This window comes from Pinus tabuliformis, chromosome J (assembly GCF_031772625.1).
Source record: "Pinus tabuliformis cultivar Carrire ecotype Pingquan chromosome J, CPIR1, whole genome shotgun sequence".
Lineage (NCBI taxonomy): Eukaryota > Viridiplantae > Streptophyta > Pinopsida > Pinales > Pinaceae > Pinus > Pinus tabuliformis.
Window position 1 is genome coordinate 1228361738 of NC_142295.1, and position 72089 is coordinate 1228433826.

The window sequence follows — 72089 nt, forward strand, 5'->3', positions numbered from 1 at the left end:
CAAGAGATGCGAACACTTGACTCTGTTCGGGACTAGGCCGGGTGGCCAGTCCATCGCTAGTCTCTGACTAGAGTGGTGTAACACTCAGACTCAGGAGAAGGGGATAGAGATCAAAACTATATCTCGACCTGAACTTAAGGTGATTTCCTTTACAGTTACCAGACTTTGCGGGGCTGCCGCTTTACACATTGCTACTGGATCCGAGATGCGGATGGCTATTGATTGCTATCGAGGTACCATTTTCAACTGGTGTGATGCTGTGTTGGCCAATATAAAAGGCCAACTAACTAGAGCCAAAAACGGACAGCTAAATACTTTTGGTTATGGGCCTTTAGTTGTGAGTTTTGGCTTAGAGAGGGCTCCGATGCTGATCCCACAGCAGCTCACTGTTGGGGCTGGGCTTCCTCGAGAACCCAAATTGATACGATGGGTTGCGGTTATGGCCCGTCATCCTGATGAGGGAACGGAGGTTGTCCGATTTACTCCAGAGTACTTTCACTGGTTAGAAGACCAGGTCTTTTCTATACAGGATTTTCCTTATGCCGGAGTTGATTTTCGTGGAGATCCGGACATGGTTCTTCCACCGAGAGAACAATGGGATGATACAGGTGACTTCATTTTCCACAAAGTTTTTTAAACTATCTATTTTTTTTTGTTTGTTTTTATATCGTCTCAAAACTGATAGTAATGATTTTCAAAATGCAGATGTAGGCCCACGACGTCCAGCCAATCTCCGGCCTTACGAGAGGAGACTACCAGTCGCAGTGGCACCGGCCCCACAGGACGAGGCCACAGAGACTTTAGCTGAGTTGGAAAGTGACCTAGAGCGTCTTACAATAGATGTACCAGAGACTACCATAGATGATATTCCTATCAGGCTTCAGCGCTATGTAGTCGGGGTCCCAGGACCTTTTAGGAGGTTCTTGTGTAGGGTGGCCCGTGCAGTGGTGTCATATAGATATCATCACCAGTGATTGGATGGTCGTTTTTGTAGACACATGTGACATTTTGGTTTTTTTTACTTATCATTTTTGCCGATCATAAGGTGTTTTTCAACCTATGATCGAAGACGATGTATTTTTTGACACACTCCTATCTATATATATCATTATTACCGGCTTATCTTGTAAATCATGTTATGGAATGGTTTTAAATTTACATGTATGATTATTGCAAATGTCTATTTAACATTCGAGAAGCAATTGCATATGCTAATGTATTTAAATACCTTGGAATATGTTGATATTCAATGTAATCAAACTCACGTTCCAAGAGACGCACTCTCCAAAATAACCTTAATAACACTGGATTTCTAATGGCATATACTCTATTGAGTTGTAATACAACGAGTTCAGAATCTAACCTCACTATCAAACTCCGAATCCCAAATGAAATAGATTCAGACAATAACTCAATCACTGCACTGTATTCGACAATGTTGTTTGTTGTTTGACCGAGGCTTACCCCATGCATAGAAACTAACTCGTCAGAGGGCGAATAGATAACCCAAGCTGTAGAAGAAATATTCCGTGTACTACGACAAGCACCATCAGCAAAACCAATGTATGTTTGGAGAGGCATCGACATCTGCATCATCAAGAGTAAAACCAAGATAAGCCAGAATAATGACTAAAAAAACACACTCTCTAGGCTAAGCACACTGTCTAAACTAAAAAACACACCAGCTAGAAAGAACAACTATCATAACTAAAAAATCTCCATACCCATTTTTTAAGCATAATACCTCTTTAGGTAAAGTCCATTTCTGGGTTTACCCAAAGAGTCCCCGTCAAAGTCTACCAGCTCATAGGCCCCTTTTGCTAACTTTCGCTTGACAATATAGGGCCCATGCCACATAGGAACGAATTTTCTAGCCCCTAATTTATCATTAGCTTGATCATATAATAACACTAGGTATCCTTCCAAAAACTTTTGAGGGGTCACATTTCGATCATACTGAGCTTTCATACATTTTGTGTGAGTCTCGATCGCCAATGCAGCATCACGTCGATTCTCATCTAATTGAGCTAAGTATAATAAATGCTTCTCCTCTTCGAAAGTAGCTGGAAGTAACTCGATGGCCATTTGCAGTGACGAGATTTCGCATTCAATGGGTAGCACAGCTTCCAAACCATAAACTAGTTGGAAAGGAGTGAACCCTGTTGATGTTTTCACTGAGGTTCGGTACGCCCAAAGCGCTGAAAATAACATGTTGTGCAAATTTGACCGATGAATACCAATGATTCGTCGGATCATGATGACTAAAAATTTGTTGATAGACTCAACCAGACCATTTTCTTGTGGATAATAAGGAGTTGAACTATCGTGACGCAAACCAAGCTAGCCTGTAAGTTCTGTCATCATAACGTTTCGAAAATGGCGCCCATGGTCAGTGATTATCGCTTGTGGGACACCAAACCTAGAAATTATATGATTGAATACGAAAATTGCAGCTGTCTTGCCGTCTGCCTCGAATGTAGGCATCGCCTCGGCCCACTTAGTAAAATAATCTACCGCAAGGATGATGTATGCATGCCCCCCGGCCGAGTGAGGGTTACATGTAATAAAATCGATACCCCATTTGGCAAAAGGACCAACGGAAATTATAGGGTGGAGAGGAGTAGGTGGAGCGTGCATCTTTCGATCAAACACTTGACAGTTATGGCATTTTCGGACCGCAGTAATACAATATTTAAACAAGGACGGCCAGAAGTAGCCAGCGCGCAATATCTTTTGGGCTGTGGCATACCCAGACATATGACCGCCACACACTCCAGAGTGACAGTCATTTAGAACCCTTTCAGCCTCATCGTGAGTTAAACAACGTCGAAAGATAGAGTCCGCCCCATGTCGATAAAGAGTATCTCCAATAATTTTGTATTGTTGGGACTGGAATCGAATTTTCTGATGTTCCGACTTTGAAACTTCGGGCCGAAAGGATTGGGTCTGGAGATAGACGATGATATCCCCATACCACGGATCTAAAGTGCTGATTATAAACAAAGATTCGTCCGCAATGGGCTCGTCTGCCACAGTTTCCGTGTCAGCACGCGGGAAGTCACACATTAACTCTGCAAAAACTAAAGATTCCTTAGACTTAGATTTCTCAAACTCTAAGTCGAACTCCTGCAGGATAACAATCCATTTAGAGTACTTGCCCCCTAGCAATTATTTGGTTAAAATGTAGATCATAGGGTTGCAATCCGAAATGACTGCAGTTTTATGGAGTAAAACGTAGTGACGAAAACGTTGGACAGCTTGAACGACTGCCAATGCCAATTTCTCCACATGTGAGTATTTTAGCTCGGTTTGATTTAACGTCCTACTAAGGTAATATATCACATGTTCCGTTCCAAATTCATCTTCATGAACTAAGACCATTCCAATGGTGGAATGGGTGGTAGCGAGGTACAAAAAGTAATCCTGGTTGTAGTTTGGAGGATGCAACAATGGTGCATGGGTCAATGCATGTTTGAGTGCATCAAAATATTTCTGAGCTATCTCATCCCAAGAGAATTGAGCGTTCTGTTTCAACAACCTTGTAAAACCCTTTGTAACCTCGGCGTAGTTAGGAATGAATCATCATAAAAAGTTTGCTTTCCCCTGCAAACTTTGGAGTTGGCGAAGACTCAAAGGAGGAGGCAATTTGATGATAGCTTCTACCTTCGAGGGATCGACGCGAATGCTAGCTTTCGAAACTACAAATCCCAGTAATCGACCCATTTCTATACAGAAGACACATTTGTGTGGGTTCAACCGAATACGATAATGCCTACACCTCATGAAGATTGCTCGTAAATGGACAAGGTGATCAGCTCGATGTAATGAATGAGCAGGCAAATCATCGAGATACGGTTGCACAATGTGTTTGATGTCATGAAATGCATAAGACATCGCCCTTTGAAAAGTTGCTCCGGCATTCTTTAGCCCAAAAGGCAATTTGCATAAGAAAATGTCCCCCATGGATAAATGAAAGCTGTTTTTGGTTGATCGGCAGGTAGAATATTGATTTGATTGTAACCGGAAAAACCATCCATAAAGGAAAATATTTCGCTGCCGGCACAATCATCAATGATTTTATTGATATAGGGTGTTGGGTAGTTGTCCTTTGGACAAGCTCGATTAATGTCCCTATAATCGATGCATATTCTTATTGTTCCCTGTTTTTTGTTAACCGGAACAATATTTGATACCCAATCCGTTAACGGGATCAGATAAATGAAACCTGCTTTCAACAGTTTTTCAACTTCAGCTTTAACTGCAGCAGCTTTTCGTGGGTGAATCTGACGCAAACGTTGCCGGACGAGTTTAGCATCCGGGTAAGTCTTGATCTCATGAACAATAATCGCGGGATCAATTCCTGGCATTTCCTCATAGGACCAGGCAAACACGTCGCAGAATTCTTGAAATAGGGCCTTGTATGTCTGAATTTCATCATCTGTACACGAGGCACCTATATGAATGTTCTCAACAATTCCAAGCTCAACTGAAATGTCAATGGGAATAGTTTGAGAGATATTTCCCAAATTCAGCTCTGAATCAGGATGTTTCATGGGATTCTGAGCTTCTTTGACATATTCAGCTGTAAAAATTGATGAGAAATCATTCTCAAAACGATCATCCTCGGGTAAAAACGAAGATCTATGATGGAGATCCTCCCATGGTAAATCATCGATACACAGGACTTCACGAAGTTGCTCGTCAGATGACACAACTTCGGGAAACGCTATTATCTCCGAGGTTGATGTGAAAAGTGATTCCTCACGGACCCCATTCATTTGGTCAATTTTGGTTGAATACGGGTCGGTAAAAGACTGCATGGCTTCATAGGCAATTTCATATGGACTCAGAGGCATGAAATTACCAAATGAGTCTATTTCAGATTCAGAAGGAACGATCCAAGGATCGTCATAATAAATAGTGTCTGATGTAATCATATGAATGGTTGCAAATGAAGATGATGCGTTGAGTGGAGGAAAAGGGAAAGTGCCCAGTAAACCAGCATCTTTAACTAATCCTACGCCAACATCCTTATATGGGATAGTCATTTTATCAACATGTTGAATACTCACTGAAAAGGTTGGGTCGGATGAAAAGTAAGCCAGCTGGTCTATTGTTACGATCTTTCCATTATGTGGGAACTTTATTACTCGGAAGACCGACGAAACGACCACTGTCATAGGATAAGTCCAACTTCGACCCAAGAGAAGGTTGTAGTCTAGAGGGGCATCAACCACCTCCACATCTAGACTAACAGTTTTTCCTTCAACCCCTATAGGAAAATCCTGTAGAATTCCAAAAGGATGAAACCCACGGCCATCAAAGGCCTTAAGAATTGTCGGGGATTGATTTAGTGAAGGAGAACCAAGCGATCTCCAACACTGTATCGCCATAATACACGTTGAATCTCCCTCATCAATTACAGTCTGATGAATAGGCCAGTTTTTTACTATCACTGGGATCTGGAAAGCCATTTGATGAGGCAAACACGGTGTACTATTTTCTAGATCAAAGATTATTAGGTTCGGGTCCTGAACATAAACTGCTCCTATAGCCGACAAAAGTAATTTTCATTGTGCTGGGCATGATTGCAACACTTCCAAAGCCGACATTGCTGAGGGTGAAACAACTAAATCCTCAACAATGTTGTAATTCTGGGCCGCTCTCGCATGTGGATTGAAAGCAGACCTTCGAAGTACACCCTTGGTGGGCGGCTTGATTACTAAATTTGGATTAGGTTTCTCGATCTGTAGTGGATCGAAACCGGGAGCTGAGGTTGATGGATGAGAATGAAAAGATTCTGCTTCTTTGCCATCAACAGGACTTTTACTACGATAATCTTGCGATCGAGTCGCAATCCTTACATGGGACATCATCAAAATGGGTTCTTCATTGGCACTCGAGGAAGAACCTATCATTTTGCTATCTTTCGGAAATGGATCCTTCAAGACAGCAGGAATTTGGGAACCTTTGACGATTTTCGCAACCTCTACTCGATGAGGGCAGTCTCTTGTAAAATGTTCCTCTTCACAAATGAGACATGGATAATGAGGTTTTCACTTTTCATCATTGGATTCTGCCTTTTCAGTTTTCTCCTTTGGAGTTTTGTCGGCTTTATTCTTCTTCCCTTTCTTCTTCCCACCAGATTTTGATTTAGCTGTAGATGACTCTACAGCGTGAATATCGGCGGAAACCTTAGCGGAAGAATCTCCTGTCGAGGAGTCTGGTAAGGTTATAATAGGAGAAGAATTCTTAGAAGACTTCTTCTTGCTTTTAGTGTTCACCGTACCAATCATGCCATCAGCGGCATGAGATCCTGAAGTAGCTGCAACGATTTGATTTGACTTAGGAAGATCTGGGATCTTTTCGTGTAACGCACCTGACTGAGTATAAACTAAGTCAAGGTACTGTGCTTGAGCAATCACTTGCTCCTCAGTAACTACTCCGGCCTTAGCCATGTCTTCAGTAATCTTCAGTAACAATGATTTAACAAACCATTCAGCTAAGATCTAGTCCGGGATAAAAAATTTCACTAACCACCTTCGACGTCTCCATTCATGAATATGATCAGAAATATAAGTGGACGTCGATTGCTTTAATGAAGTTAGTAACTCCGTGCCATTATCATATCTGACCGACAACTGAAAATGAGTTAAAAACGAGGTAGCTAACTGGCTAAAATTATAAAAAGAGGCCCGTGGTAACTCAATGTACCACTTGGTCGCAAGACCAATGAGAGTGCGCTGGAAAAGACGTAAGCGGATCAAATCATCCGAGATGGAATTAGAGGCACACCAGAGGTGGTAAGTCACCACATGATTCGACGGGTCCTCTCCAGACTTACCCTCGAACTTGGGAATGTCACTGGGAAACTTATTCGGCATTGGCGGCCAAAACGGAAGATAATTAATTGGATCGTTCATTAGGAGCGACAAGTCTGGTAAATCCAAAGTTGCGATAAATGGAAGCTGTCGATTAGGATCCCTAAAACTCTGGGTCACTATACCAGCCCCAGGAGGAGGATATCCAGGATAACTAGGAATAGGAATCACGTTCGGGATATTGTATCCTCCTGGAAAACCAGGATTAACCAGACCGTACTGGGGTTGTTGTGGTTGTTGATAAGTGTACCCAGGATACGGTTGATACTGGTAAACTGGCTGCTGGACAACAGGACCGAATTGGTACTGTCCCTGGTACGGTTGATAAGTGAACTGTGTTTGACTCGTGACAACCGTACTTAAACCAGGTTGTCCTACAAGCATCTGAACCGTAGTTTGAATCGTAGATCCAGATAATGGTAAAGATGTATGAGGAGTAGATACAGGAACAGTAGAAACCGGAGTTGTCGATACTCCAAAAGTAAGTGGGGTAGATGAAACAGATGTTGCGGCAGTTGCAGCAGTCGTTTGAGATGGAGTACGAGGCGAAATAGGCCCAGATTGAGAAACTAACGACGGTACAGAAGTTTGAATATTAGACTGGACTGGTTGCTGGGGTGAACCAGAAACTAAGGGTTGTCCAGTTTGAGATGACAGCTGTACATTTTGCTGCAACACCCGTTGAACTTGAGATGGATCCCACACTATGTTCATTCCGGGGTACTGACCCATAATAGGTTGAGGATATTGAGATCTGTAACCGGGTTGAGGGTAGGATTGATAATTGAAAGGTACATTTCCCATACCTTGAACATAAGATTGACCTTGGGGTGGTTGGAAACCTTGACTCGAGTACTGACCTTGAGGTAGATACCCTTGAGGCATGTACTGATACTGGGGTTGACCTTGAGGTATAAATTGATATTGGGGTTGACCTTGGGGTACATATTGAGTCTGGGGTTGACCTTGAGGAATGTAATGTACCATAGGCACGTACTGTCCTTGAGGTTGCCCCCCAGATGCAAATTGTGTACCTTGAGGTTGCCCCCCAGGCGTTAATTGAGGCTGCCCCCCAGGCGGTAACTGGCCACCTTGAGGTTGAGAAGCGGGAATAGAACTTGACATCATAAGAATGTCTTCTACGCTCAACGGCTTTGCACCATTTCTTCCAGTGAATATCCTTTGTTCAATGGGTTGAGAAGATGCTCCCGAAAAAGTACCAGAAAGTGACTGATACCCAGCGGGAATAGAAGGACCGCCGTACAAAAAAGATTCAGGCGATTTGAGTAAACATGGACGACTGACCTGACATATTTACGGGAGTATAAATACCCCTAGGTGGATAAGAAACACGAGGTGGTGAAAAACTTAACACTGAGTTGTCCAAATAATTAGTGAGAGAAAGATACCAAGTAGTACTTCTAGGTGGACTGTAAAAAATCGATTCACGCTCCCTTAGATCAATAGTAGGTTGATTTTCAGGGATAGGGATGCCGACTTCTTCCTCCGGAGCAAGTTCTTCAATATCTATCAAACCAGAAGGAATATTTTCGGTGATTACTCTTTCTACCCTAGGTGAATTAGGAGCACTAGAAGTTGGAGAGACCAACCCCGATGTTGGAGTAACAAGTTCAGATATCTCAGGTTCTTCGCCTATATCACTAGTAGATGAAAATCTACCAGCAAGTTTGGAAACCGAAATAGCTTCAGGATTATAACCTATTTCTAGAGTTTGGTAATAAGGATGAACAACCAACGAAGACTCTCCTTCTTCAGGTGACCCTACTTTACTGCTACTAGGAGTTACGAGGACTTTCAAACCTTCGTAATGGCCTGGGACTTATTTAGGAGGTTGGCCCCGAAGTCTACGGGACTTCCTCAACAAATAAACCACGGTTACAACGTCAGGAGACTGGCCCCGAAGTCTACGGGACTGTCTTGGTAATTCAGCCACAGCTAAAAACTTTTAACTACTGCACACGCAAACAAAGTAAAATCTCAAAGCAAACTGCCGAAAGTCTCTAAAGAACCAAACAAATTCGAATCACACGCCTAAAGAATCTAGGGCGTCAAACCACACACAAACAGTAACCTTCCAGACCGAAAACACTAGTTGGTGATGAAATCCAACATCGCAGAATTCAATACAGAAGTGGCGGGTGGAACAGTTACCCCGACAACCTGCTTAATGAATAGACTGGACCAAGTTCCTCCACTTTAACCGTCTCAAGTGAAGTGAACCCCCCAGAAAATCCAAGTGAGTCTAGCCGACGTCTGCTCCAGGTACAGTGGGATCTTCCCTCCACCATCATCTTAGGAAGAATCCTAAAGATAATAGTCACTAAGGTCACCAACAACAACAAATATACCTGGGGGAACAATCTATGATCCGATAGCACGCAAGGGCAGAGTAACAAGCTCAATCCCCTTGCCGACTCCTTGACAATAATCCAAGGTTTACCGACAAGTGACCCCAGGCTCCTCGACAATGGTTAATTCGAGGTTTACCGTTTGTAGTACATGCATATCTGGCGTCGTTCCCAATGAAGGAGGATTGATTCCCTCACTGGTTCGGACACGATATCGTGCTTCTCCTTTAAGAGGAGCTTTCCCAGAGCATAAATGTAACAATTGGATTTATCCTACCGTAAGATGAGCTACTTGTTTGTTTTTACTGTCTTGGAGAGTTAATTACTCTCCTACTCCAAGACACTAGCCTGATCTATGTTGGTGTATCAGAGCCCTAGTAAATAAAAAATTACTAAGTTAATTTTACTTTAAGCGTTAATTTTTATGGCTTTTCTTTAGGACAAAAGGTAGCGGAGATGAAACTGATGATGTGTAGACTCGACTCAAATCCACTAAAAAGACGCACCTAGTATGAAACAAAACAATCTTTCCTTTTCAATGAATTCCCTAGCTAAGAGAGTTGGAGAATGCAAAATTTATAAAGACAACTTTCTTCGCAATGAAAATCAAAGAAACAATCTCTTTATCTTTTCCAAAGCACACAACACATGACCACTAATTATTTCACGAAAAATTCCTTTCTCTTTTCAAAGACTTCAAATACTACTAAAACAAACTTTCTTCAAAAGAGATTTTGTATTTTTTCCTATTTTAACAAAGCATGTAAAACTACTTAACAAAAATCAATTTTAAGATCTATGAAAATCTAAGAGAAATTTACCTAAAAGCAAATCTAAGAGAAATTTACCTAAAAGAAAATCTAATGAGGGAAAAGCCTACAAAATATAATTCCAGGTTGTTTTACTCAGTTACAATTCAACCAAGGACTAATTCATGCAGAATCATAAATCAGTCAAAAAATAAAATAAAAAACTCTTGTTCTTTTTCTTAAGAATGAAATTCATAGCTTAACAAACAAGCCTTCTCGAAATTCCGCAAAGAGACAACACAACAGTAGGCTTCTCACAAAGGTGGATTTTACGAATGGTCTAACTCCTAAGAAGACTGAAAAGACCAGGGATATCCAAGGTTTTTACAACTTCTAAAGCCAAAGTCACTACAAGACTAATACAAAAATCAAACCTAGGGCTAGAATTTCTATGAACTTCACTAAAACCCTTGATGCTAATGAAACAAGCTTAGATGAAAACTTTTGACAGGTAACCAGTGGATCTGGGCAGCAATAAAGAAACTATAAACAAAATCTACAAGGTAAAAAGGAAAAAGTGGAAATTTTCTAAACTTTTGACAGGGTACGCAGGCAGCCTGTTTGCACAGGTGCGGCCACGCTCTGTGTACAAAGCAGAAGTGCATACAGGTACGCACTGTGCTTAACGCAGAGGGTGCGTACTGCTCTAAAAAACAAGAAAAATAAAAACTAACTCAACCCTAAGCTATTCCACCCAAATTCACAGCCAATCAGTCAAAAACCAGAAAGAAATCAACTTTTCTCAAATCAAAGTATCAATCAAAAGAGAAATCAATCAAATCCATGGATTCCCCAGCGGAGTCGCCATTTTGTCATGCGGAAAGAGTCAATTTTGTAGACAAAATCGACCTCCCTAGAAAACAAGGCTTTTCTAGTGACAAACAAAACAATCAAGCACTATCTTTCCCTAAATATGCATTTAAAATAAAAGCAACCAGGTGTTTAAGGCTTACCTTTAGTCCAACGCTTGTTCGTAGCAGCCAAGCCTCTTCGATCCAGATGAGCTCCTTCTCCTTGAAGCCTGCATTCACTAACAAGCAAACGATTACATAGCACTTGAATAACTCATATATTAAAACATATTCATCATAAAGACCAAGGAGTTTATGAAACAAATTATATATAACAACTTGTTGAGAAAAATGAACTTAATTGTATTAATTGGAAACAAAAGAAACCATTACAACCAGTGCCTTGGTGTTGTGCAGGTCCCTCCCAGGGTCCAGCAAGAGTTCTCCTCTACTTTGATCAGCTCACCCACTTCCAAATGAAGCTAAGAAAGGATTGGAATCTCTCCTCTCAAGCTCTATAAGGGAGTCCTAATTTCAGCAGCATCTACCCTTAGGAATGTTCAGCTTTCAACCTCCCCTCCCTCTGGCCCAATGCCTGTATTTATAATGATTTGGAGGAAGTTAATCAGGTCCACCATCAATGGGATAAGCTCCTCTTTCATAGGGATAGCTCCCCTCTTGATGGGATAAGTTCCTCTTTCATTGGGATGCATGAACCATCTGGAGGCGCTCAATCCACGTCAAACCATCTTCTAGAATGCTCTAGAATCGACCACAAGTAAGTTTTTTGGAGTAAAACTTGCACCTTTGACTTTTACAGGAGTACGCACCCACCCCTTTACAGATAGAGTGTACAAGTATGCAGGTATTATGAACTGGAGGTGCGTACACATAGGTAAGAGTAAGAGAAACTGCGTAACCAGAGTTATATTGATTTTTAAAGACTTTCTCTCTTTTTTCAGAGTTTGACATGAGGAGCAGAGGTATAAGACTTGCCAAGGAGGACAATATGGTTGTTGATGGAGCCATACTGACTGTAAATAGTCATGGTGACAAATTTTAGTGTAACACACCATCTATACCCAACACTGCATATGAAATATACACACAACACCATCTATAGAATATGCACACAACATCATATGTGCATAATACTACATATACAACATTACACATCACCACAGGTACAATCACTGAATATAAAATATGCATAACATATACACAACAATAGCACTGTACATTCAATATCACATTTCCTCTACCAAGCAACCTTACTTCCAGTGTCTCTGTACCATCCATAATTATCCTAGCATGTCGTGGATCACATTGTTTTCATTTCGTTGATGTATCTCTCAGCATTAGCCTATCCATAACATAAACACAAACATAGACATAGTGTAACAACATTATCAATTCATATCCACATGATACTGACCTCTGAGATATGACAAGCTACTCTTCCAACTTGATTCTTCATGAAATAGGAATCTCTTCATGCCATTCACCTGCATAAGCAATCATTCCTCCACAAGAACGATTCCTGATGAACCTGTTAGACAACGGTATACATATATATATATATATATATATATATATATATATATATAAGCATCAACATAAAACAATCATGATCCTATCAGGAAATGACATACATACATACATATATACATGCACATGTATAAACATTAGCATAAACATGATCAAAATAGAATTAACAGATAACATAAGGTCAAGCTTCAGAGAACACCCTTTATCCATGCACAACATGCACAAAATTGATAACAATCGTTCCCAACATAGCCAAGGAATATGATGCCTCACATCCATTCACTTTACCTTTCTTGTTAACTTTATCATGATTGTCCTGCCAACATCAATTTACACTAATGGACCCAACCAACTTAGCTGATTGTCATACTCTTACCTTTAGCTACCCTTACACATGCACCAACTTCATCTAATTCTTTCATTAACTATTGGGTTCCACACATCTTTTTGAGAGTTTCATCAAATTTCTTCTTTCCCAACCAATTCCAAGACCCTAAAACATAAAAGGCAAGAACAAGAAACAAACAAAAATAAAATCATGAAAACCAATAACCATTAGGGGAGTTTTGAGGTCTAAAATGGGCCTCCTAAGAAAATTATAAAATAATAGTGGAAATAATAAAATAAGATTAGATTACATCATCAAATTTTAGAGGGAAAAAGAAAAAACTATTTTTTCAACTCATATTTTTTACTTATCTCCCTATGGGTTTACTCAAATTTCAAGTGGAAACACTCATAGGATTCATAATTTGATTCCGCATCCAAAGAGTATCCATGTTGAATACTTTCGATGTACCCTTCTACATGAAAAATGAAAATACATGAAAAATGTGATTGCAATCATGTTTTTTGATGTATTTCTTATTTTTCGTGTAATAGGGTCTATCGTAAGTATGCAACATGGTTACTCTTTGGATGAGGAATTAAATTTTACATCCAACATGTACTCCCACTTGAAACTTGAGTAAGGCCTTAGGGAGATAAGTTGAAAAAGTAGTTTTATTATTTTATTATTTTTTAATCTTTTTACTTTTTAACTCCAAAAATGGTGAATCATCCCCCATGGTTGACATCACCATCTTGAATCCTATTGGTTCTTACAAATTTTATTTTGGTTGTGCATTTTTCTTAGGAGGCCCATTTTAGACCTCAAAATTCTCCTAATGAATATGACACCGAAAAGAAAGTGGCATGATCATGCACTAGACATAACAAAACTGAAAATAAAGCACAAGCAAATGAAAAGGTAACGAAAGCACAAGGATCTCAATAGGCACCATGACTCAATCCCCATGGGTTTCCAGTGCTTCCAAGGGAAATCTGAACTAGAGCCTTCTTCAAGATTCCATGGCAATTTCCTTTCCATGTAATTCTTTGTATCATACTTCCATAACACCTAACTGGTAGTGCTTAAATAATGTAACAATATACCAATTATCTTACCGTGTTGTGTCAATCACGTTGCCTTTTAACTGAACACACAGGTCAACCACATGTTCCAAAGATCAAGACAAGATATCTACTAATTTGAAATCCACCTTTACCAATACTAACAATCATGTCATAATCCATAGTCAACTCGTAGTCATTAGACATAATGCTACAACTATCACCTACTTACACTCAAGTACATATCATCTATCTCAACACATATGCGTGAGTAAAACCATCTTAAAACAAGATCATTCCTTCAAGCAATCTTACATACACATAGCTGTATTATGCAATTCATAAAACATTTAACCAACTTGCAAACATACCATGTTAAATAAATCAACTAGATGACATAATCTAACACTCAAACATTAAATAGATGACATAGTGAAACTTATACCTTAATGTCATAACCCTAACCATCTACATAGACCAATCCAATTTAGCATGATACATATAACATCAATATCTTAATGCAACAACCCTAATCATTAACTAACATATAACAACAAGAAGTTAACATATAACATTATCATCAACAACATATAACATAATCATTAAGTTAATTATCATAAAACAACAATAGAAATGCATACAACCACAGGTTACTATCATTCATGACTATCTGACACATGTGCATATGACTACACTAATCAACTAGCATTTATGTAACCATAATAATAATATAATGAATAGCATATCAATAACTCTAATGCTTATAACAAATATTAACCAACATACCTAAATGCCCACCATACAAACCTATATGATGATCTGCTCTTACCTTGAAGTCCATTGTTGCAACTTCACTTTAATTATCCACATCTCCTGCTCTATCTTAGCTAACACATTAGCATCATAACATACCACTATCATCATGATGACCTAATTGCGTACAATGACCTTATAGTGCATTTCTGGCCTACCATACACGCATAACCATAACCATGAAAATGCATGCATAACAATATATAGACACCGACATGCATAACAAATGCATATACAACCATATACTCATGAAGACACATCCCACAACAACACCATCAACCTTCACATGGTGACATCACTATAACCATGATCAACACCATGCAAATGAAATAAGCACATGGGCTACAAGCATAACCCTAACACATATGCAATCAGCATGAATTCTTGACCAACACACAACCCATCTAGTCCAAGTGTTAAACCATGCTCTAATACCACTCTGTGGTATCATATATCACACAAAAAGACCAGAAAACAGAAACCACCCAAAGAGAATGGAACCCTTCTCTAATACCACTTTGCGATATCAGATATGACCTAAAGAGAGCACAACCCGCTCTAATACGACTTTATGGTATTAAATATAACCTAAAGAGAGTGCAACCCGCTCTAATACCACTATGTGGTATCAGATATGACCCAAAGAGATTCCAACTTTCTCTGATACCACCTTGTAACACCTTCCTCCCGCATCTACCCAAGTAACCTACCAATTGGGGTAAATATATGAGAATAAGTTACTATGATATGATTTGACTACCTATGTGTCAATTAAGGAAGTGGAATCAGTGGAAAACATCACACTTACCTTCCACATCAACAAAAGAACTTCCAGGAGCCATCCCAACCACTCAAGTAACCAACCCCTGAGACCAACTGACGTTTTAGTGCATTAAACCCCTAGATGCTCCCTTGATATGGACAAAGGTGCATCTGGGACGCTCCAAAATCTCCCACAGCAAAGGAAAGGGATCTTTTGGGGAATTTTTTCCTAGTGTTGTGCTTGCGACTCAGAGATTTTGTGCCACCTTTTCAGGCCCAAAGCCTAGGTCACTGCCCATAACTCAATGACATCTTCAGAAATGAAATTTCATAGTGGAACAAAGATACATTTGCAAAAACATCAACAAGGACTAGACTAGACCCCTACTAGCCATGACATGATTTTTGTCAAACATGTCACAAACATGAAAGCTACAGGTCTTAACAACATAGCTAAGCATAAGGGTCTCATACTTATCTGAGAATCGCTAAGAAGCATTCATGCCTCAACAAATTAGTTGCAATTTAATCTATTAGGCCATTGATACATTTTTCATTCATTTACAAGTAAAAACATGATGAGAGCCATACATAGCCTGTTATGAAACCAGCTCACAATAAGATAGAAAAGAGAGACAAATGCCTTAGAATTTAGCCTATTCGAGGGGGAAACCTCCTTCACATTACACAAATGAACAATTCTTGGATGATACAAATGAAAAAATATCCTTTCTATATATAGGAGTCTAAGGGGTCACAATATAACCAAAGCCGACCAAACAATAATAATATAAGGGCACAAAAATAACAATAGTGGGCTTCTATGGGGCACAATAAGATAATAGGGTTACAACATACAATGACAATAGTAATGGGGGAATCATTGGTATTATAGGGACCTAATGTGCCCTTGTCCTTCCAAAAAAGTGTTGTCCTCAACACTTGAGTAGTTATGGATGCTTCTGTATAACATTCTCATCCTCCCATGTGGAATCTTCAACGGGTAAGTTCTTCCACTTGATGAGATACTGTGATATTGATCGATTTCGTAGTTGTCGAGTTCTCGTTTCTTTAACTACTTCATGTTCCAATATGATTTTTCCTTCCTCATCAAGTTCTGGCAATATTGTTTGAACAGGGAGCTTGTCACTTATAACCTTCTTTAGGCATGAAACATGGAAAACTGGGTGTACTTGGGAAGCTGCAGGAAGCTCCAGTTGGTATGCCATAGTACCTATCTTTTGCAACACCTTATACAGACCATAATACTTTGGTGATAATTTATTATCCTTCTTAGCTTGCTTGAGGGACATTTTCTTATATGGTTGTAGCCGTAGGAATAGCCAATCACCTACATCAGAACTTCTTTCGCTGCGATGTTGATATGCCCGCTATTTCATTCTATTATATGCCAAGGTGAGGTTATCCTTTAAGAGTTGGAGAACTTGTTGTTGATGCTCAATGTGATCTTCCACTGCTTGAACTTTAGATTTTTCTCTTAAATATGATGTGGTGGATGGTGGATGATATCCATAAAGTGCCATAAATGGGGTCAATTTTGTTGCAGTATGGAAGGAAGTGTTATACCACCATTCAGCCAGAGGCAACCATTTGACGCATTGTGTCTATTTATCAAATAGAAAGAAATGCAGATGTCCTTCCAAAAATTTGTTTACTATCTCAGTTTTCCCATCAAATTGAGGATGATAAGATGAGCTATGAGCTAAGTGAGCACCAAGACAAGAAAATAAGTATGTCCAAATATTTCAAGTGAAAATTGGATCTCTGTTGCTTATAATAATCTTTGGGTTTCCATGTAGCTTTTAAATTGTTTCCATAAATGCAATAGAAATTGTACTTGCTTTAAATGGATGAGATAATACACAAACTTGTGCATACTTGGTAAGTCTATCAACTACCACCATGATAACACTCTTTCCTTTGGACTTGGGTAGACCTGTGATAAAATCCATTGAAACCTCCTCCCAAACCTTGAAATGTAGAAGGTGCATTGGTAAGGCCAAAAGGCATGACCAAAAATTCATAATGACCCTCATGAGTTCTAAACATTGTTTTTGGAATGTCTTCAGTCTTCATTCTGATTTGATGATATCCTGAACGAAGATGCAACTTGGTGAAGTAAATTGATCCATGAAATTCATCCAATAATTCATCAATGACATGAATGAGAAATTTATCTTTAATAGTGAGCTTGTTGAGCTCCCTATAATCTAGACACATGCACCATGATCCATCCTTCTTGTGAACCAATACTACTGGAGCAGAGAAATAACTTTGACTAGGTTGAGTTATACCAGCTTCTAGCATTTCTACAACCATACGTTCAATTTCACTCTTTTGGTCATAGGGATATCTGTAAGGCCTCATGTTTGGAGTAACACTTCCTAGAATCAAATGAATAGCATGATCATGATCACGAATAAGTGGGAGGCCTTTGGTGGTCTCAAATACCTTGGAATGATTGTCCAAGACTTTTTGGAGATTTGGAGAAATAGATGATTTCAATGTGGGAACCTCTAGTGAACATAATTGTGCAATTATGCCTCGTTGTTCTTTCTTAGAAGATTTGTCATTCTGTTAGAGCTGATTATGTTTCCCAGTTCCCTGCGATACCTCTTAATTTAAATTCCTTTCCTTATGAAGAAAATTTCATGAAAAGTTATTGAAAATTAAAAGCTGTTGTACCCAAGGATTGTAGCCATTGGACTCCTAGTACAAAATCAACGCCCCCCATTGGAATTGAAAGCATTGGGCTATTCGATACATATTCTCCCATAGATAGCTTGATATTATGGCACTTTCCTGAGCAATTTATGGTTCTTCCACTTTCAACCATCACTTGAAACTCTGGCACTGCGGAAAAATTCCCCGAAAGCTCCCTTTCCCTTGCTGTGGGAGCTTTTGGAGCATCCCAAATGCAACCTTTTCCATATCAAGGGAGAATCTAGGGGTTTGATGCACTAAAATGTTTGTTTGTCTAAGGGTAGTGACCTAGGCTTTGGGTCTGAACCATAGTGGGCTTCTATGGGGCACAATAATAACAATATGGGGACAACAGGGGCACAACAATAACAATAAAGGATACAATGACAATAGTGATGGAGGAATCATTAGTATTATAGGGACCTAACATAGCCACTGTCATAATACATGTTCATAACCAACATAAGAACAACAGAAATACCAAGAAAACAACAACCATATAATCCACATATAACCCAGTATAATACTCATGAATTAACAAGGAGAAATAACCTCATATTAATTATGAAAATGCCAACCAAATTTGGTACTTCCATGAACCACCTATCCTTAAACATGGTTGAGCCAAATATCTCTTCAGACAGTCACCCTCATGCCATATTACAACCATGAATGTAGTATGTCATGGAACAATCCATCAAAACTGAACCAAGGATTCCAGAGGCCAAACCACCTAAACCCATCAAACAGTGATTCCACCTCATGGTCGGACATCACTAACCACCAAAAAATTAGTATTTACCCAATCCTTCTAGGGTTCCAGAGTGTTTGTTCCAACTAAGGCTTCCAGGACTAGGAACTAGCTAACCAGAGTAAACATGTGATGAGAAGTTACTATGATATGATTCAACTACCTATGTGTTAGTTAAGGAAGTGGAACCAGAGAAAAACATCACACAAACCTTCCACATCAACAACAGAACTCCCAAGAGCCATCCCAACCACTTAGGTAACCAACCCCTGAGACAAAATGTCTTTTTAGTGCATCAAACTCTTGGAAACTCCCTTGATATGGACAAGGGTGCGTCTAAGAGGCTCTAGAAGCTCCCACAATAAGGGAAAGGTAGATTTTGGGTAATTTTTTCCCAGTGTTGTGCTTGGGAGTTTGGGATTTGTGCAGCTTTTTTAGACCCAAAGCCTATGTCACTGCCCAAAACTCAATGACACCTTTAGAAATGAAATTTCACAGTGGAACAAAGATACATTTATAAAAACATCAACAAGGACTAGACTAGACCCCTACTATCCATGCCATGCTTTTCGTTAAACATGTCACAAACATGAAATATGCAGGTCTTAAAAACAAAGTTGAGCATATGGGTCTCATACTTATATGAGAATTGCTAAGAAGCATTGATGCCTCAACAAATTAGTTGCAATTCAATCTATTAGGCCATAGATACATTTTTCATTCATTTAAAAGTGAAAACATGATGAGATCCATACATAACCACTATCATAATACATGTTCATAACAAACATAATAACAAAATAAATACCAAGGAAACAACACCCATATAATCCACATATCAACAAGTATAATATTGATGAATTAACAAGGAGAAATAGACTAATATTAATGATGCAAAGGCCAACCAGATTTGGGACTTCCACGAACCACCCAACCATAGACATGGCTGAGCTAAATATTTATTCACCTAGTCACCCCCATGCCATATTCCATGCATGAATGTGGGATCTCATGGAAAATTACATCAAAACTAAACTAGGGCTTCCAAATTCCAAACCACCTCAAACCACCAAACAATGGTACATCACAAAGAATCACCAGATTGGTCTCTACCTAAGCTTTCGAGGGATCTAGAGCGTTTGTTCCAACGAAGGCTTCCAGAACTAGTAACTCAACCCACAGCGCCCGATGAGCTCTATAGAATTTGTCCAACCAAGGCTCTAGGACTAGTAAGTCAGCCCACAAAGGGCTCTAGAGAGTTTGTCCAGCCAAGGCTCCAAGACTAGTAATTCAACCCAAGTTATTACATTACTCTAGAGAATTTGTCCAACCAAGGCTCTAGGAACTAGTAACTCAACCCACAACTAAAGGAACATGAAAACCAACCAGGAAAAAAAGGAAGTGAACCCACAAAATCATGGCTATGCAAGAAATGGAAAGGTTACGAAAATCCACTTTTAATCTAGGCAATCCTCTAGGCCAATGACAAATCATGACCAATAAACCACATGCATATGCCATGCATGCCAAAAATAATGAGGAAAACATACATGTAACTCCGTACTTGCAATAAACACCTATTGTAGTTGTTGATTGTGGTGTCCTCTTGCTCTTTTCTTCTCTTCCTTTTCCTTCTTGCTCTAGGCATCCAAGTATGCCAAGATCTCTAAGAGTGCTCCAACAAAACTCTAAGTTTTTAAAAGTATGAGAGATCTAAAACTGAACTGATAAAAGCTTACACTTACCAAGCCTTGAGAAAAAGCTCGAGAAAAAGCTCACACTGACCAAGCCTAAGAAAAATCTTGAGAAAAATATTTCGAGCTAATCCTCATAAGCCTTTTTATTAATGAGGCCTGAATTTTCTTCAATTTCCATTATTTTCCTTAATTTTCCTCCTCACATGCAACCTGTGACTCTTCACCTTCCTTTTCTCCTATTTCCATTATTTTCATGAATAAAATGCCAATAAATTCCTCATGCCTTTCCAAAGCCTTTGAAATTTACTTTTCCAATTTCCTTAGCCATAATAAACTGAATGAACACCCACTATCATGTTTTTCCCACCATTCAACTTGGAAAACATGTCCCATGACCATGGTCTTATATATTTTTATATGGATTTTTAACCAGGGTTGTTACAAATATATTTTGAATTTTTTGAGAACCCTTATACAAACCTTTGATAGTATCCTACAAAACCCATAAAACTACACACTTCATACACATTTTTTGGTATTTCCTAATCCATGATTTCTTTTACCTTTCAGGATCTATTGAGATCCCTTCACTAGATATAGTATGACCTAAGTAATCAATCTTATTTTGAAATAAGGAACACTTGGATAACTTTCCATATAACTGGTGCTCCCTGAGGCAAGTAGATGAGGATAACATAGGAATACTTGTACAAAGTGTCTGAGATAGTTATGGAAAACACTATTCATAAGATTCATGAATACTATGGGTGCATTGGTCAACACAAATGGCACCACTATGAACTCATAATTCCCAAAGTGTCTCCGGATTGTTGTCTTAGGAATATCACTATTTTTAATTTCTAATTGAGGATAACCAAACCGTAGGTCAGTTTTTGAAAAGACAGAAGCCCCTTTTATTTTTTCGAATAGATCATCAATTTGAGGAATTGGATTCCTATTCTCTAGGGCATCTCAATTTAAGTCTCCATAGACTATGAAAATCTGCAATTAACCATCCTTCTTCTTGACAAAAAATATAGGTGCACCCCAAGGTGAGATATTGGGTTGGATGAGTCCTCAGTTTAATAGTTCCTTCAACTGTTTTTTTAATTCTTGAAGCTCTGGATACATCATTATATAGAGTGTCTTAAATATTAGTTTTGTACCAAGTTTTAATCTTATTGTGAAATCAAGTTCCCTCGTAGGAGGTAGTCCTAGCAGTTCTTTTGGAAATACATTTGAAAATTAAGGCAACACATGATATTTCTCTACAGATGGTCCATTTTCCTTGATTACTTCCTTTACTACATATACTTGACAACCTTTTCTTAGGAAATGCTTCAATTGCATTGATGAGATGAAGCATAAATATACATTACTTTTAATACCCTAGATTTGGATCAAATCTCCCTCATCATCTATGCAGAGAATTCTCTTCACATAATAGTCCACCCATCCTTAGGGAATTTCCAACCAATCCATCGCTATGATGAGGTCATGAGCTCCTAAGGTAGTGTCATATACTTTTAACTTAGTCAAATAGACTCCTAGGTCAACCACACATTCCTCAACACTTGACTCTACTAACTCTAGTTCCTCGAGAGTCATTTTTACTTGTCTAAAATTATCTTACTTGTGTGCCACTGATCCACATTTATTTAATGCATATGAAGAAATGAAGCTATCAGTTGCACCAGAATCAAATAAGATTTTGAGTTTTATGTTGTTAATTGTACTTTATGACTCCACTATAATGGACTCATGTTCTTGCTAGTTGTTGTTCACCATTGCATGGATTATTTTGTTTCTTTTGGAATTTAATGATGGCTCTTTTCCATCCCTATGCACACCACTTGATGAAGCCTCTTGGAAATCATGATGGAAATGAGGTCTTGTACATCCCTAACAACTAACTTGTATCGATCCCCTTGCACCATTTTGTGAGTTTCTTGAAAAGGAGTTCTTTCCCAGCATGCTTCTTCCTTTATTAAAGGTTCCTTGCGAGTTCCATTGTCTCATATTATAACCTTATGGTAACACAAATAAAACATTAGCTACCACTAGAGTCTTTTCTCTTACTCCCCTTGGAGTAAACCTAGCACCATAAGGAGGTGGCCTCAAACTACCTTCCCTAAAGATGTTTGGGGGGATTTCTATAGAAATCCCGACTATGGGGGTCTCGTCGTCTTGATATCCCTTTTTATCCCTAGGTTCTCCTTTGCATAACTGACACATTCAACTACCTCTTCTATTGACGTTGGGATCCACATTCCGAACATGGCCATGATTCAGGGGTTTAATCCGTACATGGAACACTGAGTTTGGCATTCATCAATATCTAGATAGAGGACATATATACTAGTTCCATAAACCTTATCCCATATTCCTCCACTATTTTGTTACCTTGTACTAACGCGTGAAAGGATACTACCGTCAGCTCTTGAAAGTAGGGTGGAAAGTATTTTTCATGTAATCTTTCCTTGAACAACTCTCAGGGGATGTTTTCTGATGTCATATGCAACTATTTTCATAAATTTCCCCACTAAATCAAAGAAATTCTCCATAGTTAGAATATAGTGATATTTGTCTTGGAGGTGGAAGCATATTCCTTTAGCACAAATCACCCAGTCATAACTTCCAACCATGCTTCAACACATTCTCTGGCTCACCCTCCTGAGAATCCTGAGAACTTAATATTTTGCATCTCCCTAGAAATATCCTCATGAGAATGTCTAAGAATTGATCATTTATATCTATCTGGGTTTTCTTCCTTAAAGCAAGGTCATTCTTCCTCGGTACTAGCTATCAACACCCTTTTCATGTTTCTAATATTTCTTCTAATGAACGCATTATAATGGATATCATAGGTGTTGGAGCGGCTGGTGCTGGTGGTGGTGACGGTGGTGGCGGTGGTGTTGCTGCTAATTGGCCTCATTGTTGACGTGTCTCTACCATAAAAAAATTGTCTTGGTCACAAAATATAGTTATGGGTATTTGAGGTGCAAATTAGTTTAGAAAATATAACATTGTAAATTCAATCACATATTCTGATATAGGTTTTGTGCTATTATTACTTGCAAGAAGGTGTTACTAATAATTAGGTCAAGGAGGGTGGTATTGTTACCTCCTTTTCATTAAATTGAAGGGTAATATGTTCTAATATGTAACAATGTGTAACACTACTTATCTTACTACATAGGTCTTATAGTTCATCAAGGGTTGTTTATTAATGGCTTTTTCTCAATGCTTCCAAGTTTTTTATGACACCACCTAAAACACCCCTTTGAATTATCATAGGTGCAACAAGTATTATTGACATTTTTCTATCCAATTTTATCAAACATCAACATATATCACGATACCCAAAACGGTTAATCTCTTAAATATTTTCAGAATAGTTACTAATGTATTCAAAGGTGTAATTATTTCTTCAAGTGAGATGGGATATGGATTTAAAGGATAATTTGATGCTAATGAAACCAATCACAGTCGTCTTAGTATAACAAATAATTTCTAAGTGATTTTATAGACTTATATACATATAGACTCATAACCAGTTTTAATACATTGCACGGTACATACATATTACACTCTTACCTTTATAAATGAATGTGTATATCTATAATTACACAATTGTAAATATATATTATGACATGTTTCCACATGTACCTATTATTACATAATTAATATAAAGGTGATCAATTACATCTACAAATAACCATTTAAGTAGGGAACAAAATAACGGTAGCTTCGATGACATATTTCCCATGCACACCTTGCCATATGTGAGAGGTTTAAGAAAGAGATCATAATATGGCAAATTAAACTAAATATTGCTCCTACTACACACAAGTTAGCATTATACACAACTAAGAAATACATAAATTATATATCTATATACACATATAAATGCATAAGCCAATATGTAATCATTGCATGCATAACTCCTCTTTGGATTACCAATTATTATATATATATATATATATATATATATATATAACTCTTTTTTGGATTACCAATTAATTTATATATATATATATTTAATCGAAATATAAATATATTTGTAAACCACTTAAATATATAAACAATATAATATATATATAAACTAATAATCCAAAAATATATATATTGGTAAACAACTTAAATATATAAACAAATATAAGCAAGGCCAATGCATACATACAATATTCTAATAATACCTATTATACATATTATTTAATTAGGCCACTAATAATATATTAATATTAATTGTCGTTAGGGTAACTAAATTTACATAATAGAAAAGGTGTATTTAGAGTGGTATAAAAACAAAGTTAGATTAATAAAAAATCAAATATTAATTAAAGCAAAATTATAATTACTTAAAATAATGTAAATTATATAAATTGTAGTAGTAATTCTTTTAAGTTATACGTTCACAAATATCAGTCGTTAATTTTTAATAATATAAATATATAGATTTCCTAAATCAAACAATGAAAATGTCAATTTTGAAAAGATGACCATGAAAATACTAATATTGAAAAGTAAACATTTACAAGTATCATAATGATGGAAGAAAAATACCGTGTGGTGAATTTGGAATTTTATAGGAAATTTATTTTTTGAATATATCTATATATATGTTATAAAATAAAAAGATTGATAAATTTTTATTATAATACATATACATTATAAAAGGATAATAAGTTTGTTCACTTTTAAATCACTTATATATAAGAAAAATATATAAAAATTGTCATAAAAAGACAAGAAAATGGATGACATATAAAGTATTTATCAGTCCTTGCCTTCGGCATAGCAGGGATTTTTGCGTTCGCTCGATCGTTGATGAGCTATTAAATCCTTTGTTGACCGTAAGCTTTTATGCTTTAACCAAAGTTTATCCATGGAAATTTCGGTGTAAGAAACTTATAACCAAACTTGTGAATTCAACCTCTTATTACAAGCCTCACGTGCCCCGATGTTATTTCAGTTGGGACAAGTTATTTTATCATAAGTTTTTCAAAACAAATGTCTGAACAAGTTATTTTATCGTAAGTTTTTCAAAACAATTGTCTCAACAAGTTATTTTGTGCAACTAAACTATTTTATGCAAAGTTTTTAAGCCTCCACTTCCAGTGGCAGCTGCATGCCACCTGCATGTTCTTCAAGCCACTTGTCACCTCCTCTATCTCTTGTCCCGTCTTTGTTCCACGCAATACATGCAATATCTGTTACCTCCGCTTCATTCCTCTTGCCCCTCCATGCTCATGTTAGCTGAGTGTTCTCTGCAATATTTGAGCTTATAATTAATGCTATTCTTATCTGAACTTGCAGCTCCATAGCACAGAGAATTGTCATGGGTTCGATCTCTTGACCTTTGAAGGTGCTCTATTAGCGCAGAGAAGTCTTCGACAAACCAACTTGAAGGTCAAGGAAATCGGCGATAACATTCAGAAATGGGGGCACAAGTTACAACTGGTGAAGTAGAGAATCGATGCAGCGATGGCTCATTTGCTACAAAGCCTACAAAATCCCCAGATTTAAATGAATGCATACATGGGGTAGTTGGGCTGGTGTTAAGAATACTCGAGGCCATGATTTCAATCAGAGATCTCAAAACTGCCCTCATGGGTGATCCCACGGACAATCTCAAGGGCTATATAGATGTTGCACTTAGGCTAGAGGGTTATTTTAGTTTTGTTTCGGAGAACAGGCCTCTGGTAGTGGGGTTGCTGGAGCAGGTCATTCGAGTTTCGAACTCGAGTCCGATGGTGGACAAGTACATAATCTGCAGATTGCAGGGCTGTCTTGGAGCCCTGGGAAGGAAAGGCAATCCAGATGATGGTGGGGAGCTGCTAGATATTGCTGCGAAGAATCTCGAGGCCTCGTTCATGTCGATTTTGTTTAAGAATAGCCTGCCGAGGGATCTCAAGGTAAGTAGTGAAATACCCCAATCGAAACAAGCGTTTGTTGGTATTGAAAGCCTTCAGATGATTGTAGAGTTCCTTAAGAGAAATGGTAGGGCTTAGGCATGTTTGAAATTGTATTGGGAAGTTAGAATTAGTACTGCTAAGAGCAATTTTCAATCCATGAAAGCTTATTACATGAACTACAATTCTACTGAGATTGTTCATAAGCTGAAGTCGGCTGATGTGGAAGGGCATGTTTCACATTGGCTGAGATTGTTAGAAGTGATGGTGAGAGATTTGATGTGGTCTGAAAAGGTTTTGTGCAGTGAAATATTTGAGAGTTTTGAGAAGGAGGTATGGATGGAGTGTTTTGGGAAGTTGGTTGCAGCTGGCGGTATGGGTACAATTATCCAGTTTGGGGAAACCATTGTTGTGAGTGAGAGAGAGCCACAGAAGGTCTTTAAGCTACTTGACATGTTTGAAGGCCTGGAAAACTTGAAGGACGACATGAAGAATGTATTTGAAGGGTATGGATGCATGGAAACCAGGCTTCAGTTGAGCGAGCTTTAGAAACAATTGGCACACAGTTCTTGCCAGGTTCTTTTGGAGTTTTCGAAGTAGGTGGAGGAGAAACGGCCTGAGAATTGGCAAGAAATTGAAACTACCGGCAAGAAATTGAAACTTCCTGATGCACATGCAGAACAACAGAATGAAAATTGTGCATTTTAATTTATGGGTAGGTATGTTGTGTAGGCAAGCCATTATGCTGTTCTTGTAGCATATTGATTAAGTAGATGCAAACGAATTCTATTAGAAAGGAAATTATGAATGCTATTTGAAAGGGAATTATCTTATAATACCTTTATCTGGCATAAAATCAAATACAAAAAACCGCACTGGCTTTCCTGTGTTGATTCTTCCCATCACATATGTCTCCTACTTTATACATTGATCTGAGTTTTGATGCAGGTATAGAGCCTTTTATTACACTATTCAACTGGGACTCGCCACAAGCTCTAGAGAATGAGTATGGAGGATTTCTTAGCAAAAGAGTCATGTAAGATTCACTGTCTGAATTTTCTTCAAAGTCTTCTGAAAAAATGAGACATTTGATTCTGATATATTGATCACTTTTTCAGGGAGGACTTTGGCTTCTTCGCAAATCAACACCTTACAAATCCAGATTTCCTATTCTTGGCTCCAATAAATTGGGTAGTTTGGAGTCTAGTCGAGTCATTGATTGCAACCCATAATTAGGTTTCATCCTCTGCTATTTCCTTTTCTTCCACGCATCTCCTATGGGAGAAGGAGCCCCATCCTCTACTATTAGCTACATCCTTACTGTTAGAGTCGGTCTAGTAGCCCTCCATCAGCGATCAAAACTCTTTGCATTTGCATAAGTAGGTGTCTCATCAGTGTCAATTTTTGCATTCCATTAGGCATGCCATAACCCTGATGGAGGAGCTGGTGTTTTTGTCCCCCTCTTGGCATTGCTGGATCAAGGTTGTTTCAGTCCTTAGACTCTTTCAATCTTACTTGTCTTGTCTTGAAGTCAAATTCTAGGTCTAGGGTTTTGGTCAAGTTTGTCTTCAGGGTCATTGTCTCTGAAGGTCAATAGGTGCCCATCAAGCTAGAGGGATGTTTTTCAAAGTGTTTCTTCGAAAATTTCTATCTTGTACAGTTAAATTTCACCTTGGATTTAAAAACCCTGTTTTTAAAGCCAAGGTCATTTTTCAAATTTTTGTAAAAAATGGTAAAATTTGAAAAGGCTTCCAAAGACAGCATGTAACCCTGGCTCCCTTGCCAAGATCCCTCAGATGCTATCCCTGCAAAAAGCATCAAAGAAAAGCATCAAATCAGTCAATTTCAGGACAAAGGAAACCAAGGAAAAGTCAAGTTTATAAAGTGTCAAAGAAAAACATTATAAAGTGGGTTTGGGCATGAAATTAATTCAAATCAAAGTTATAAAAGCCCAATATCCCTCCATCGACCCTCATTGTGTATCCAAGTCGTTGATCAAGTGCTTGCAAGTGATTTCGAGCTGAGTTTGTGAGCTTGACAGGCGCACGACCCGTCAGACCAGGCGCGCGACCCGTCAGAGGCGCACGACCCGTCAAGCGCCTTCCAGCAGTGTTAATTTCTAACGGGCGCGACCCGTCAGTGGCACGCGACCCGTTGGGTGAGGTGCGCGACCCGTCAGCGCCCTCCTTATAAAATCGCCTGCAAATTCATCCAAGGAGCCAACAAAATCGCCAAATTGCCTAAGGTAGGCCCTCCAACTTACAAATTGCTGCTTGTTATGGTTAAAGACATCATGAATACATTTTTAAAGATCTCATTGTGCAAGAGAAAAAGCTCTATGTGGCTGTGGTTTAAAATTGTAAAATATGCCTAGGGTTTTATGTTGTTTTAGGGTATTCCCTTGTAATCATTTTTCCCCATTTCCCATTTCATTTTCCTTGTCTTCCTATGTAAATTTCCCTTTTAAATTTGTAAAGAAAAACTAAACCCTACCCCTCTTCCCTAAAAAATAAAAAAATCAAGCCCTAATCCTACCTCTCATAATACCCATGTAAACAAATGTATATAATGATGCATATGCAATGATTTTGCAATGTTTTTTCCCTAAAATCCCTGTTTTATATATTTACTCCCATTTTCCCTTTAAAAGTATCCCTCCCCTAACATTCCCCTCGTGCTCCTTGTCCCCTTGAAACAACATATAGATCAGCATTTTGCAAGGTAGAAACAACAGTACATTTTGGCCACTTTGCTCCTTAAACAATGTCAGAAACCGAAACTTATGAGCAGAGTGATGACCAGGCATCAGCTTCAGAGATTGAGGTACAGAGGAGGCCTCATAAGGGTGGAAAGGGTTGTCATCATAAGAGAGAGGAGCCCACATCTTTGACAGATTTACAGGCTTGTCCTATGGCAGTTTCATGTTTCCAGTATATGTCTTGTTATGAGTTTTGCGAGAGGATCTCTCGGATTCAGCATCACAGAGAGTTAGCTCGCCTATTTGTTTTACATTTGCATGATGGACATGTCAACCTTGCCGGGGTGGACTTTACATTGACACCCGAGATGATTGCACAGGCCACAGGGATACCTAATGTCAGAGAGGTATGGAATAAGCGCAAGGTGTTGGACAGTGTTCATTTTGAGCCTTTCGTTAGACCAGCACTCATGAGGCACTTGACAAGTGTGTTTCCCTTCAGATTTCTCAGGAGTGAGTATGCTCCCATGATGAGGCTCATCATGCTCTATTTTACCTGTGAGGGCAGATTTTCACAGGTATATTCGTACCATATTCGCCTATTGATGCACTTCACACGGGTACGGATGATGAACATCCCTGTTTTCTTCTATCAGAACATTGAGAGGATGGTGTCCATGATGCAGAGGAAGAGCCCGGCACAGCAGTATAGGAGCCTTTACCATTATGGTTTGATTCAGCTTGTGGTATTACATCAGTTGGCTCAGCAGGGCATCTCATGGGAGGAGTTCATCTCTCGTGAGCTTTTCACAGCACCACCACCGCCACATCCTGAGGTTATTCACGAGGAGGGAGGACCATCACAGCAGCATGACATCCCCGTCACTAGACATGTCAGCTCCTCACCTTTGGTCACCTATCAGAGAGGCCAAAGGGCCTTATTTGCAGCAGCTTGGCGAGTACTTTCTCCACAGCATGTGGAAGGGGTCTCGCCTTCTTCATCGGCTTAGCAAGTGTTATATCCACATCAGGTGGAAGGGGCCTCGCTTTCTTCAGCAGCACAGGTATCAGAGAGGGGAAAACAACCTAGGATTGATGAGGGACCATCAGGTGTTCCAGATATAGAGCTTATTGATCTTGATGTCAGTTCTCCTAGCCGAGAGTCAAAGGAGATCATTCAGCACCTTAGAGCTGAAAATGATGCATTACAGAGGAGATTAGAGGGGGCACAATGGAAAATCTCATATCTAGAGCAGTGCAACAAGCAGTTGGAGGTTGAGCAAGCTCTTGATGAGTTGTGGAGGATTCGTGGAGACCGCATTTTGAATAGAAGAAGACCCGGTGATCTATTGCCCGCTGAGCGAGAGGCCATTCTTATCCGGCCCAATGCTCACTTGGAGAGGCTTTTGGCTAAGGCCAACCAAGATAAGAAATTGTTGAGAAACATGAAAAACCATTATTGGGTGCAGATGCACGTGTGCAAGGCAAAGATGAAGATGTTCCAAAGGCGGTTGGCCAAGGAACAAAAAAGGAGAAAGAGGCCCGATCCCCTCCACATTTTGGCCGAGGCTTCCTTGAAGGAGAAAGGCACTAAATAGCTCAGCCACAGCACAAATACCAAGAAATTTTGAACATTTTGGGTCAATTTTGGTTTTTTCAGGCAATTTACAGGTTTTATCCATTAACGGGTCTCACCCCCCGCACGACCCCTTCTCTTGGCAACTCCATTTTGCAAAAAATCAGCATTTCCAGATTTTTCATGAAAAGTTACATATGCTCATCCATTGCCAAGAGATTTTATGAAGTTTTGGGCCTCCAGAAAGTCAAAAAACAAGCAAAAAATGACTTTCTGCCACATTTTTGAGACACAAAAAGAAGTCTTGGGAAATTGCAATTTTGGAGGGGCAAATGACCACCAAATTCAGAAATTCCAGTTGGGTTGGAAAGTAGACTCACATACCTTTCCAACAAGCCTACTCTTGCTCAATTTGGACACCTGGAAGTGCCCCAAAAGGACCCTCAAAGGCGCGCAACCCGTCAGGCAGAGGCGCGCGACCTATCAGGCAATTTTCTCAAAATTTCACTGTACAGCTCAGAAAAACGAAGATTTGACCATGTTTGACTTTTTGGAGTGGATTGTTATCCTCCTTGATGTAAATAATGTAATTTTTTGATACTTTTACACTTATGTATCTCTTCTAGAAGATTCATTCATGAAATAGGTGAAAATTAAATGAATGAATTGGTTTCCTAGCTTATAGAGGCAAGTTGTTTTGACTGCCTAGTTTTCAGTGCTTAGTTTAGAAGTGGTTGAAACAACTCCTAGGATAGTGAGCTTGACCCCTAGAGGTAGGGAAAGATGTTATATGATCTATATTATGTACTCTCTTGCTCATTTTCATGGTTGGACTCTTGAGGGAGAAGCTATCATTGTATTATTCACTGTATCTCTGCAATTTTTGGCTAAGGAAGACCAGGGTTTTGCAGTCCTTTTTGGGATTCTTGTGGTTACATGTATTGATGGTGTGTTCTCTAGGTACTTGTAAGTGTGTTATGTGAATCATTTCCTTTCTTTTGCTTCTGCACATTAAACAAATGAAGTGTTAAAGTAGAACTCATGACTGTCATGCTCTGCTTTTAAGTTTGTTTAATTTCAATGTTTTCTACTGTTTAAGGAGAATTCTGTTAGGCCCCTATACTACTAGTGTAACCCCTTATTGTTATTAGTACAACCCACTTATTATATTGATGTACCCATGTAGTGCCCATATTGTTACTATTATGCTACATAGAAGCCCACCATTGTTACTGTTGTGCCCTACAATATTATTGTTATGTAGGCTTTGATTGTATTGGGACCACTTAGACTCCTATATATAGAAAGGAGGTATTTTCATTTGTATAATCCAAGAATTGTTCATTTATGTAATGTAAAGGAGGTTGCCCCCTCGAAGAGGCTGAATTCTAAGGCGTTGATCTATCTTTTCTATCTTTTCTTGAGCTGGTTTCATAACATTTGGTATCAGAGCTTTGGATTCTAGGGTTTCGCTGCTCCAAACAAGTCATCGTGGAAATTTTGCTATAACGTTTTGTCTATGAAGTTTCAGAAGTCGAAAAAAAAACCCATTTGAGAAGAATTGACGCTCAACCTGGGGTCCGAATTTCAGAGGTTTTACATGATATTTGCGGAGATATGATATGAGGAAGTTGGTCTTTTTGCAGACTCCTGAATTACACTCAAAACAGGTGACCTGGGGAAAATCGTCATAACTTTCTTTCGGAGCATCGGATTGAAATTTCGTAAGAAGGTACAGAAAGAGCACGGACTGTAGTTTCTGTTTATATATATTTCAGAGTCGAAAGTTGAAACAGTGACACGTGGAACATCATACAAGTTCGCTCTACTGAACTAGTCTATAATCAGGTCACTGCGGGAGATTGTGTATAACTCTTTCTTGGAGAATCCAATTTGGATCAGACTTGTGGCATTGGAAAGAGGACACAGAGGGCTACTACAGATCACAATTTCAAAACTTAAATATCAGAAAGTACAGAGTTACATTCGTTTCAAGGTAGAGCTCCTAAAATCAAGAAAAAGCAAGATGAGGAAGTTTGATGGCAAGGATCCGGTAAATTGGATACTTCAGATGGAGCAATATTTTGATATACATGGTGTACAACTGTTACAAAAGGTATGTATTGCATCTTCATATTTAGAACCAGATCAATTTTTATGGTACAAAGGGCTTTGTTCTCGTAAAAAACTTGTTACGTGGTCAATTTTCACGGAGGAAATGATAACACATTATGAGGATACAAAGAGCAACACCTTCTTTAGAGCAACACCACAACAATTGGAAAGAGTAAAAGGGCTTTGTGACATAATGGAAAGCAAAATTATGGAAACCAGGAAGCATACCCCTCACAACTATAAAGATGGAAGTGTTGTTTCTCCCAGCCTTCCACAACCTACAAGGGTTACACCACAACAATTGGAAGAAAAAAGAGAAAAAGGGCTTTGTTACAATTGTGATAGCAAATGCACTAAAGGTCATAGGTGTGCTGAGAAGAAATTATTTTACATAGAATATGAAGAGGAGGAAGAAAAGGATCAAGAAACATCAAAAGAAGAGGATATACATCAGGACACCACCCTAGAGAAAGAAGAAATGAATCAGACCATATCTTGTAAAGCATTGGCAAGAATGACCACTCCTCAAACTCTCAAGATAGAAGGACATATCAAGAATAAAAAGGTGCAAGAAGTGAAAGATCACATCAAGAAAGAAGAAATGAATCTAGCCCTATCTTGTAATTCACTGGTCGAAATTACCACTCCTCAACTATCAAGATAGAAGGACATATCAAGAAGAAAAATGTTCAAGAAGTGAAAGATCATATCGAGCGTCAAGAAATGAATCTGAGCATATCTTGTAAAGGATTGGAAGAAATTACCACTCCTCAAACTCTAAAGATAGAAGGACATATCAAGAAGAAAAAGGTTCAAGAAGTGAAAGATCACATCGAGCATCAACAGCAAGTTCTCCAACTTTTAAAGGATAACGCCACTTCAGTGCAAAATCAAATGAAACAACAGGTAGATCAACATCGTAGTGAAAAATGTTTTGATGTGAGTGATTGGGTATTTTTACTACTACATCTCAAGAAAGCTATTTATGAGAAGGAAATGTTGGCAATACTACATGCACTTAAAAAATGGCGACCTTACCGAATGGGAAGACGCTTCAAGGATGAGGATGTGGAAGCATTGTTTTGTGCTATTTATATTATCCAACCAAATTGGATAAACGAATCAACGGATGAATGGAAGAAGAACGAAGAAGTATCGCCACTTATTCAAAAGTTGCAAAATATCCCAATTCAAGCAATATTGCCAGAAATTGAAGAGGAAGGAAAAATCATATTGGAACCTGGAGCAGTCACAAAAACAAGAACCCGACAGCTACGAAATCGATCAATTTCAGAGTATCTCATCAAGTGGAAGAACTTACCCACTGAATATTCCACATGGGAGGACAAGAATTTTATATAGAAGCATCAAGAACTACTCAAGCGTTGAGGACAACGCTTTTTGAAGGAGAGGGGCATGTTAGGCCCCTATACTACTAGTGTAACCCCTTATTGTTATTAGTATAACCCACTTATTATATTGATGTACCCATGTAGTGCCCATATTGTTACTATTATGCTACATAGAAGCCCACCATTGTTACTGTTGTGCCCTACAATATTATTGTTATGTAGGATTTGATTGTATTGGGACCACTTAGACTCCTATATATAGAAAGGAGGTATTTTCATTTGTATAATCCAAGAATTGTTCATTTTAGTAATGTAAAGGAGGTTGCCCCCTCGAAGAGGCTGAATTCTAAGGCGTTGATCTATCTTTTCTTGAGCTGGTTTCATAACAAATTCAAAGTTATTGTTTGCTCTCCTTAGCTCCTCACCCGTCTTTCTCATCCATTCACCTCAATCTAAGGCATCAATACTGTCTCCTATCTCGCCCCAAAGAACCCCCTACAGAAACTGTGTCCAATCCCCGCACCCAAAATTGCCATCTCCTCAAATTGCCACCAAAATCCCTAAAAACCCCAAATCAACCCTTTTGATCAGTTTACTAGCCGAAAATCAGTGTTACCCTATTGGTCATCTTACCCATTGAAAATCTTTACCGAGATAGACCAGAGAGATCCCTCTCCTGCCCCGTAGGGCTAGCTACGAGGCTATGTGGTTTGATGTTGCCTTGAAATTTACCTTTTTCAGCCTGAGGTGAAATTTCAAGCGCTAACACTTACCACATTCTGATTTTCTGCTTCTTTTCCATCTTTTCCTAGGATGTGATTCTGTTCTTTTTTTCTGAGTGGCATTGCTCAGAGACTGCCAACACCAGTACCATGCAGTTGTTGAGGCTTCACCTGGGAGCTTCGCAACACATTGCTCATATATTTCATTGTTGTCATGCCTTGGGATCAATCTGTGACTTTAAGTGCTCATGTGTTTCACTATCATCATCCCATGGATCAATCTGTGACTTTAATGGATGCTCAGTGCTGATGTGAGATGAAAAATACTCCAAAATTGCAGGTAAAATTTGATGTAAAATTAAGGATGCTCGATGTTGATGTGAAATGAAAAGTACTCCAGATGTGCAGGTAAAATTTGATAAAATTATAGTTCACCATAAAACCAAGAAACAACGGAGAACTTGTGCATTGAAGCTATGATTCCTTATGGATATTGGATACAAGTGGCACACATGCATGATGGAAGTTGAGCGGAAGCTCACATGCAAAATGGAACCACAACTACATGGAGTGCATGCATGCAGTAAGTTTCTTGAACAATGGTGTTGATCCGGTATTGGTAGATCCGAGTAAGTTTCTTGAACAATGGTGTTGATCTGATATTGGTAGACCGGAGTATTAAGAGATGCACAAATGGGTATTAAAGTTGTATCTTGATAATAATGTGCTACATGGTAATCTAGATTATATAATTTCATTCCCAATGGTGTTGATCCGATATTGGTAGACCCGAGTATTAAGAGATGCACAAATGGGTATTAAAGAAGCGAACAATTAAAAAACAAGGATTCCATTTATGAAAAAAATGATGAAATCATTGCTATCAAAGCGCTGGAAAATCCAGGCCAACTCAACGAGTTGGACAATAAATAACGAGTGGCGAAGATTGACAGTTGTGAAAGCGGTCATGACGATGTTCTAGTGAGAATATTTTCACAGTTGCTCTCTAAACCATATCACAAGTATATTTTACAAATTAACTCATAGTATTTCTATGTAACAACTTCAAATTTCTTATGGGAAAAGCAATTTCAATAGCAAATTAACTATGACCATAAAATTATTTGATCGAGTCATTGTAAGTATTTTCATGTCTTCTCCACAACATACAAATCTGAGAGCAAGTATAAGAGCTGTTTTAAGAGCTCTTTTTTTAACGATGATTTGCGATCAACTTAAATTTTCTAGGTTCAGGAAAAAAAATAAAAAAATTCTTACGAAAATTAAGAAAGGATGTCCTGCAGTGCAAATTGTCAATGCATTAATTGATTTCCTTCTCTTCATACCTTCTCCTCCATATACAAGTCTTTGAACTGAACATAACGTACACATAAACAGGTCCATGCACACAATAACACACCACAATGAGACATAGAAGTCTGGAAGCTGCTTTTTATAAAAGAAATTTAAATCTTAAAACGAAAATTGAAAAAGTGTGAGAGTTTTTTTTTATAATGGCAATTTGAAGGAGTGTCAAAGCTTTTTTTTAACTGCAATTTAAAGGAAGTTTCTATAATGTCAATTTAAGTTATTTTCTAGCTGTTTAGATGTACGTGCAGAGATTTTTAAATGGCAACTAGGTGCTGTGTTTTCATATGTACTTAATATTGCCACTTACAAGAAATTGTTTTCATATGTACTTAGTATTTCTCTTATAAAATAGTCTCATATGTACTTAGTATTGCTCTTATAAAATAGTCTCATATGTACTTAGTATTGCTCTTATAAAATAGTCTCTTATAGGTAGGGACTGCCGCTACGCAGTTGCCCTTGTTCACTATAAAATTATAACAAATTTAGTGACTTTTAAACTAGAAAAATGAGAATAGAATGGAAGAATTTGTACTTCTTAATAATGTATTTGTCGAGAATATATACATGATGTCACAAGTATTCCATAGAATTAACTCTCTAGTAACCCCATCTCAATCGAAGATTTATTGCATTCCACATAAATATGGACAAGCCCAACCATTGCAAGTATGAGTGGATTTCACAACTAGTTGAATGAGTGGTCAGATTCCACTAATAATCTGAGTTTTATTATGATTAGAGGTTCAAACCAAAGTTGAAAGTTGTTTTCAACTTTTCCTCTACTTTCAAGGTTAAATTCATGTTCTTTCCTATTACTTTTAAAAGGTATCATTGTGACCTTGTGTTGTTGGGAAAAGTATCTATTCAAAACGCCCCTATCCCACTCTAAGGTGTGATAGTGCCTTAGCAACAAACAAGGAAAACTATTTTCGTATTCTTCTTTATGAAATGTAAACGAAGAGGAAGGATGCAACTAACCTGTGTCTTTTGCTAGTTTGTTGATCCAATCGCTCTCCTCTTTGTTTGTTTCCGCTGCCTGCTCCCTTACTGGTCCAGCTTCACCAAGTTCCTGCAAGATCACAGAAGAGGAAAACTACACAAAAGACATAGATTTACATTCATAACTAGCTTAGGATCAAATTTAAGCTAAACATGCAAATATAACAAAGCATCATTGATACACAGCATGTAGGAGAAACTCAAATAGTTTTATTGATATAATAAGAAAGTCCAAGAGGAGATAAAACCAAGTGAGTCCCGATCCAGAATCTACCTCCCAGCAAAGGAATCCCTTCCTCACCTCCAACAAAGCATAAATCACCCAATGCACCAATCTCAATCTCAAACCAATAGCAATTCTCTGCAAAGTACAAAATTCCAGCCCCCGGATCTCTGGGATGAGGGATCCATATATAGATGTAAGCAGAGAGGATGAGTCAGCTTACATTTTGACTTGTGGCTTCTCTCTGTCAGTTCTTGCTTCCACTTGGAGGCTGAGAGCCTCTTACTCATCCTTGGTCGAACTCAGTGAGGCAAGTGTCATTGAGGAAGATTCTGGAAGCTTCAATTGTCTGTACACCTCGCGGAATGACACTGCCATTTGTCATTTCTCTCTCAGCGCACCCTGGTAGTGCATTTAGGTGTGTTGCAACACACCTAGCTAGTGTACTGGGGTGCTTTGCAACGCAGGCAGCTAGTAGAGCATCTGAATTGATCCTGAATTGACTGATTCTGAGTAGTTTTTGGTGGAGAACTTCTGGGAGAAGCTGTCATTGGTTGACCTTGTTCCTTTAGGGGCAGGAACAACACATTTAGGGACTTTGGATCCCTTGGATTATGGACATTTCATGCTCAAAGCTGTAAGGCACAAAAATGTCTATAACAATTGCCCCCTAAAGTATGAGGCCGTTTATCGGGTGAAATGCTTTATTAGGAGGATCCGAAGTTCTTTCAATGCTGGGAGGATACCTGTAATAAGATACAATACAATACATTATTTTTCATACTGTTTTCATGATCTAGCTGAGGCGGGCATTCCCATGCTCATCTTTATAAATTCATTTATATGTACATAGGATAGACAATCGTCTGATGGTAGACTGATGATCTTGATGAAATCATCATCCTTTCGGTAGGATGATTATCTGTGCTGCAATGCTGTACATGTCAATGTCTTTATTTTTCCCGAATATATATCGCAGCCCGGATGGATGAAACTAGATCCGGGGTCTTCAATCTCGTCCGATCTTCACTCTAAGTACAAGTCGATCCATGTGAGAAATGTTCTGAAGTCGAACATGGAAGGACATCGCTTGATTACCAGTCAATGATGTAAACTGTTAACAAGCGCGAGAGGAATCACCGATAATGATAATGACCCTCAAGGTACTACAGTACAATTCACGTGGTGTGAATAAAGGACTTGGCATCGAACACCACGCAAAATCTTTCAGTCGAAGGTCATTGATGTATACCTGTAGCCGGAAGTGAGAAACTTGCCATTGAGGCATGCAAGCTTCAAAGTACTGAAGGGGGTGTTCCTAGATCAACTTCTTGGATAATGAGATGATGTCGACAAGAAGCGATCCGTCAAAGGAGGGCCTTAATGTATCCCAAATCAATGACATGGAACGGAGCAAATGATTTTGATGGAGGTGAAAACAATATGATGATATATGGTTCAGGGTGGTGGTCATGAAAGAATGAAGTATAATGTATGGTAGTGGATGGGACACGGGTGACTTCTCTGGATGACTTCTCTCGAACATATCGGCGACACTTATATGATGGATTGGTAGCATTTACCCCAAAGGTGGATGGTATGGCGAGACCATGGTGATGTGACCGGTGAATGAAACGACCCAACTGGACTCAGGCACGGAGTGGAAGTGTCATGTTCAAGAGCGCTTGCTACCAATAAAGGTTCTTTGAGTTTCTTCCCAATTTTCCCCAGTCATTGCTGACTAGTACCTCTTCATTTTTGTCAAGCTTGAGGAGGATAACATATGCTTGTTCTATAATTTTCCCTTCGGGCAAATCCATCGCTATGTTTTAACGAGCCTAGCGATAGTGAAACTCGTTCTCGTCTAAAGACAAGTTTGTCGCTATTAATGTTTTTAACGAGTTTAACGACAAAGATAACTCGGTCCTTTTCATTTTTAGAGAGTCTGAAAAGGTACGTAAAGGTAACTCCAGAATTCCGTTTTCGTCATATAATCCCTTAAGTCCGAAAAAGTATAAAACAATACAGAAGGGATGAATTTTCGATAGTTTTAACGAGCCGAACAATACAAGCGCTCGATCTTTTTGTGCAATAATCCCTCAGGTCCAAAAAGATTAAAATCTAGAGGAGGGATAGCACTTTCGGTCGCTTTAACGAGCTGGAAGGCTAAAACTCGGCAATCTTTTCATATTTTACGAGTCAGATGAAAAGAGCTTAAAGAAGACTCGTCTTTTGAGGAACGAGTGATAAGACGGGTAGCAGCTGATTCCAGGTAAGGGTTGGATTTTTCCAATCACGACAGTGTCACAAGGATGGCTAGTGAAATCACTCTTCGCAGCTGTTCCTCAAAATGGGTAAACAATCAAATGGAGGTGAATGATTGGCCAATGGAAAAGTGGAGGTGACGGTGCAAACACGACCAAGGCTTTAATGGCTGATAATGTTACATTCACAGTGGTTATTTACTGGAGGATAGTTCATTTTTTAACGAGCTTAAACGCGGGTTGAAACACTTGCTCGATCTTATGTTTATTTTTTAACGAGCATGAACTATGTGCTAAAACTGCTCGATCTTATGTTTATTTTTTAACGAGCATGAACTATGTGCTAAAACTGCTCGATTAATCCAGTCATATGATAAGAATGTCTCATTGAAGATGCCATTTTTTATTGAGATTGCACCTTTCAAAGCTTTGCCCCGGAATCCTTTCTTTATGCAAGTTCGGAAACGACTAATCCTACGAGTTTAAAGGGTTAGAGGTCCTAAAAATTTAAAAAATAAATAGCTGCCCCTTGCTTTCACTCCAAAAGGTTTGCATGCCCCCAGGTATAAAGTATGATTTCAAGGTTACCCCTCAATTTGGAGATAAAACATTTGTTCTACCAGGAAAGGCCTACCTCTTTCAGGTTATTCAAAGTCTGTTTTATTTGTGGTGCAAACAAAACAATTCTTTGACGATGTCTACCGAGATAAACAAAGGTAAGCGGCGCCGACCCAACTTACATAACTTTGACAAGAGAATCTTATTCTAGAATAACCCTCTTCCAGAATGGGCGGGGTACAGACTAGTCATATTCTACCGCGGAAACCTACCCTATACCTAATTTTTTCCTGCCGAAGCAGACCAGGACGCATGCCCCCTGGGTTCCAGTCATATCCTTCCGAATTACTCGCGCTCATCGGGAGGACGGACCGTGGGTTGAGACATTTATTACGTGAAGAGACCATTTAGGGATGGTATATGACTATTTGCGATGCGTGATCCGGGAAATGAAAGCTGGTCCACGAGCTTGACCACTCTTCCTTCATGCGGAAAACACATTACTCTAAAGAGTGAGGAGACGATGGCTCCCATGCAATAAATATAGTCTCGTCCAAGGAGTAGGTTATAATCCAAGGGTCCTTGAACAACCATCACGTTCATTTGAATGGTCTTCCCTTTCAATGTGATAGGCACATTGGGGAGGATCCCTAAAGGTCGACTGGTTCCTTTATCGAAGCCTGTCAGATTTCTCATCTCAGGCAAAAGTGATTGCGAACCAAGCACTTTCCAAGCAATAGAGGAAAGGATAATCACAGATGCCCCCTCATCTATGATGGTGCCAGCCATTACCATTCTGTATATTTGGACGATAATTTGGAATGGTATGCTCGCTGGAAAACGGGGTCTGCCTAGTTGGTTCCAGTCGAAGGATACAACTAGGTTGCTTGGTGGTGGGACCGAGTAGACGGTTGGGTACGGCTTTGACGAACTTCCTTCCTGCGATAAAGGAATGGGTGGATTGCCCCCGTTTTCGTCGGAGTCTGTGTTGATGAAGAGAATTTGGACGGTGTCATCCTTATCTTCTTCAGTGACTGTATCTTTCGAAGATAAAACCTCCGAAGGCAAGACCGGGTCAACTGCCGCCTCGACCTTTTGACTTTAGTCTGGTATGGATTCAGTTGGTTTATCTTCAATGATAGACACTTCAGCTGACCACTTGAGCGGGCCAGCTAGATTCTCAACTAACGAAGGACTCGGCAAGAGTTTTTTATATCCAGGAGGAAGTCGTAACGGTGAAACCGGACGATCTTCCAAGACTCTTTTAGCCTCGTCTAAGAAGGGACAACGGTGGAGGGCATGGTCGCCTTCGTACAATCTACAGGGAGGTCTAGCTCTCCCTTTTTGTCTTGGAAATTCACTTTCACTAATTGACGGTGTACTTTCAACATGGCCATCAGAGGTTGATGACACCAGATTGTGCAAATGGGGAGACCAGTCCCTTAGTATCTGAGGGATGCAAGGACAATTTCTGTGAAAGTGGTCTCCCTTGCAAATGACACATGGCGATTTAGGCCTGGTCAGTGCTGTGTGTGGATTTTCTTTAGATGACACTTGTTTTCCCTTATTTTCCTTTGGCTCCTTCTTCTTTTTCTCTTTCTTCTTCTTTTCTTTCTTCTCCTTAGGAACTTGGTTTTTAGCTTTACCAATCTCGTCAAGCGAAGAGGAAGGAAGAGAGGAAGAATTAGAGGAAGTAGAAGGTTGGTGGGAAATTCTGGACTCGTCTAGCTGTTGATTCGACTGTTCAGGAATAGTGGTGTTCTGAACGACATTGGTTGAGAAGAGCCAGACCGGCAAGCCAATTGTCAGTCCTGGAAGCGACAATGTGGCCATATGGGGCGCACCAACATCTCCCCAAGAGGATAAGGGACTAGGATTTCCACCAAAGGGAATTCCTTGGTTGGTAGGCTCCATTTTCTCAACCTAAAGATCAACGCAGGAAAAAGGGTACGAATATTCCGTTTAAAATAATTTCTAACGACACTTGGACACAACTTGCTTTTTCAATTTTAAAGAGTCGAGAAAAAGCAAAAGATGACTCTAGTCTCCTTCGATTTTTAATGAGCCTGAAGTGACAAGTGCTCAGATGGACCTTTTCCGTTAAGGAGTCTGAAAAGGAACGAAAGGGACTGCTCCGGAGTTCTAGGTAGAGGGTGTGCCAAACCAATCGCAAAACTGCAGAATACTTTTTAGGGTACGGGCGGTCAATCTTCCCGAATGCTGTGTTCAGTGCATTGCGATCAGTAGGGCGGCCGACACGGCTTCCTATGGATAAAGGTTTTGAGCCTATAGGGGTCTCCCAATATATACTCGACGGTACGTGGGAGCACAATCCGTACTGGCACTTATCGTCTCTCAGGAGGAATCACCCAACCATTAGTGAGGCCAACAGTTACCAGGTTTTACGACGCTGGAACACATCTCTAGCCTAGACCTCTATGTTGTGCGTTAAGTTACAAAGCGTTGTTAAGTTCATTCAATTTATTTTAGGTTGATCTTTCTTAGAAGTTTGCCTTTTTGGATCACCACGAGATGTATGTACAATTCCTAAATGCAGTCTAAAGATGATAAGCAAGATTTTATCTCTTTTCAACGATGAAAATCCTAGCTACAAGGGGAAAAGAAAGACACAATCTTTTCTCAAAGAGCATAGAGCACACTGTAAATGCACTTTTCCTAAATCAAAACCATACAAACTGTCAAAATGCAAATGCGCTTGTGCATGTATTTGTTTTCACTTTCTTAATATTGATGCCTAAAAAGAAAGTTGTTGTACAAATTTGAATTCGATTTCAAGTGAAAAACACAAACAAGGTTCTTTTTCGAAATCAACAAAGTAGAGATGATTACGACACTTTATGATTTTGAAATAAACACTTGTTTTGACACTAGAAATTCATAAATTCAAACCAAAAGACAAAAGTAAAAGTGTAATCAACTGTTAACAGCAAACAAACTCACTCCTAAGATCAAAACAACACTTACGATAGGTCTAGATCTAAGGGCGACAGTATGACTAGTTTACTTTTGTAATGGGAAACTGCAAATGATGTAACAAATACACAAAAAAAAATACAGTTTCTTTTATACAACTGAGGCAGAATTAAGGCAAAGAAAAGGGGTTTTTAGATAGGTACACACACTGATAACAGGCTGCAAAAATCAGAGATAAAACTGAACAAAATGAAGCAAAGATCCACAGCTGCACAGGGCAAAGGCTGATCAGCGCACCTGTTGCACAGAGAAACTGAATTGCAGCGCAGGTAGCCTTCTCAGGACCTGCGTTGAAATGCAGAACCTCTTCACAGAGCCTGCGCTGAAGCAGAAACGAGAATTGTCTCTAGGTTTTGGGTCACGGTTTGCAGTTTAATCTATGGTTTTTGGCCGGGTAAAAACTATCAATAAGGTACAATTGGAGGGATGATTTAAAGGAGGACTAAGAGCTATCACAAAGGGAAATTAGAGCATTTGTGGATCAGCTGTTCAGATCATAAACAGGCCCAGTGAATGGACTAGAGTAGCATATCTCTACTTTGCATTTGTAAATGGTAAATGCAGTTCGATTCGACACTCCTGAGTTTATGAGATGAACAAAAATAGAAACACAAATAAACTAACTAGATACGATCCCCAGCGGAGTCGCAAATTTGTTGTTGGGAAAAGTATCTATTCAGAATGCCCCTATCCCACTCTAAGGTGTGATAGTGCCTTAGCAACAAACAAGGAAAACTATTTTCGTATTCTTCTTTATGAAATGTAAACGAAGAGGAAGGATGCAACTAACCTGTGTCTTTCGCTAGTTTGTTGATCCAATCGCTCTCCTCTTTGCTTGCTTCCGCTGCCTGCTCCCTTACTGGTCCAGCTTCACCAAGTTCCTGTAAGATCACAGAAGAGGAAAACTACACAAAAGACATAGATTTACATTCATAACTAGCTTAGGATCAGATTTAAGCTAAACATGTAAATATAACAAAGCATCATTGATACACAGCATGTAGGAGAAACTCAAATAGTTTTATTGATATAATAAGAAAGTCCAAGAGGAGATACAACAAAGTGAGTCTCGATCCAGCATCTACCTCCCAGCAAAGGAATCCCTTCCTCACCTCCAACAAAGCATAAATCACCCAATGCACTAATCTCAATCTCAAGCCAACAACAATTCTCTGCAAAGTACAAAATTCCAGCCCCCGGATCTCTGGGATGAGGGATCCATATATAGATGTAAGTAGATAGGATGAGTCAGCTTATGTTTTGACTTGTGGCTTCTCTCTGTCAGTTCTTGCTTCCACTTGGAGGCTGAGAGCCTCTTACTCATCCTTGGTCGAACTTAGTGAGGCAAGTGTCATTGAGGAAGATTCTGGAAGCTTCCATTGTCTGTACACCTCGCGGAATGACACTGCCATTTGGAATTTCTCGCTCAGCGCACCCTGGTAGTGCATTTAGGTGCGTTGCAACGCACCTAGCTAGTGTACTGGGGTGCTTTGCAACGCAGGCAGCTAGTAGAGCATCTGAATTGATCCTGAATTGACTGATTCTGAGTAGTTTTTGGTGGAGAACTTCTGGGAGAAGCTGTCATTGGTTGACCTTGTTCCTTTAGGGGTAGGAACAACAATTTTAGGGACTTTGGATCCCTTGGATTATGGAAATTTCATGCTCAAAGCTGTAAGGCACAAAAATGTCTATAACACCTTGTGAGAGACCTTGAGAGACCTTATGCTAGGTACATTTACTTTTATTACAGTTTACAAAAAAAAGTAACACTTGGAAATAATAGAGAAAGTGGTTGTTGGTCATTTAGATTGTGTTTTTATTTAGGTCTTAGATTTCCCTTCGTTTGTCTTCAAATTTCTCAAGTAGTTTAGCAAAGTCTTGCATCATTATTCCTTGATCTAAGTACTCTCAGAATTTTGGTATCAAAGCCCCGTTAAAGTCCTGTTAAACCTTACAAGCTATAGACAGAGTCTGAAGCCAGCCAGGAAGCCTTCGAAAAGATTTTGTTTCTACAATTTCTTATTAGATAAAAGATGCTTCAGTCAATCTCTGGTTTAGTTTTTAAAATGTCAAACCTCTTGAGATCATTTTCTAGTATAGATAGACGTACTATTTCTGAAGTCGATTCTCGATCTATAGAAACTGAATGTTATGAACATGATGAAATAGAAGACCTTGAAACTTGGAACCCACCAATTCTGATCTCAAAAGAAATTTATTAGGTTCCATATATCTTTAGTATCTCTCGAAAGAGTCTGTTAAAAGAAGTAGAATTAAAGATTAAGATTGTAGGACCATTTTTACAAACAGTCGGTTTGAATTTATTTTCTAAAGATGAAATTAAAAATTCAAAAAATATGTTCAAGAAAAGAAGTTTTCTTATTTTCACTTTGGAGGGATAAGGATTGGTTTAGCTCCATTGTTTCATCATGGTTTAAATACACCATGCATATTAGAAGTGTTTGATACCAGGCACAACAATTGTGACCATGCCTGCATCAACACTATAATGGGAAATTTATCATCTAGGTGTCAGTATGGTACAATATATCCAGATTATGCCATCAGTTTATCTGATACTCATCTTAAAGACTGTTGGAAAATCTTGGTAGGAGTTCAAGGTCTTGAAATGGTGGAAGATAGTGATTTCTTGTCCGTATTAGTCCAAACATCATTTCAACTTACCAATACACTTCATCCAAAGCTAAAACAACCAGTACTTAAGGATTGTGTGACTGTAGGAGTTAGCAATGCACAGGTTGAGGGTGTCTCTTATGATAAATAAGCCCTTCCAAATGACTGTTACATTCAGTATGAGTCATTGGAAAACTCAAACAACCCAAAAGCAAAAACAGAAAGAATGTTTGTAAGTGATGGTCAAGTTCGTATCTTGTCTGACAAGTCATCTATACCTCACCCAATCTTTATGCCACAAAAACATGTGTTACCGGCCATTTCTGAGTTAGATCAACCATCTACAAGCAGTCACAAATCTTTTTCCAGAAATGTATATAGTCATCCTGTTCAAGAAACCAGTGTTTCAATTCCTTCTGATCAATTGTATATACCAGAAGAAAAACCATTTTTTGTTGTAAATAAAATGTTTAGAACATCCATGTCTCATTTTCCACCAGTAGAAGAGTTTCAGTATGCAAACCATCGCTATGTCAAAGGGGGAAGTGGCCACCAAAAACTAAGTTTTGTACTTCTTCATCCCAGTCAAAACAACCACCCACTAGAGCCGATTGTGCACCTCTTCTAGAACACAATTCTCAAAATCCTACTGATCTTGATCAAGTATATCAGATAGGAAACTATTTGAAAACATGTTGTGCACATGCTGAAGATGTGTTAGATGATTTGGGTAGGAAAGTAGATTTAATAAATGCAAATCTCAAGTTGTTATATGATGACCAACAGACTGAGAAAACAGAAAAAGAAGAAAAAAGGAGACAAAAGAAGAAAGCCAAAGAAGTCCCCAAGTTTAGAATAGATATGAGTGCTCCCAACTATTGGGATAAAGAAGAAGAATAAGAAACTGAAGAAGCAATTATTGCAACAAGTGCAAAAGAGTCTAGTTTAAAAGTTGCTGGAAAGCTTGCTAGAGTCAAAGAAGAAATCTATAAACAAGAAAAACCATTCTCTTCAAAAAAAGAAGAAATGACTCTTGACCAAGCCGCTTCAAAGTTCCCTTCTTTCATTTTACCTTCAATAAACAATCAAAATAAAGCACATGTGTTCAAAGAAGTGTCCAAATACCCCAGAGTAGAAGAATGCTTATATGCTGCCAATGCAAATGGGTATGTTTTAGATTTAGATAATTCATCAAATCCAGGAGAATCCATTCGAATATGGATCGGTGCCCTATATCAGATCCTAATACTTCCTCCAATAAGCTAAAAGCTTGTTTTGAAATTGAGGAATTCAAAGACGGTTGGTCTATTGTTGATTCTAAAGATGATGTCTCTGATGTATATATTTTAATAGAGGCTTCAGATGTAGAAATAGATGTAGACTGTGTACAAAAAATGAATATTTGTTATGATTGTTCTAATGATGAAGATTTTTCAGAAGAGCTACATTATAGTGAAGAATCTGAAGAAAGTGATACAGAAATCACAGAGGAAACTTCAGATAGATCACAAAATGAGACTGCTTCAGAATTTTCACAGCATATCACAAAAGAGAAGGGTAAGAAACCAGAACTACTGATCCCATAATTGAATTCTTTTTTTCCATATCAAAAGAATATTGTTGCTTTCACAGCCCTAGTTGTTCCAGAGTTTAATAGAGTTGAAGAACAAAATTTGTTAAGAAATATTGTTAAAAGAAACAGCCTAATCTACATCCCGGTCGAAGTTCAATTCAAAGGCGAATGGATTAATGTGGATGCCTTTATTGATACTCGAGGCTCAAATAATTTGACTAGACCATATTTATTCAAAACTCTTTGGAAACAGCTTCAAAATATTCTTATTTCTGAAACCATAGGGGGTTCTATTCAGTTAACTCATTATGTTGATAACATTCCTTTAAAAGTTGGGGGGAATATCGTAAAAATATCAGCTATCCAGCATTATGATCCATCTAAAAGTTTAATGCTAGGAATTCCTTTCATTAATTCAGTGCCCCCAGTAACAATCAGCCAAGACAAGTTGATTATAAAGTTAAAGAAAAAGGCTATTTCTATTCCAAGGCTACTAATTGCAATTTCTGAAGCTCAAAGAGAAACTAGCTAGAAAAGAGTAGGAGTGGTCCACAAAAGGAATCTAACAATTGGCAAGAGGTATTGAAAATATATGAAGAAAGAATAGAGTCTAAAAATAAATAGAAGGCATGCACTAAGATGAATTTGTCTGATGAATAGAAGTCTATGTATGAAATATTGTTAAAAAGTTGTTCAAATAATCCCCAACAATTTTGGGAGGTTGAGAGTCCTAAGCAAGAGATAGTTACTCTACATGATAATGGCATTAAAGGAAAACTAATCCCTTACACCCCCAGTGATGAAAAAGAAGTTAGGAGCCAAATCAAGGAAACGCTGAATCTGAATCTTATTGAGCCAAGAAATTCGCATTATTCTTGTTCAACATTTCTTGTAAGAAATCACTAAAAAATTGTCAGAGGAAAAGCCAGAATGGTAATAAACTATAAACCTCTGAATTCTATTACTCAAAGTTTCCATTATCCTTTGCCCAAGCCAGAGAAAAGTATGCAAAATATTCAAAATAGTAAATTATTCAGCAAGTTCAATATGAAGTCTGTATACTATCAGATCCAGGTCGAAGAAGAAGATAGGTGCAATACTGCCTTCACTTGCCCAGCCAGTTTTTATCAATGGAAGGTGGTACCATTTGGACTTAAAAATGCACCTGCATTTTTCCAAAGGAGAATGGACTATATTTTTGGTAAATATGATTTCATGGTTACATATATAGATGATATACTTGTACATAGCCTGGATCTAGAAACACATTTAAAGCATTTGGAAATCTTCCTGAATGAAGTTCAAAATCATGGTATAGTGTTATATGAAAAGAAAATGATTCTTTTCCAAGACAATATATATTTTTTGGGGATCAATATAGTAAATGGACAAATTCAAAGGAAACCCGATGTTTTAACTAAACTGTCTTAGTTTCCTGATGAGCTAAAAGACACAAAAACTATTCAAAGTTTTTTGGGAGTCTTAAATTATATTCACAGACATATTCCCTAACTATCTGAAAAAACGACACCTATCAGACAACATTTAAAAGGAGGATGGTATACAGAAGCAACTGCAGCTGTCAAAGAACTTAAATCAGAATGTCAACAGCTACCAAAGTTACAACCACTAGGTGACGATCTTCTGATATTACAAACAGGCGCTTCTGATAGTTTTTGGGGAGCAGTTCTTTTTGAAAAGAGGGAGAATGAGGAAGAAAAATTATGTGCATATGCATCTGGTGAGTTCTCCTCACATCAAAAGAATTATTTCATTGCAGAAAAGGAAACCTTATGTATTTTCAATGGGATTTAGCATTTTGAATTGTATCTAGCACCAGTGAAATTTCTGATTCGAACATATTCAATGAATTTCAAATATTTTCTGTCTACTAAAATTTCAAGACAACTTGCTCGAGGAAGGCTGCTTTCTTGGCAGATATGGTTTCAACAATTTGATTTTGACACTGAATGGGTTCTAGGAAATTCAAATTTTCTAGCTGATTCCTTAACAAGAGATATGAATAAATCACTGTTCACTATACCAAGGAAGGAACCTCAAGACGATGATTTTAGTACATTTGTACATATATTTAAAATCTTAGAAGGTCATGTTAAGCCGATGACTGAAGAAATAAAAAGGATTGTGGGACTAAGACTGAGAAGAAATCAATGGATCCAGAAGTGCCAAGCATGGCAGTCAAAAAATGTTGGCATAACATTAGGTCTAGATGCTGATTTGGTAAAGGTATATCCTTTTACTAATATGAAGGTTAAAATCTATTTTAAAAGCTTATTTGATCTATGGTCATGCCAATTTACAGAAAACATGATTTGTATCCTTAAATTTTTGAACTATTATCAGTTGATAGGACGAATAGATTTTTCTTTAAGTATATATACTAGAGCACAAATGTTAGATTTGGAAGCTATACAGATGAAAGAAGAAGTTGAGAAATATCTTCGATCTCTGAGGATTCTAGATATTTTTGAAGAACTTTAAGCAACATTTTTGCAGAGATTTGATGAGAATTATGCATCTACTGATACGTTTCCCCAATATGAGATTTTTGAAAACTTTGCTGATTGGGAAATTAAAGAAGGATTTTGCAGAAAGAAGCCATCAGTCAGAAATTTTCAATGTATCTAGAGGACATTACAGTATTTCAGATCGTTTTCATCACCTTGGGATTATCAGAACATAAGACTCAGAGAAAGCATCTCCCCAAATCCTTTTTCACAAGTATTTTGTTATGAGACCATAGGAGGCAACAAGCTTGCAGATAAAGAAGAGCTTTCCAAACAGTTAGTTCTTTGGTTCAAAGATTTTGGAAAATTAAAATTAGTGGAAAGGAAATAGGTCATACAAAAGATTGATGAACTACATGGAGATCCAAAAGTTTTAAAATTTATAATCCATCAGAAGGCACTAATCACTATTAGTTTTGTTGTAGGAAATTGGAATAATGACGTAGTTCATATTGTCAGCCTGATGCTTTCGAATAGGATCTACACATCTATAATCTTTGAAATGGGATGGCAAGAAAAGGCCTACATTAATGAAAATTGTCAATTATGGGTTCAACATGCAATAGAAACTTCCACTAATATGTTTCAGATTTTTAAGTGGGAACTTCTAGATGGGATAGAGCTGGTAGTCCAACCTTCACTTGCTCTTGGGAAAGTGTTTAAAGATTATTTTCTTGATATTGAAATTAACCCTATCCCTTTTGTCAACAAGTGGGCAAAGAAAGATATGATGTTCACTCCACAACAAACAAATCTCCATAAGATAAAGGTTAATACGGATAAGGGACACACTTTAACAAGAAGAGAATCTCCAAAAGGCAAAGGAATAATAAAAATAGATACAAAATGAAAAGGTAAAGCTGAAGATTCCACTTTTCAGGACATGTACCAAGATGCCCAGGACCCATACAACATCAATTGGGATGAAGAATATGCAAAGATGGTGGACTACAAATATCTAAAGATATTGAAAAAAATTGCTTTAGCTCGACAAGAATCATCAGAGGAAAATTATGATTCTAATAAAAGTATGAAAGGACCTTGGTAGTATTTTCTTTTGTAAAAGGAAAAGTTGAGTAGACACCGTCATATCAGAAAATGCCCACAAGACCCACAATTATTTCCAACTTTAGTCGTGTCTTAGAGTAGAGTAGAATATTTTGAAATATTATAAGTAAGAGATCTCTCCAAGAGAAGCCAAGAGTGATTGAGGGAGTGCTTCTTTGATCTCTATTTGTAACTTGAAAGAGCTTTGTGAATTTTTCTTGAATTAATATTGAACCCTGTTGGGCCGCCTGTCTGAGGACAGCTTTTGAACTTCAAAAGAACTTGGAGCAGTAAAGAGATGGTGTTGTGAAGACCCAAGAGAGAGAGGTTGTGTGCGCTCATATGCCGAGTGTGAGAAGTTTGCTTGCCTTTTGTTCGTCTTCAAATTTCTCAAGTAAGTTAGCAAGGCCTTGCATCATTATTCCTTGATTTAAGTACTCTATACCAAAATGTCGAGAGTACTTAGATCAAGGAATAATGATGCAAGACTTTGCTAACTTACTTGAGAAATTTGTAGATGAATGAAGGGCAAGCAAACTTCTCCCACTGAGCATACGAGCACACATGACCTCTCTCTCTTGGGTCTTCACAACGCCATCGCTTTACAGCTCCAAGTTCTTTTGAAGTTCAGAAACTGTCCTCAGACAGGCAGCCCAACAAGCTTCAATATTAATTCAAGAAAAATTTAGAGAGCTCTTGCAAGTTACAAATAGAGATGAAATAAGCACTCCCTCAATCACTCTCGGCTTCTCTTGGAGAGATCTCTTACTTATAACCTTTCAAAAGATTCTACTCTACTCTATGACATGACTAAAGGTGGAAATAATTGAGGGTCCTGTCAGCATTTTCTGATCCAACGGTGTCTACTCAACTTTTCCTTTTACAAAAGAAAAGACTACCAAGGTCCTTTCAGACTCCTATCAGAATCATAATCGTCCTCTGATGATTCTTGTCTAGCTAAAGCAGTTTTGTCCAATATCTTTAGATATTCGTAGTCCACCATATTTGCATATTCTTCATCCCAATTGATGTTGTATGGGTCCTGGGCATCCTGGTACATGTCCTGAAAAGTGGAATCTTCAGCTTTACCTTTTCCTTTTGTATCTGTTGTTACTATTCCTTTACCTTTTGGAGATGCTCTTCTTGTTGAAGTTTGTCCCTTATCCGTATTTATCTTTATCGTATGGAGATTCACTTGTTGTGGAGTGAACATTAGATCTTTCTTTGCCCACTTGTTGACAAAAGGGATAGGGTTAATTTCAATATCAAGAAAAGAATCTTTAAACACTTTCCCAAGAGCAGGTGAAGGTTGGACTGCCAGCTCTATCCCATCTATAAGTTCCCACTTAAAAATATGAAACATATTAGTGGAAGTTTCTATTGTATGTTGAACCCATAATCGATTGTTTTCATTAATGAAGGCCTTTTCTTGCCATCCCATTTCAAATATTATAGATGTGCAGATCCTATTTGAAAGCATCAAGCTGACAATATGAACTACGTCATTATTCCAATTTCCTGCAACAACACTAATTGTGATTAGTGCCTTCTGATTGATTACAAATTTTAAAACTTTTGGATCTCCCTATAGTTCATCAATCTTTTGTATGGCCTACTTCTTTTCCACTAATTTTAATTTTCCAAATTCTTTGAACCAGAGAACTAACTATTTGGAAAGCTCTTCTTTATCTGCAAACTTGTTGCCTCCCGTGGTTTCATAACAAAATACTTGTGCAAAAGGATTTGGGGAGATGCTTTCTCTTAGTCTTATGTTCTGATAATCCCAGGGTGATGAAAACGTTCTTAAATACTGTAATGTCCTCTGGATACATTGAGAAGTTCTGACTGATGGCTTCTTTCTGCAAAATCCTTCTTTAATTTCCCAATCAGCAAAGTTTTCAAAAATCTCATATTGGGGAAACGTATCAGTGGATGCATAATTCTCATCAAATCTCTGCAAAAATGCTGCTTCAAGTTCTTCAAAAATATCTGGAATCCTTAGAGACCAAATATATCTTTCAACTTCTTCTTTAATCTGTATAGTTTCCAAATCTAACATTTGTGCTCCAGTATATATACTTAAAGCAAAATCTATTCCTCCTATCAACTGATAATAGTTCAAGACTTTAAGGATCCAAAGCATGTTTTCTGTAAATTGGCATGACCATAGATCAGATAAGCTTTTAAAATAGATTTTAACCTTCATATTAGGCAAAGGATATACCTTTACAAAATCAACATCTAGACCTAATGTTATGCCAACATTTTTTGATTGCCATGCTTGGCACTTCAGGATCCATTGATTTCTTCTCACTCTTAATCCCATATTCTTTTTTATTTCTTCAGTCACGGGCTTAACATGACATTCTAAGATTTTAAATCTATGTACAAATGTACTAAAATCATCGTCTTGAGGTTCCTTCCCTGGTATAGTGAAGAGTGATTTATTCATATCTCTCGTTAAGGAATTAGCTAGATAATTTGAATTTCCTGGAACCCATTCAATGTCAAAATCAAACTGTTGAAACCATATCTGCTAAGAAAGCAACCTTCCTCAAGAAAGCTATCTTGAAATTTTAGCAGATAGAAAATATTTGAAATTCATTGAATCTGTTCAAATCAGAAATTCCACTGGTGCTAGATACAATTCAAAAAGCTGAATCCCAAAGAAAATAGCTAAGGTTTCCTTTTTTGCAATGAAATAATTATTTTGATGTGAGGAGAACTCACCAGATGCATATGCACATAATTTTTCTTCTTCATTCTCCCTCTTTTCAAAAAGAACTGCTCCCAAAAAACTGTCAGAAGCCCATGTTTGTAATATCAGAAGACCGTCACCTGGTGGTTGTAACTTTGGTAGCTGTTGACGTTCTAATTTAAGTTCTTTGATAGTTGCAGTTGCTTTTGTAGACCATCCTCATTTTAAATGTTGTATGATAGGTGTAGTTTTTTGGATAGTTGGGGAATATATCTGTGAATATAATTTAAGACTCCCAAAAACCTTTGGATAGTTTCTGTGTCTTTTAGCTCATCAGGAAACTGAGACAGTTTAGTTAAAACATGGGGCTGCATTTGAATTTGTCCATTTACTACATTGATCCCCAAAAAATCTATACTGTCTTGGAAAAGAATCATTTTCTTTTCATATAACACTATACCATGATTTTGAACTTCATTGAGGAAGATTTCCAATTGCTTTAAATGTGTTTCTAGATCCGGGCTATGTACAAGTATATCATCTATAAATGTAACCATGAAATCATATTTACCAAAAATATAGTCCATTCTCCTTTGGAAAAATGCAGGCGCATTTTTAAGTCCAAATGGTACCACCTTCCACTGATAAAAACTGGCTGGGCAAGTGAAGGCAGTCTTGTGCCTATCTTCTTCTTTGACCTGGATCTGATAGTATCTAGACTTCATATCGAACTTGCTGAATAATTTACTATTTTGAATCTTTTGCATAATTGTCTCTGGCCTGGGCAAAGGATAATGGAAACTTTGAGTAATACCATTCATAGGTTTATATTTTATTACCATTCTGGCTTTTCCTCTGACAATTTTTGAGCGATTTCTTAAAAGAAACGCTGAACAAGAATAATGTGAATTGCTTGGCTCAATAAGATTCAGATTCAACAATTCCTTGATTTTTCTCCTAACTTCTTGTTCATCACTGGGGGTGCAAGGGATTAATTTTCCTTTAATGCCATTATCATGTAGTGTAACTATCTCTTGCTTAGGACTCTCAACCTCCCAAAATTGTTGGGGATTATTTGAACAACTTTTTAACAATCTTTCATAGATAGACTTCTATTCATTAGACCAATTAATCTCAGTGCATGCCTTCTGTTTATTTTTAGATTCTATTATTTATTCATATATTTGCAAGACCTCTTGCCAATTGTTAGAGTCCTTTTGTGGACCAGTCCTGCTCTTTTCTGGCTAGTTTCTCTTCGAGCTTTAGAATTTTCAATTAGCAGTCTTGGAACAGAAATAACCTTTTTATTTAAATTTATAATCAGCTTGTCTTGGCTGATTGTTACTAAAAGCACTGAATTAATGAAAGGAAATCCTAGCATTAAACTTGCAGATGGGTCATAATGCTGGATAGCTGAGATTTTTACGATATTTCCCCCAACTTTTAAAGGAATGTTATCAACATAATGAGTTAACTGAACAGAACCCCCTATTGTTTTAGAAACAAGAATATTTTGAAGCGGTTTCCAGAGAGTTTTGAATAAAGATGGTCTAGCCAAATTATTTGAGCCTCCAGTATCAATAAATGCATCCACATTAATCCATTCACCTTTGAATTGAACTTCGACTAGGATGTAGATTAGGCTATTTGCTTTGACAATCTTTTTTAACAAATTTTTCTCTTCAACTCTATTAAACTCTAGAACAACTAGGGCTGTGGAAGTAACAATATTCTTTTGATATGGACAAAAGGAATTCAATTCGAGAAAGATTTCATGGCCAAAGTCCTTAAAGCCAATTTATCCAATGACACCACTAAAAAAATTTCATTCCTTTCTAAGCTTCCAGGGAATCTCGGAGATATCATAATGAAAGATCTAGATGTATAGGCTAAAAAGATAGATTAAATTTATTGGGTTGATCTTCTGTTTAGGTGCACTGAAAAGGTCAAATATTTATCTTGGCAGAAAAAGGCACATGATATTACACCTAGTTCAGATGTCTGCTAAGTAGTGTTACCATGGACACCATTTAAAAAGAAGAAGAAAACCAGAAGATATAGAAAGTTCAAACCCAAGAGAATTTCTAATCCCAAGAAGCCATTTAAAAAATTCAATTTTTTTGAAGAAAAGAAATAGACCAAGAAAGAACAACTGTTGTGAGATGAAAATCACCCTTGAGTGACCTCAGTTAATTAATTATTGAATGAAGGTATTACAGACTAATGTGCTGGTGTGTGTCTATGTTATTTTAGGCAACGGATCGATTAGATTGAAAATACAAAGACACTGGAAATATGGAAAACATCAAGAGAAACACAGTAAGCAAATACAAGTACACAACAAATAATAAGGAGTTCACCCTATCCTGTAGTGCTACGTCTCTGGTCCAGCTTTCAGTGGTGGCCTTCTTTTATTGTGTCTTTAAAGCAGAGAATTACAATGAGGAGCTCAATCCGAGTCTCTTGAAACAAAATTGCTTGGCAGGGTGGTCCTTGGATTCCCCAAGCCACTAGAGTGCACATACTCTTTTCCTGTCCAAGTCTTGACCTCTCTGGTCTTTAATGGGAGGAGCCCAATGTGGTGCTCAATTCCCAATAGATCCTCTTAGAGATTGCTCGATGCTACTTATGTTGCAGGTCAGCTTGGCCCTTTGTCTCTTCTACTCTTTGCTTCATTGTCTCTTCCTTTCTTTGTCTTCGTCTTCTTCTCTCTCTGTGTGTTATGTTCTCTGTGTTTGTTCATGGCTTTAAGGCCAGTCGATCTCATGATTGTTCGATTCCCCTTCTACCTCCGTTGGATTGCCTGCTGCTACTCACTTGGGGTTCCCTGTCTCTGCGTCATCATCAATGGCTTACAGGGAGTGGCCACTTGTCCTCCTATGAACTACGCCAGCTCTTCCCCGTCGGTTCGGTTCTTCGGTTATGTCATGGAATGAGTCATCCGCCATCTCAGCGATCAAATCAGACCTCAAATCCTTATAGATCGTGGCTTAATCCCCTGTCAAATCTGGTTCTTTCATCGGGTGCATTCTCAGTCGTTATATCTGGAGCCCCTAGATCCAACGTCATTCGATCATTTCGTGCGATTGATTTGCTCGACCGTTAGTGTGTGATGAGCAGCGATTTTCTTGTCATGCCTAGCCTTGTATTTGGCTCGGCTCTTTTCCAGTTGCTCCTGTACTGCCTAGTGGATCTCTTGGATTTGTTCAATGAACCTAGTTGCCCCATCCACATCACTATGTCCCTCAGCTGTGGTATCTTTACCAAAGACAAAATCCAAAGGAGACCTTGGTGTGAAACCAAAACAGGTATCAAAAGGAGATCTCTATGTAGAAGAATGTTTTGCTCTATTGTAAGCATGCTTCACATAACACAAATGTTCATCCCAAAGCTTAGGATGTTTGCTGCAATATCCTCTAAGTAACTAGATCACTGTCCAGTTAACTACTTCTGTCTGGCCATTAGTTTGTGGATGAAAAACTGTGATTTTCTTCAGTTTGATGTCCATCAGTTCCCACAGACTTGACCAAAACTTCGCCACAAATCGGGTGTCTCAATCAGATACAATGGAAGTGGGTAATCCAAAATGAACCCATACATGTTCAAAGAACAATTTTTCAGTTTGTTCAGCTGTAATTTGTTTGTTACAAGGTATCAAAATACAAATTTTGCTGAACCTATCCACAACAACATAGAGATAATCATGACCTTTCCTAGATTTAGGCAGTCCTCCAACAAAATCCATGGAAACACTTTCCAAGGGTGAGAAGTAACTGGTAATGGAGTGTACAAGCCTAGTTTTCTATTGCTGGGCTTGCTTTTAGCACACATAGTACACCCTCTTACATATCTAGAAATTGTCTCATTCATTTTTGGCCAATAACAAGTCTTTGCAGCTGTACAATTGTTTTACTTACCCCAAAGTGACCTGGTATCAGAAAAGTGTGTGCTTCCCTAATTATCTTTACTCTCTCAGTTTGTGGAATGCAGAGTTTCCCACAATGGTATAAGAGTTGGTCCTTTACATGATAATCCAATTCTTCTACCCGTTTGCCTTGACTCAATGTTGCATATACATCTTTAAAGTCTATATCTTGAGCATATTGTTCAATGTAGCTTTCATGTAGCACAAAATTAAGCTTAAGTATAGTAGATGCAGTTATAATGGGTCTAGATAACATATCTGCAACTTTATTATGTATGCCCTTTTTATATCTAATCACTAAATGAAACTGTTGTAGAAAACCCATCCATCTGTAATGTCTTGATTGCTGCAACTTAGTTTGGGAGTGTAGATATTGAAGTGGTTGATGATCAGTATGTATTACTGTCTCTTTGCTCGTTAAGTAATGTTTCCACTTTTTCACACTCTGAACTAATGCATACAATTCTTTATCATATGTAGGATAGTTAAACACTGCAGGATTAAAAGTCTCAGAATGATAACATATGGGTTTACCGTGCTGTGTCAACACTGCTCCCATGGCATAGTCACTGGCATCTGTTTGGATCTCAAATGGTCTTTGTAGATCAGGCAGTGCTAGTACAGGTGTTGTACTAATCTTTTCTTTCAAGGTGTCGAAGGCTTTCTAATGTTTTCCTTCCCACTGAAACACCTTGTTCAATCCTGTTAAAGCATGTAAGGGAGCTGCAGTTGAGGAAAAGCTAGAAATGAACTTCCTCCATAGAAGCTTTTCACTTCTATAGCAGACTTGGGTTTAGGCTAGTTTACAATGACTTCCACCTTAGAGAGATCTATCTTCAATTCACCACCCCCTACTATATGACCGAAATAATTTAGAGATGTTTTTCCAAATTCACATTTTGAGAGTTTAACATGAATTTTTTCTCTTTCCAAAACATCTAATGTCTGCTTAACATGCTTTAAGTGTTCTTCCCACGTTTTACTAAAAATCAGAATGTCATCCAGATACACAATAACAAAATCATCAAGAAAAGGTCTGAGTACATCATTCATTAATCTCATGAAAGTAGTAGGAGCATTAATTAAGACAAAAGGCATAACTAGCCACTCATACAATCCCTGCTTTGTTTTGAAAGCAGTCTTCCATGCATCTTGTTCTGCAACTCTGACCTGATGGTATCCACTGTGCAAGTCTAGCTTGGAGAAATAAACAACTTCCTTCAATTGATCTAAAAGATCATCTATGCGAGGAAGGGATAATGATTCTTGATTGTTATCTTATTCAATGCTCGGTAGTCAATGCACATTCTCCATGAGCCATCTTTCTTTCTCACCAAAACGATTCGTGACCCACATGGTGATGTTCTAGGCTTGATGAACCTTTTCTCGAGCAACTCCTCCACCTGCTTCTTGATTTCAGCATTCTCTAAAGCAGACAACCTGTACATTCCAATGTTAGGCAATGGAGCATCTTGCTGTAAAATAATATCATGTACTATTTCCTTTTTGGGTGGCAGACCTTTAGGTTCTTGAAACAAGATATCATACTGTGAAACAACCTTTTCTAAATCAGCTTGTTGTTTAGCATTACAGCCCTCAAGTACATTGGTTTTATTAGGTTTCTTTTCCTTTACAACCATCAGTAAGAATTGTTTGCATGAATTTATCATTCTTTTCATCTGCCCTGAGTTTATGAGAGTATAGTTATTCTTGAGCTTATGAGCTCTTACAAAGTATTCGATTCCATCTTTAACAAGTAGATACTTGTTCTCAACTCTATAGAAAATAGCTTTTCTATCATACAGGTAAGGACTTCCTAAAACAATTCCACATATATCCAAAGGAATTATGTCTAACTCAACCTCATCTACAAATGTTGACCCAAAAGAAAACTTGAGTTTGCACTGTCTAGTCACTTGTAGTTGTGCTTTATCATTCAACCATCCTAATGGGTATGGTTTCTTGTGAGGTGTAGTTACTAATCCCAATTTCTTTACAATTGCTTCAGAAATTAGATTTACTTGTGACCCACTATCAAACAAAGTATCAATCTTTTGATATTTGGAAACAACTCGAATATGGAAAAGCTCATGTATTTTTCTCTCATTTTCTTCATCGATAATAGATTGAGCAGAATTAATAGTAGACGCTTCATAATTCTTACCTTTTATACCTGTGGCTGAAATGGTTGTTTCGTCTCCTGAGTTTGACCCCAAATCTTTTTGAATTGCTGCAGCAATCTTCTTCGTCTTGCCCTCGAACTTCTTAGGTCTCAGCTCTGGATGCAGAATCCAACAATGCTCATCGTCATGCCCATCCTTTTTACAGTGAGTGCATGAAGCTTTTATTTTACGTAAAGTGTTAGCCTTCCTTGTTTTCCACTTCTGCTTTATTTTCTCATTCTTGCTTGCAGTGGGTTGGGATGGGCCCCCAACTTCTGGATTTCCATTCTTTCCTCTAGCTTCTAGATGAGTAGCTTGTACAGATACCTCATATATACTAGTGGGATTAAACATGAGGATGGTATGCCTCATGCAGCTGTGTAGACCACAAATGTACTTCAACAGAGTCTCTAGTGAGTCTAATGAGATTCCTGGAATCAATGCTCTCTTTCTAAATTCTTGAGTGCATCCTTGCACACTTTTTCCTTTCAACTATCGAAGAGTTTTCCAACTCATCATGGCTTGTTGCATGTAGGCAAATGGATAGAACTACTTTTTGATTGCAGAAGCAAATTCACTCCAGACAGAGATAGTCTTACCATGTCTTTTCATATTAGCTTGGGTTCTGCCTTCCCACCAAACCATGGCAGTGCCTCCTAGGCGCAGGCTTATCAGTTGAATCTTTCTCTTGTCTGAGTCAATGTTTTGTACTCTGCAATAAACATCAATTTGTCTAATCCAATTATCCAACTTTTTTTCATTTAACTCTCCATCATATATAGGTAGATCAAATTTAACATCTAGTTTGATCAAAGATGATTTCTTTTTGTGTTCAGGGCTGTTAGGAGGTGTGAGAAAGCTTTCCTCTTTCCCTTTCCCTTTGGAGTGGTCATGTAAGTGAGACTCATCTTCTTCTTTGTCTTGTTTAGAGCCTGATGAGTCTTCATCCTTGTGTTTTCTAAAGTCCCTATACATTTCTTCTACCATGGACTTTATGGCTAGGAAACTTTCTATGAATTGAGGGTATGGCCCCATAGAACCTTCCTCTGACATTGTCTTCCGAGGATAGACTCTCCCAATCTCAGGATTAGTTTCGACCAACTCTCCTTCTCCTAATTTGAGCTTTGATCTAGTGAGCATTTAACAGGTAAACCAACACAAGCTTGTCTAATGTTACAACCTAAAGCTCTGATACCACTTGATTTGAAAATCACCCTTGAGTGACCTCAGTTAATTAATTATTGAATGAAGGTATTACAGATTCATGTGCTAGTGTGTGTCTATGTTATTTTAGGTAACGGATCGATCAGATTTCAAAATACACCGACACTGGAAATATGGAAAACAACAAGAGAAACACAGTAAGAAAATAAAAGTACACAACAAATTAATAAGGAGTTCACCCTATCCTGTAGGACTACATGTCCGATCCAGCTTTCAGTGGCGGCCTTCTTTTATTTTGTCTTTAAAGTAGAGAATTACAATGAGGAGCTCAATCTGAGTCTCCTGAAACAAAATTGCTTGGCAGGGTGGTTCTTGGATTCCCCAAGCCACTAGAGTGCACAGACTCTTTTCCTGTCCAAGTCTTGACCTCTCTGGTCTTTAACGGGAGGATCCCAATGTGGTGCTCAATTCTCGATAGATCCTCTCAAGGATTGCTCGATGTTGCCTTATGTTGCAGGTCAGCTCGGACCTCTGTCTCTTCTACTCTTTGCTTCATTGTCTCTTCCTTTCTCTATCTTCATCTTATTCTCTCTCCGTCTGTTCTGTTCTCTGTGTCTATTCATGACTTTAAAGCCAGTTGATCTCATGACTATTTGATTCCCATTCTACCTCCGTCGGATCGCATGTTGTTGTTCACTTAGAGTTCCTTGTCTCTGCGTCATCATCAATGGCTCACAGGGAGTGGCCACTTGTCCTCCTACGAATTGCGCTAGCTCTTCCCCATTGGTTCAGTTCTTCGGTTATGTCGTGGAATGAGTCATCTGCCATCTCAGTGGTCAAATCGGACCTCAAATCCTTATAGATTGTGGCTTAATCCCCTGTCAAGTCTGGTTCTTTCATCGGGCGCGTTCTCAACCGTTAGATCTAGAGCCCCCAGATCTGATGTCATTCGCTCATTTCACGTGGTTGACTTGCTCGACCGTTAGCATGCGATGAGCGGTATTTTTCTCTCTCCTCCACCTGCCACGTGTCGGGTGCTAAATGGAATCGCTAGGTTTCATCCAAATCCGCTTACCACCTAAGGGTGCCCCCGATATACTGCCTGTTTTGGAGCGCGGGTCCCACCTTTAGCCTTTAGTGCTTTTTCCCACGGTTTTCCTGAATTCCATGCGACCGAGTGCTCGGGGCCTTTCCTTCTTGAGGGATTTTTCCTAAGCACTAATCACGCATTGGAAATGCCCTCTGTTTCCCGATCTGGGCTTGCTAGGTGCTAATTTTGCCTCCTGCGCGGTCTCCATGGGCCTCGGTCAGTGCCCTTTGACCAGGGTCCTCGTCGTTCCTCACTGGCTACCAACTGACACTGTTCAGAGGTCTTCCTGATCCTCTATGCTCTTGAATTCAAAGTTTTTGTCCTGATTTGATACAGTCATGGTACTTGGATTATTTTCCTTGGATCCAATTCGGATCATGTTGTTTCATTTGTAAACAAGAAGGCCATTTTGCCAGAAAGTGTCCTAATACTTCCTCCAATAAGTTGAAAGCTTGTTTTGAAATTGAGGAATTCAAAGACGATTGGTATATTGTTGATTCTAAATATTATGTCTCTGATGTATATATTTTAACAGAGGCTCCAGATGCAGAAACAAATGTAGATTTTGTAAAAAAAATGAATATTTGTTATGATTGTTCTAATGATGAAGACTTTTCAAAAGAGCTACATTACAGTGAAGAATCTGAAGAAAGTGATACAGAAATCACAGAGGAAACTTCAGATAGCTCACAAAATGAGACCGCTTCAGAATTTTCATAGCATATCACAATTGTATCTATGAGGAGTTTGTTTGATCTCCCTATCTGAATATAATTGTATAAGATATGTATTTTTGATTGATTTTATTAATGAAAGTGTGACAACATTGTTTGGCTATCTCTAGGTGTAGCTTGTTTCATCTGAGAGCTGCCTAGTTCATTCATTATGTTTTGTCTTCCAATTGTTAATTTGGTATCAGATATTTGAATTGCAAACGTATTTTGAGTTGTTGGTGGTTCTTGTGAAGTGTGGAGAAAGAAGCAATGCATTTTTGAAGATTGGGACTTCTTGTCAAGATGACTAATCCACTTGTAGAGACCTACCTACCTCAATGAGGCCAAGAAGTTGGATGGCTCAAACTGTGGTAATTGGAAATTTAAGCTGCAAACTCTAATGGAAGGATATGGCATATGGAAAATCACAAATGGAAAGAAGCAAAGCCAAGTGTAGCTAGAGGTGTGAAAACAACATCAATCCAAGACTGGGAGAAGCGAGAGAATAAGGCAAAGATATTATTAAGTATGTCTATGAAAGATAGTATAATTCCTCAAATTCACGATTGAAAGACTTCCAATGAAACCTGGACTACACTTAAGCATTTGTATGAGACAAAAAATGAAAATCATGTGTTCTTTTTTAAAAGTAAGCCCGTTTACATTAAAATGGAAGAAAATGAATATGTTAGTAATTTTGTTTCAAGAACCAAAGACCTAAAAGATAAGTTGGAGATATAGGAGAATCAGAGGATTATCAGATGTTCATTACAGGTCTTGCATCAAGGGAGAAAGCTCCCACTTTTGATTAATATACAGGTATACTGATGCAGGAAGAAGAGAGGTTCAGAAATTTGAAGCCTCAACATCTAGGCTTAGCACTTTTGGCAAAGAAGAAATTCTTCAAAGTAAAATAGGGAGAAGGAAGTAAAGGTGGAAGTCCATTTCAGAGGAGGCCATCTCCAAAGCCACATCAAGGTATGACATCTACTATAAATTATTCTAGAATGAAATGTTTTAGAGGTGGTAATATTGGGAATCTTGTGAGAGATTATTATAAGAAGAAACGTGATGAAGCCAAACATAAACACAAGAATCATTCAGGAAATTTTGTAGGGGAAGCGTTGAATTCCGATCTTAAGAATATTAAGTTGTTTGTGTCTAATATTGCATTGTTTTCTGAAACCAATGATGTTGATGCATGGTTTGTGGATTCTGGAGCCTCAATCCATATGACATGTAACAAGAGATGGTATGATAACTTCAAGAAAACAAGCTTCAAATCAAGGGATATGGAGAAATTCCTGTAATATTTCCAAATGGCAGTGTTAGGCACATTTATAATGTTATGTATGTTCCTGAGATTATGAAAAATCTGATCTCAGTGTCCACAATCACATATCAGAATCTGGAGGTTGAATTATTTAAAACACATTGCATAGTAAAGGACTTACTAGATCACTAAAAACATGTTGTTTCAGGGGTCAAAGTTCGAGGCCTATACAAACTTGATGTCACCAACAAGAGTCATCAAGCATTGACTTCTACAACTATGTCAACATAAAGTCTTTGGAACTAGAGGTATGGTCATCTCAATTATAATGATTTGTTGTTGCAAAAACAAAAAATGGTTGAAGGAATCCCTATGTTAAAGAATGGGTATGCTGCTTGTGAAGGTTGTGCATTAGGAAAAATAAACAGAAATGAATTCCCCTCTAATTCTAATATTAGAAGAGATGTATTAGAAAATGTGCATATTGATGTTTGTGGACCAATGTAGATGAGATCCCTAGGAGGTGCTTATTATTTTATATTGTTTATTGATGGTTGCATAAGGTACAATTGGGTGTACTTCCTTAGGAGAAAGAGTGATTTTTTTTTAATATTTCAAAGAATTCAAAAACATGTTAGAGAAGTAGACAGGGAAATTCATAAAAATACCCCATTCAAATCAAGGGGGAGAATACAAGTTGGGGAAACTCATCAAGTACTATGAAGATCACGGAATAATGTAGCAATTTATAGTACCCTACACTCTGCAGTAAAATGGAGTTGCAGAAAGGAAAAAGAGAAAATTGGTGGAGTGTGCATGGAATATTATTAAAGGTAAGAATGTCTCAAATGCTTTTTGGGCCGAGGCCATTAGTATTGTTGTTTATTTAAAGAATATAATTCCAATAAGTTACCTTGATCTCAAAACTCCATTTGAAGCCTTGTGTGGATTTAAACCAGTAGTTCATCATTTGAGGGTATTTGGATGTAAGGCCTTTGCACATATTCCAAATTAGAATAGAAAGAAACTTGATACTAAAGCCATAAAATGTATTTTTTTAGGATATTTTTCTAAGCTTAAAGCACATAAAATGGTTGATCCATCTACTTACAAAGTATTTGCAAGTAGATATTTAATTTTCCATGAACAGGAAGATGAAGGAAATAAGGACAAAAAATATGAAAGGTGGCACATACTTCCTGAATTTGAAGATACTACAGAAGAATTCAAAGGTAGACAACAACAAAATCTTGAGGAAGAATCCAGTGATATGGATACTACCAGTAGTCAAAGCTCACCTAGAGGTGGAGAAGGACCTTCATAGAATAGAGATGAAGACATCAAAATGGCAAGGAGATATACTCAATAGATTCATCTACCTGAAAGGTATAAGGAGTATGCTTTGATGAGTAGTGTTTTAAATGTCATAGAACCCATGATTTTTAATGAAGCTAACGAACATGAAGAGTGGAGAAAATAAATGAAGGAAGAATATGACTATATAATGAAAAAGAAAATCTGGGAGTTAACTGAATTGCCTAAAGATAAAGAGCCCATAGGATTTAAATGGTTGTACAAACCAAAATTTAAATAAGATGGTACTATATATAAATAAAAGGCCAAAATGGTGGCAAAAGGGTACTCACAAAAAAAGGACATTGTAGAAACATTTTCACCTATAGCTAAGTTGAACACTATTAGATTGTTAATTATATTAGCTACAAAGTACCATTAGAATATTCACCAATTAGATGTAAAATTTTCTTTTCTGAATGGTGATTTAAAGGAGGAGGTGTATTTGACATAACCTGAGGGGTTTGTAAAAAAGGGTCAAGAACATCTAGTTTGGAAATTAAAGAAATCCATGTTTGCGCTAAAGCAGGCACTCAGGTCATGGTATGAGAAGATATATTCCTTATTTCTTCAACAAGATTTTATGAGGAGCCAAAGTGACCCAAATATGTATATCAAATTTGATTCAAAGGGGGATGTTTTAATAATTTCCTTGGATGTTGAAAAGTTAATTATTACAAGGAATTCTGGTAAACTAATTGATGGAATTAAGGTGCAGATGTCACAAGTATTTGAGATGAAAGATATTAGAGAACTACATTACTGTCTAAGTATTGAAGTTTGGAGAGAGTCAAAATTTTGTTTCTCAAGGTAAGTATGTCAGAGAATTTTTCTTAAGAAGTTTAAAATGGATCAATGTAAAGCTGCTATTCTTCCAATGCAACAGAATGTGAAACTTCACATTGATAATGGGTCAAAGGTGGTAGATGGTACAAGATACACAACTAGTGGGAAGCTTGAATTAATTTACTACAACCAAACCTGATATAGCATAATATTTTAGTTTGTTAAGTTAGTTTATGGCAAGACCTCTAAAAATCCATTGGAAAGCAACGAAAGGCATACTCGAGTATCTTAAAGGAACAATTAATTTTGGTATTAAGTATACTGATTCATTTGATGTTGAACTGACCGGTTACTCATATTCGGGTTGGCCTAGTAATCTGGATGATAGGAGATCTACTGCAAGTTATGATTTTAGCATTGGATCAAGGATTGTTTCATGGAGTAGCATGAGAAGCCTCCTATATCTTTGTCATCCACTGAGGCAGAGTATAAAGCCTTGTATACAACAAATTGTGATGTTGTTTGGTCGAGGATAATTATTTAAGATGTTTAAAAAGAACAAAAGAAGGCTACAATGATCAAATGTGATAGCCAGATCTCAATCAAGTTGGAAAATAATCCAGTTTATCATGCAAGAACAAAGAATGTTGATTCTCAGTTTCATTTTGTTAGAGAAAAGGTACAATATAAAGATATTGCTCTAATGCAATCTAATACTTGTGAAAATGTTGTTGATATTTTCACCAAGCCTCTTGGGACGATGAAATTTGAGTTGTTTACAGAGATACTAGGTGTTGAAATAAATCCTTTCTCCATCAATCGAGAGACTTGGAAATAGTGGAGAAAGCGAGTCTTGGTCATTTAGATTGTGTTTTTATTTAGGTCTTAGATGCTATTTCCTAGGAGTTTGTTTGATCTCCCTAATTGAATGTAATTGTATAAGATATGTATTGTTGATTGATTTCATTAATGAAAGTGTGACAAAATTGTTTAGATGTATCTTGATGCATCTTTTCTCACCTGAGAGCTTCTTAGTTCATTCATTAAGTTTTTTCTTCCAATTGTTAATTATAACTACTTTTAACATGATATAATTTTGATGTACACGTCATTCGCTCTCGATGAGGTGTCACCATATTATAGTGGCTTAACATGAACAACGTAGTTGCGTGATCACTTGCATGAGCATCCAATCTAGAATGAGACACTCCTTGGAAATCAATAAAATTATAATTCTAGGAGGATAATATTTTGCGAGTGAAAAAAAATGCCTATAGCATGCATGTCATTATTCGAAGAGGGGATTCCATTGGAAAAATCAAAAGACAATTTAAATTATTAAGGAAGGCCTCTCATACTTGTAATAGTTCACTGGTAAATGAGAAACAATTTCAGTGAGTCTATCAATTTCATATTTAATTCCTTATTGTAAGAATTACCTCTTTTTGTTTCAGATGTGGTCACGGAAATTTAAGACTAAAAGGGCATGATGTGGATGTTGTCGGTGATTTGATCCAGGTGGATGATGGTGGACACCCACCTATCCCATTTTGAACCCCCACAACTGTCTCTTTCAGTCTTTTCAGTTTCCTAAATTGTAGCACAATTTACTATTTTTAGCAGTTTTTCGGGTCCTGAACTTCTGAAGCCGTTTTGAGGCCCTAAACGACATTTTTTTGGGAATCTGGGTTTTCCATGGATTGTTGTTGCCTCCCAAAGTGGTAGTACTTGGATAGATCTTTCTAACGAGCTATTGTACGCGTCAAACGGAGATCGTATGCCAAAGTTACGACCCCGGGAAATTGATGTACCAATTTACCCAAACGGGGCCCACAATTTGGCGTTTCATCTTCTAGGGTTAGATTTCGGAAGGTTAAGGGTTTTCCATTGTTTCTCAACAATAAATAGGCCTTCGAGCCTCATTGTAACACAGTTTTTAACAGTTCAGAGGCATGTAGCCACACATCTCTTCTCAGAGATAAGCTACCATCGCCCTAGCTAGTTTATTTCTATTTCCGGTTGTAAGCATACTTCAGTATTTTCCATTAATGAAATGAAGTATTATTTCCGCTGCATCTTTTTGTATATGGTTATCTTTGTATTTTGTTGTGTTCCTATTTAAATCCGGATCAGTGGTATCAGAGCGGTCTTCTTTTTCTTTGTTTTTTTTCTTTGCATGTCCCCAACGAGGTTGGGATATAAGGAGTTAGGGCTTGAACTGGTCGAACCTTTGCAAGAACAGCCTCGCAAATCTCGACGGCCTCCCATGGCAGATGAGAAGAAAGACGAGGGGGCAGGAGATCCTATCAAAATCTTGCTCGAAGAAGCGCTCGAGCGGCAAAGGAATGCGATGATGGATAGCTTTGCGCAGATCCTTCAGCGGCTACCCAGAGGCGACACATCGGCTTCCAACAGCGGCTCTGGAAACGCAACACCGTTTAAGGTACAAGTTAATTTTGAAATCCCCATCTTCGAGGGTCAAATAGATGCAGATGCCGTAGATAAATGGTTAAATCTGCTAGATGGGTATTTTTCTGTTCATGAATTTTCAAGTCGGGAAAAGATTGTTTTCGCCCTTCTCAAAGCAACCCCCCACGTCAAGGACTAGTGGGAAACCTACTGCGAGCAGAAGGATGGAAGTACAGGCTCACTATTTTCAGCCGCACCCACTTGGAATGACTTCCGGGATGCCATCAAGGAGCAATACTACCCTGTCGGAAGCTATGAGGACAAATACATCAAATGGACCACACTACGGCAGGGACGAGACCAAGATGTGTCGAAGTTCACAAACATTTTTCATACCCTTCGCACACAGTTGGGTATCAAAGTTTCTAAGCTGCATCTGCTACTCAAATACCGTGACTGCCTACATAGATACATCCAGGAAGTGATGGGGTTCTTGAACATCTCGTCACTCGGCACAACATACCGATACGCTGTCAAAATCGAGCAAAAGTTCAAACAGAAGAAGCGAGACTTTGGATCTACAAATCCAAATCCCAAAGGACAAAGCCAAGGCGGGGTGAACCAAGACAACTCGTCGAAGCCACAAGAAAAGAACAACACCACGAAGCCGAAGAAGGACACAGGAAAGTTGTGTGAGTTCCACAAGAGTCCCACTCATAACACAAGTGAGTGTCAGACCAAGCAGTCGCTGGTGGCCAAGTTGAAGGCTTCTGAATCAGATACATGTTCTGACCCTGAGCCAAAACCTGACAAGGGGAATGGCAAAGGGAAGTAGATCATTGATGCGGATCCCAGCGCCACTGTTGCCACTGCCAAGATCCAGAAGAATGAACCTGCAGATCCAGAAGAGGGGGAGCGTCTTTTCCACTCACAGATGTGGGTGAAGGGTTCGCCGCTGCAATTCATTGTCGATAGTGGCAACCAAAAGAACCTCATTTCAGCAGAGGTCGTGAAGCGGTTGGGCCTACCGACTACACCGCACCTACAACCCTACAGTATCGGGTGGCTTCACGAAGGACGAGATCTGAAATTTCGCCAGAGGTGCCGCCTTTCCTACAACATCAAACCCTTCACAGACGAGGTATTGTGTGATGTTACACCTCTGGATGTTTGTGATGTATTATTAGGCCAGCCATACTTATGGAGGCAACATGCTGTGTATGAGTCAAGGCCTCGTGCTGTCATTATTTCTTTGAATAATTCATTATACAGGATACCAGAGGTAGCCCCACCTACTGCCACATCTTTGATCACTGCTAAGAAAGGCAACAAGCTCATCTCCCAGACCAGGAAATTTATCTGTCTGGTTCACTCCCAAAGTAAGGGGAAGATCGTTGCTACATCCATGACCCCTGCAAAGGGTTCCTCCATGCAGCAGCAACAGCAAAGGGATACGGTCATGACAGAACACAGGAACAACTTCTCCTCACCCACAAAGATACCACACAAGTTTAAGGTGGGCAACAAAGTCTGGTTGCATCTGCAGAGAGAACGCCTTACCAGAACCCATCAGAAGCTCAGACCACTCCGACATGGTCCTTACAACAGTACCAAGGCTGTGGGGAACAATGCTTTGGAGCACATCATTCCTACATTCCTTTGCCTGCACCAAGTGTTCAATATGGACCATCGTCGACCATGCTTCCCGCCATTACTGTACACATCAGAGATTGCAGGACAAGTTCAGCAAATGGAGGAACTCAATGCAATGGGGACCATTTCTTCCTAAGGGGGGAGGATGATCCTGGTGGATGATGGTGGACACCCACCTATCCCATTTTGACCCCCACAACTGCCTCTTTCAGTCTTTTCAGTTTCCTAAATTGTAGCACAGTTTACTATTTTTAGCAATTTTTTGGCTCCTGAACTTCCGGAGCCGTTTTGAGGCCCTAAACGACGTTTTTTTGGGAATCTGGGGCAACAAGGGTCCATGGACCGATGTTGCCTCCCAAAGTGGCAGTACTCGGATAGATCTTTCTAACGAGCTATTGTACGCGTCAAACGGAGATCGTATGCCAAAGTTACGACCTCGGGAAATTGATGTACCAATTTACCCAAACGGGGCCCACAATTTGGCGTTTCATCTTCTAGGGTTAGATTTCAGAAGGTTAAGGGTTTTCCATTGTTTCTCAACAATAAATAGGCCTTCGAGCCTCATTGTAACACAATTTTTAACAGTTCAGAGGCATGTAGCCACACATCTCTTCTCAGAGATAAGCTACCATTGCCCTAGCTGGTTTATTTCTATTTCCGGTTGTAAGCATACTTCAGTATTTTCCATTAATGAAATGAAGTATTATTTCCGTTGTATCTTTGTGTATATGGTTATCTTTGTATTTTGTTGCGTTCCTTTTTAAATCCGGATCATGATTATAAACACATTAAATCCAAATTCATTGAAAACATGGAATATGTTGATGTAAACATGGCACAATAACCTTAAAATATTAATCTCCTATTTGCCATAACTAAATATGTAAAAGGAAATAAAACCCATGTACCAAGTCATAACAAGTAAACAACATGACAATTTGTCAGATGTTTCAAGAAGGCAAAATAACAATCACTAATTAAAATCATGGAAATTAAAAGACAATGAAAATAGTAATATATAGTAAAATTCAGACACTGGGTTCCTTGAAATATAGAAAGTGATGCTTTTATTGCTAAGAAAGAAAGAAACAACTAAACAACTAAATCATAAATCACACAAGTTATTAGTTAGTCGAGTTTTAAACTCTAGTTTCATGCTTAAAAAAGTTGAGGGTGAAATTAATAATACACAATGAAGAAATAAAGTGATCCACTCTTCTATTTCACAAGGTCATTTTCTTTAATACCATAATAATAGGCAAATTATGCTTTGGAAGTCTTTTATAACACAATATTGGAAAGGTTACGAAATTCTCCACTTTCCCAGTGTAATTGGATATTCAGTAGTGTTGGCATTGGTGTTGTGATGTAGTACTGTTGGTTGCCATTGATGTCAACTCATATCCTAGTTAGTGCAGGAGTTGGATGGATTTTATTCTTTGGCTTAAGATGTGTTGAGATGTGTCAACAGGTTCCCCAAGGTCTAGAGGAGTTACAACTAGTTTACAGTGGTTGGAGACTATCAAGTTATCATCTATGGAAGATGAGTGTGTAGATGCCATGGAAAATGAGTGTGTGACTAGCTATAAGGAATGTCGCTAATTATTTGATGGAATTACATTGATGGAGATGATTTGGAGGTTTTGGAGATGTAGATCCTACAATCATGGGTTATATGATTTTTTTTGTGGTCTATCAATGTTTACATGATACCAAATTATTTTTACAGGTGTAGAAAGTTGTTATATGATTGA